Genomic DNA, 72,089 nt, shown 5'->3' on the forward strand with positions numbered 1-72,089 from the left:
AGAGTTGTAAGGATAAAGTAGAGGACTGAACAATTGAAACCACTTTGGATCCCCATTGGAGAGGAAAGCAGAATATAAATGAAATAAAATAAATAAATAAATAGAGGAATGCAAAGTCAGCTTTCCCTCCCACTGTTTGTTTGTTTTATTTACTATATTTACTTCATTTATACTTTTCCTTTCTTCCCAGTGGAGACCCAAGTCAGCTTACATAGTTCTCTTCTCCTCCATTTTATCCTCACAACAATCCTGTAAGGTAGGTTGAGCTGAGAGAGGTCACCAAGCATGGTGCCATGGTAGACAGAGGATTTGAACCTGAGTCTCTCAGATCCCACTCTGACACTCTAACCACTACACAAACTGGCTGCACTGCCCCCTACCCCCCCCCCCCCGTAGTATTCAGACATAGTTGAGAGATGAGTTTGTTCTCAGGTATGTGATGAGTATGTGTAAAATACTGTTATAACAATATCATCCTTCCTCAAAAATCTCTGGACTCTCAATGTTATGTCTGTAGAACTACATTACTGTGTCCACGGCAGTAACCCACTGGGTTTAATAACTCCTGTAGACTATCTACAAAGTGTCCCACACAAGCTCTCTAGAGAAGTGAAGAGGTGGGTAGATGGCTGGCTGAAGGGATAATATTAGAAGAAAATCTTTAGAGGCCTCAACGCTGCATTATAGCTAGCTGTCCTAAAACTGAACCCCAAATACAGTGCAGCCATGTACTAAAAATAAATCCTTGCCTTTTCCCTAGTCTTTTTTAAAATAAGAATTGAGTGTTTTGGTTGCTCTCAGGCTATGAACAAGATGGAGTCTAGTCATTTTGTTTTTCACAGAGCGGAGATTCTACCCAACTCCAGTCAATAATTTGAAACATTTTTCTCCCTGAAATTCAAACGGGGATTCTTTTGTTCTTGGCTGGTTTTTGTGGTAGTTTGGTTTATCTGTGTCACCAAACTTGACACTTGTAAACATTTAATACATAGTCATATTAGTGCATATATATGGCAATTCCCAGCATCCCATCTGCGCCCCCTCTTCCCAGTAAAAATAGTTGAATGTGCTTGAGTGCTATGATCACAGTAAAGCCATTGTGAGATTAAACATGATATTATGTATTATGGCTTTAAAAATATGGAAATCTTTTGTTGCCTGTTTTACTGACACAGACTTGTTCTGATGGAAATGCAAAATCAGCTAAAAACAATGGGTTGGATCCCATTAATAAGATCTGTACTCAGGGGGTGCTATTTTCACTAAGTTCCCCCCTCCTGCAGCAGCCCTCTAACTGCTCCCCTTCAGTTCTGTTCCTGGGGTGTCCCAGAAGCAACATTTCAGGGGGTATTTAAGGCTGTAGCCAGTGGTTGGAGACAAGGGAATTCCATGTCAGTTGTGTGTTATATGCTGTCAAGTCACCTCCAACCTATGGCAACCCTATGAATGAAAGAAGTTCAAAACATCCTATCATTAACAGACTTGCTCAGACCCTGCAGACTGGAGGACACGGCTTCTTTTATTGAGTCAAGCCATCTCGTTGTAGGTCTTCTTTTCCTACTGCCTTCCACTTTTCCTAGCATTAATGACTTTGCCAAGTGTTACCTGAATCGGTCTCCTTGTGAGTAGGAGGAATTAGCAGCAAGGAGGTTGGCTACATGAGAGCGGTAGCTGCAGGATAAATCAACCACTACTTACGGGGTCCCCTCCCCAAGGTAGCAGATGAAGGTGGTGCTTTTACAGTTAAAGAGTATTTTATTTAAAGAGGAAAATCTAGTATACACACACAAGAGACATTTTTTTTAAATGGTTCAGTATACACACACAGTGTTCTAAAAAATTAGCCAGGGGTTGAAATAGAGTGAGGGAGGAGGTATATTTACCTATGAGAGGAGCAGAGTAGTCCACAGAGGAAGAGAGCTTTAAACACCAGTGTTCTTGGCCGGGAGACAGGGAAAGAGCCTTAGGGAGGCAACCCAAGGGGTACAATGCTTAGATCTGAGGGCGCAGCATGCACAGTTTGAATGGGGCAAGAGCTCTAGCTCTTATAGAGCAAACTGTGTACTGATGCCAGGGAGCCCCCTTCAGCCAGTGGGACAAAGACCATGAAGGCCATCTCAGAGAAATAATAATTGTTTGATTGCTCTTTGATTGGTGCTACCGGGGTGTGTAAAAGGAAATGCAGTCTCTCCTGCTGCATCACAAAGGGATAGTTTGCTAATGAATATCCCTGAAACTGAGTTGTTGAATTTAGATATGATGATGCATGTTCCTAGAGACAAATTATAAACTTATCAGTGCTGATTGATTGCTCCTCAGTCTTAGGGTGGGAATTTAATCACGGACGGAGGGCATCGAAATGTGCCAAGTGGGGTGACTCAACGAGACTCTTTCATGTCCTGATCTCACACCCACAGCAGGGGAGGCAGTAAATTCAATCACCTCCAGTCCTCAGCATTAGCATGACAGTCCATTCATGCCTTGATCTCCCAGGCAGGACTCAGCAACATTCTTGCCCAGCTGGTTGGAATCCCCCCGATGCAGATCCGGCTGCATTAATTCAGGGCACTCTGATTTTATATCACAGGCCTGTATTTAACATGGTGGAGGAATATCTTGTCTTCTCATGATGTGACCAAAGTAAGTTAGCCTTTGTTTTGTCATTTTAGTTTCTAGGGAGGATTCAGGTTTGATTTGATCTAGTACCCACTTACTTGTCTTTTTGGCTGTCCATGGTATCTGCAAAAATCTCTTCCAGCACCACATTTCAAATGAATCAATTTTCTTCCTGTCAGCTTTCTTCACTGCCCAACTTTCACATCCATACATAGTAATGGGGAATAGCATACTTTGGATTATCTTGATTCCCAGAGAGTCATCTTTATCTTTAAGGATCTTCTCTAGCTCCCTCACAGCAGTTGTTATTCAAGTCTTCACTATTTTCTGCCGGAGGTGGGAGATCCAGACTAGCGCACATTAGGCAAACAGTTGGAAAATGCATTCTGAAAGTACTGTTTCATACAGGAAAATGCAGTGGCAAATAATTTCTATAGCACATTAAGAGTGCATTATACAGTGTGTGAGAAAGCTGCCAAGGTGGAGCATGGATTGCAATCTGTGTCATAACTAGAGATGGGCACGAACCGCATTATGAACTTCAAAACCCACGAAATTGGCAATGGCGCAATCGCGATCTGGCAGTTCGTGATTGTCCACAGCCAATGAACCAGCGTTCAGGAGAGGCCTGGTTCAGTGCATTCAGCTGCGGTTCGGGAAGACAGACACTCAGGTACCAGCAATCAATTCCCCTGGCAACGGAGCCAGGGGAATGCCAGAACTCTGTATGTGCTCCTTCTGTCGCCCTAGAAACCCGAATGGAAGCCCAGCTTACCTTGATCGGCAGGTCTTCCTTCCAACCACGGAGCTGCAAAGTGGTTACAAGTTGGGCGAAGACACCCAGGGGAGGGAGGGGGAAGGAGGTGTTCTGTAGCCATGGGCACTCCAATCTCATCCCTGCAAACACTGATAGGCAGCTCTTACGGCCAGACACAGACCTCCTGTGTTGCTCAATGGGACTTATGCTTATGAATAGCTGTGGGCTCCCAGGCTGGGTTTCACTTTCAGCGAGCAGTGGAGTGGGACAGAGCTCTTGCTTGCCACTTGTTAGCCTTTGAGGAGAGAGATTGAGAGTATAATTGAGCTTGGATTTTTGTGGGAATTTCCTGGGGGCCTTGGATTGGAGAGGGTATAACTCCAAAATCCCTTTTGCAATCTTGTCCAAACTTGGGTGATGGCTGTAGGAGAGCCTGCAAAAGACTCCCCGGGAATATGGGCTCTCTAAGTGCCACGGGGGCCATTCCATGCCCCACGGACCGCAAACCACAAACTGGTTCGGCAACGGAAAATGTTCATTGTGGTTTGTGACTTTGGGATCGTCATCGGCACCGAACCGTGAACCGCTGGTTCGTTAAATTTTTTTGGTTCGTGCCCATGTCTAATCATAACAGCCTGAGTATATAAATACTCCTATTTTAATCTAAGAAATATTGTTATGGGGAAGGAGTGCCCTCATTTTTTTCCAGTCTTGGGCAGTAACAACAGACTCTCTCCCTATGTCCCACCATGGAAGCTTCACTCATCTGAACAGGGCCTCCTGCAGATACCAGCTTGCAGTTTGGCTAAATCAACAGCTGCCCATATATGTTCTTTCTCTGTGGTAACCCCCACCTTATGGAATGACCTGCCTGAGGAGGTCACGAAAGCTCTAACTCTCCTGGCTTTTGGCAAACTGTGCAAGACTGAATTATTCAGGAGCTGTGATTATACGGCTGTGTCATAAGAAGTAGCTCAAAGAGATACCTTGTTAAGGGACAGGAAGTATAGACTAGGCTATTGAATACTATGTGCTGATGTAGATATGCTACTGGGCAGTTTGACATTGCTAAAGATGTCATGTTACTTATGTTTTCATTCAGAAAGGTTTCATTCATGAGTTCAGCTTTCTGCTAGTTTTCAAATTTGCAGCTACCATGCCCTATTGTATCTGTTTTCATTGAATGTCCCAACTGTTAATCATACTATATTTTTGCTGCGAATGTCCTAGCTATTGATTATATTGTATTCACTTGCAGTATGTAATCTGCCTTGGATCTCAGTGAGAAAGGTGGACTGTAAATAAACAACAACAATAATAATAATTTCTTAGTAGACTTCCATACATAGTAGACTTTCATAGTAGACTTCTACTTAGTAGACTTCCATACTTCTCCAGTGGGACATTGCTGGGGCAGGGTCAAAATTTGTTAGATTTTTTCCTCTTCTCATTATTTTTATGGCCATGTTTTTAAAGGGGAGCCAATTGGAGCCTCCAGAGAATCTGTTTTCTCAGTAAACACCAAAATTTCACAGAACACTGTCTTCCTTCTAATCCAATGAACCCTGGAGTTTCAAGCATATTTAACAAAGGGGGGGAGTTTACAGACCCCAAAGTAAATCTCTCTTTGCTTAGCTGCATTCTCTAGTAATTCCTACAATGGCTTTCAAGCAGCAGCCAGCTGGCAGCCTCAGATACCTGCCAGCTTTTTTTTTTTTAAAGCCCTGTCTGCATTGGTTTCATTTCTCTACTAGAGATGGGCATGAACCTGAATATGAGCCAAAAAACCCCACGAACCAGCTTGGTTTGTGGTTCGCGAACCAGTTGTTCGTGGAAGCTCATTTCCATGAACTTCCATGAACCGTTCTACTGGTTCGTTTGGTTCATTTTAAAGGGCAATGCCCCTTTCCGTGCTCCTGCAAAGCGGCAGGTCCCTTTAAACTATCAGCTGGCAGGTGGATGCATGGCAGCCATTTGAGGGGCGAGAAGGACATTTTTGGCGTTCAGTGGTGGAAGCGGCCAAAAACGCCCTTCTTGCTCCTCACTGGAGGAGGAGGCTGCAGGCCCACAGGGGGCAGAGAAGGCCTCAGCTGCTGCTGCTGCTGGGCCACAGCCTCCACCACCCCAGCACCAGAGCCAAGGTAAGTGGGGGGCTGGGGCTAGGGGTTGGGTGGAGAGCTGGGGCTGGGGTTTGTGGGCTTTGGGCCATTTAAAGACTGTCAGGATCCCCCCTACCTGCCAGCTGATAATTTAAAGGGACCTGCCACTTGCAAGCAACAGGTAAGGGCTCTTTAAACTATCAAATACCCCTTTCCCTGCTGCTGCTAAGTGGCTGAAAAGGGGCATTTAAACCCCATGAACCACAAACCACAAACTGGTTTGTGAACTTGCCCCAGTTCGTGGGGGTTCGTGGTTCCTGGTTCATGAAACAGCACAAACCACAAACCCCATCGTTCATTTTTGTTGTGGTTCATGCCCATGTTTATTCTCTATTCTCAAAGTGACTGACAATAAAAAAGTACCTTTCCACTGAAAACTCTGCATTTTCATTCTTTCCTCATTATGGTTTGTTTGAGAAAATGAGGAAGGCTTTCATTGCAGCCCACCCGTATTATTGTTGCACTGTCATTATTCGCTATAGTGGACTTCCAGACAGGCTGGAGCCATCTTTCAATTAAATATCATCAAAATTGCGGCAGAGTGTCTTCTGCCTGTCCTTCAAAGAACCCCCAGATTTCACGAAAATTGGAGAAAGCGTTTGAAATCTTTGGACCCTTGAGCAAGTCAAGGCTTTTCTACTTTCACAACAAAGAGAGGTGAAAGGGGAAGGGGGAGGAAGAGAATGGGATTGTCTGGGAGAGTTCATTACTCCTTCCTTGCAAAGATCTGATTGGAAGAAATCAGGAAATTAGTATAGATTCAAAGTGAAATGTGAGTTCAAGCTGCATTGCTGCTAAACGCTGCAACTCATAGAAGGGGGACACAGATTTTTTCAGGGAGGGGTTTTGTGACTACTAAGCAACCATGGCTAGCATTCCCATTCTTAAGAGTCAAAGGAAGACCTAGAAACAGTTATTTTTGTGATGTTTATAGCTCATGATTTTCATTAGAGCCAGTTTGGTGTATTGGTTAAGAGCGCGGGACTCTAATCTGGAGAGCCGGGTTTGATTCTCCATTCCTCCACTTGAAGCCAGCTAGGTGACCTTGGGCTAGTCAGTTCTCTGGAGCTGTCTCAGCCCCACCCACCTCACAGGGTGTTTTGTTGCGGGGATAATCATGACATACTTTGTAAACTGCTTTGAGTAGGCATTAAGTTGTCCCAAAGGGCAGTATATAAATCAAATATTATTATTATTATTATCGAATGTTATTACACACCTCCCTAGTAACCAATGATGCCACCAGAGTTCAGGATAGAAATGTTTAAATTAGAAATAAGAATCCAGAGACATGGCAATGAGCAGAAATTTCCTCCTAGCTTTGAAATAAGCTGGCAATCTTTTAACTTTGTTCTTTCCTTTTGTAAGTGGATAACTTGAATTGCTGCTATATGCCAATAAAGGCTAACTTGACTTGACTTGAAATAAGCTGGCTCTTATAAAACTGTTTCTTGCTCTGCTGCAGGAAAAAGAAGTTGGGCTGTGCAAGAAAGCCAGTTATAATTTTTTTAAACACCAGACTATGTTGTAACATTTTGAACTCAGGGCTGCTTAAACAGGACTGGGACTCCCGTCTAAAGGATGCGGCATGAAAATGTTCCCCGCTCTATGTGAGAATGAAATATCCTACCCAGTTCAAAGTTCCTCATTATGTCAGTATTCTGGCAGTTCCAAAACTGAGGTAGTGATACATGGTTGCACGTTGCAACACATTGCCAACAGCCCAGATGAAGGGCCACTTCTGTGACTGCCCTTTGGCGGATGTTGACTTGCTATCCCGTAACATCTTTCACTGTCCAAAACACAAACTAGCCAGAGAGATATTCTTAAAAAAAATGGTTACTGAGGCATTCAAACATTCCTGATGCCTCAAAATTAAGACTATTACTGAGGAGCCTTTGTAAAAGCTGCATTGTAGACATGGTAACCTTTTCTTTAGCTAGCAACAAAGCCTTTTGCCTCCTGTTCCGTGCCTGATTCCGGCTGGGTGAAGGAAACGGATACAAAAATAGAGGTACCTACTCAAAGACTGTAAGGTTAGAGTGAAACAACATGACTAGGGTAAATACAAAGAATCAAAAACAAACTGAGGAAGTCAAATCAATATATATTGGAGCACAGCATTCCTATGAATCAGAAATTCACAATCAAAGTAAACAAATGATAAAGAATAATCCAATCAATTTATTAGATTGACTGTATAAATCAATATTTCTTTTAGTATGGTGGAAGTGTCTCATCCCTGAAGAGGTTGCTTCTACGAAATATCTGACTCAAGCCAGTGCTGCATGTCAGGTGACGCGGGTCTGCAGTTGGTGTCCCACCTCCACCGGCTCTACCTACAGTAAAATACAAAGGTATATATGAACATATATATACTTCTTTAATACTTACCTTATAATATCTTCTGGAAGCTTGCCTGTGGGACGTCTTCCTTATAGGAAATTTGTCGCACCTGCATGATTGTTATACCTGTTGGATGCCTTCCCATTTGGATTATTCTTTATTATTTTGTTTATTTTGTTTATTTTGGTTGTGAATTTCTGATTCAAGGATGAAGGAAATGGGCATTGCCACCTGCTTCACTCTTGATAGTAGCTGGGTGAAGTTGTGGGGGGGACAGGCATTGCCACCTGCTCCTCTTCTGATCCAAGCTGGGTGAAGGTGGGGTGGACCTTGCCACCTGCTCCACTCCTGATCCCACCTGGGTGATGGCAGGGTGCGGGCATTGCCACCTGCTCCACTCCTGATCTCGGCCAAGTGAAGGGGGGAGCTTTGCTCCTAATCTGAGCTGGGTGAAGAAGTGATGGGCATTTCCACCTGCTCTGCTTCTGATCCCAGTTGGGTGAAGGCAGAGGGCAGGTATTGCCCCCTGCTCCACACCTGCTCCACACTGGGATGAAGGGAAGCGGGCATTGTCACCTGCTCAGTGCCTGATCCAAGCTGGGTGAGGGTGGTGAGCAGGTATTGCCACCTGCTCTGCTCCTGATCCCAGCTGGGTGAAGGGCAGGCGGGCATTGCCACTTCTCTGCTTTTGATCCCAGCTGGGTGAAGGTGGGGGATGGGCATTGCCACCTGCTTTGTTCCTCAACCCAGGTGGATGAAGTCGGGGGGCAGGCATTGCCACCTGCTCCCCTCATGATTCCAGCTGGGTGAAGGGCAGGTGGGCATTGCCACCTCCTCTGCTCCTGATCTCAGTTGGGTGAAGTTGAGGGGCAGGCATTGCTGCCTGCTTTGCTCTGCACCTGATCCAGGCCAGGGCTTCCCACCCTGGCCTTTTCTCTGGAGGTCTGGCTGCCTCATCTGGGTTTCCCTCCACAGCAGTGCCCTCCGGTGGTGCTCCAGGGTAAGAAGTGAGTTGTCTTGAATATGCTTAGCCTTTTATATTGTAGGATTCTTAAACTTTGTTAGAGTGTAGGCCTTTGGAGTGTTAAGCTCATTAAGCCAAATAAACTGAACCCAGGGCATATTGAATAATAATAAAAAATTGAAATATGAATAAGAATAATGTTTGCTTAGACAAAACTTTTTTTTTCCAACTCAAGGAAACACTAAGGAAAATCAAATACAAGGAAATGCAAGAGGAGCTATGCACTAAAATTTTAACCCAGTTCAGGGTACTCTATAAATGAGTATATTATCTGTCCAAAACTGGTTAATGTAGTTTTCCTAGGTGTACAAGACCAACCAAAAAGAATAGAATAGAAAGTGTTTTCCTAACATCCTAAGCCTCTGTATGCTGTACAAGGTAGTTTAAAAATACCAGCAATAGCCTGACTGTTCTTGGTCGGGTTATATTTCTCTTTCTCTTAAAATGTAGTTATCTTCATTCCCCATTATTTTTCCTTTTTGTCTCCCCATAGTGCATTTAGTTCTTTTTTTTCTGTCTCAACTGATAAATATGTTGTTCTAACATTTGTATTTTATGAAATAAAAAATTTGCTCAGTCTCTTGAGACGTCCTCCAATATTTCAGTCATAGCCCATTTCTTTATGGTCATTTCTCTCCCACCTTCCCTTCTTGAGCTACTATTTCCCAGAAGTATAAGTTATATAGAAAGAATGGAAATACACACACATACACACACAAACACTGAGAGAGAGAGAGAGAGAGAGAGAGAGAGAGAGAGAGAGAGAGAGAGAGAGAGAACATCACTGGCAGAACAAGGGACAAATTTAAAATAAATATCCTCTCTCTATTGCCCGATTCTGTTCTTTTTATCTAAAATTGCTGGAAGTATGTTTTTCCAGTTTTATTGGAAACAGATAACATTCATTTCCCCCCTCTGTATGTATAAGGTTTCAGCTTTATTTTAAGTATGTCCAGCTTGTTATAACGAAATGTACAGAAAATCTTCCAATCATTTTACCATCATAAAAGCAAAGTGGAATACACAGCACATTAACAGTGTTGGTTTCCTATGGACAGTTACTTATAGCTTACACAACCAGGTGATCACTTGCCATCGATCATGATAAAAACAATGTCAGATATAATTGTTGCATCAGATGCAGCCAACTGCTTTGTTACTGAGACCCATAATCCATTACATAATCTTATGTAGAAGCTTCAACAAGGGGATATGTAGATGCTTTCAGACTGAACAATTATTTATTTTTATCTTTTATGTTGTTAAGACCATCCCTTTGTTTGCAGTAGATCAGCTGTATCCAGACAGAGTAGGTCTAGATTAACGCTGGTCTGCTCTGTGCGATTTTGTTGGTTGTTTTCTTTTGGAGGTTGTAAAGATCTTCAGTCTCTCTGTAGACCTGTGACTAGACATGGGCATGAACAGAAAAACAAACAAACATTGTGTTCGTTGTTCATTGCCATCCATGAACAACAAACAACGAACACTGATGAACATGATTCTGTCACAAACATGTTTGTTGTTCATTGTTCGTGGGGGCCAGAAGGCTCCCCTCCAGCCATCAAGATCCCTACTGCACCACTCCCAGAAACCCTACCTGAGCAGGTAGCAGGAAATGTACCAATAATAAATAATAGCTTGGCCCCAGAGCCTGGCAGCAGCCCTGGAACCTCAAGGGGTAGATCCCTATCCCACCACACACAAAGACAATTCAAGCTCCAATGCACTCATCCTGTCTCTCTAACAGCAGCTGTCTCTCTCTGAAAGCCAGAGCTGGAAGCTCCCCTTCCCTCTGGTCTTTTCCTCTTGTAACAAATGTGGAGCTCCAGTCCACACATGGGAGGAAGACCTACCTATCCAGGTAAATTGGGCTTAGAGTGGAGTTTCCAGGGCAACAGCAGGAGTTCAGACAATTCCTGCCTGAGTTGCCATGGGAATTGATTGTAGGTGCCAGACTGTCTGGCTTGACGAACAGCAATGAACGAGGCTTGCAATGACCACCTGTTGGTTTAGAATACGGCACTTACCCGGCAGGCTGGAGGCCGTTCAGCCGGGTGCCGTTATTGCCGCCCTGGAAGGAGTGAGGCAACACCGGCCCCGCCCTCCTTCCAGGAATGGGTTGCTGGGAGGGGCAGAGCAGAGGAAAGGACGTGCTCTGCCCGGCCCAGCCGCAGTCGCAGCCAGTTGCTTGGTGAGGGTAGACGTATCTACCCTGAGCGAGCAACGGTTGTGGTGGCTCTCGGGGCAGCGGCGGACCGGCGGACCGGCGGAGAGGCGGCGGCAGCGTTCCGGAGGCGGCGGATTCGGCTGTCGGAGTCGGCCGCACAGCGCCGCGGCGTCGGGAGCAGGGGAGGCTTGCTGCGAGCGCAGCGCGGCGCGGCGCTTTAAGCGCGGCCGTGTCTGCGGGGCGAGGCCTTTCGGCGCGGCGGCCTTGTGGGGCCTGTGGCCATTCGGGGTAGTGGGGTGGCAGCCCCCGGGAGCGGGGGATGCTACCGGGCCCCTTTTAGGCCGGGCAAGCGGGGCTCTGTCGGCGCTTTTGCGCCTTGCCGCTCGGACCTTTGCCCGGTGGGGTTTGGAGCGTGTGCGGCGGTGGCGCAGCCTTGGGCGGGAAACGGAGGTGCCGTGGATTAGGCCCTGTGTGCGGCTGTGGTCTGGTGGGGTGGCGGGCGCTTCTGCGCTGTGTGTGCCCCCCCTCCCATAACCCCCTGTTGGGTGGTAGGTGGTTGCCCCCAAGTCGCCCTTCACTTGGGTGGTGGGGGCATTTGGTGCTTACGGGCACGGCGTGGCCACCTCCTGGGGCTCTCAGCCGGACTGGGGCTTCTGTAGGCCCACTGGGCATTTCGTTTTCCCTCTTCTTGGGGGCCATTTTCTGGTGGCACTCGGGTGGGCGGCCATTTTGTTGCTGGCTCTTTTGCCTGCCGCATTTGCATTGGGCCTTTCTTGCTTGCTTTAGGTGGTGGTGGAGAGGGCATAGCATGCCACCAAGGAAAGGTAGGGGACCCCTAAGGGGAAGCAGCCAGCGGCTAAGCAAGCAGCCAAAAGGCCTTGCCCAGTCGTGTCTTCATCAGAGGAGGAAGAAGGGGCTGACCAGCAGGATATTCTGAAGCGCCTGCGCGCTTTGGAGCAGGTGAAAGGGTCTGTAGGTGTGTCATCACAGGAGGCTGATGTGGTGAGGCCTGTACGGAAGGCGTCCAGGAACGCAGTTAATAGAGATATTTTACGGCGTTTATCTCTTTTGGAAGGGGCAGCTGGAGGAGCGGCTGGCGGCGGCAGCAGCATGAGCGGAGCTGAGCCCACGGAACCTCAGGAGATGACCGGCGAAGGGGAGCTAGCCCGGCAGGAGGATTCTTCCCCTATAGCGGTCGCTGTGGAACCTGTGGAGGCTGGAGGTAAGGACAGCACACCACAATCAGCTAGTCCTTGGCCTTGGGGGCCGTGGGCCCAGGCAGTGGCAGCCCCTCTGCCTGCTCTTCCACATGGAGCTTACACACCTTTTGGGGGGCAGGTAGGGGGGGTTGGTCAGGCATCCGGGACAGTAGCTGGTGTGGGGTTGTCACCGCAACAGGCAACGCCCGGGCTCGCATCTTGGGGAACCGGAGCTGCTCTCCCCTTCCCCAGCCCGTACTTTGGGTGGCCCGGGTATTCAGGAACCCAGTGGGGGCTTTATCCTCACCTGGCGTTGGCATATGGACAGGTCCCCTTCAACGCTGTTCCATTTGGGGACACGGCATTGCCGTTGGGCGAACATTTGACTCAGGCAACTAAGGACAAGATATTGAAGGGGGAGTATGTGGACCTCTTTTCTCTGCTCTTTAGGGAGCTGGAGAAAAAGAGTAAGGACGAAATGGATGACAGGGACAAGGAGAGGCTCAAGAGGAGGAAGGTTGATAGGACGTGGAATAATTGGCTGCCCGGTTTTTTAATCTATGCCGGGGTCATTGTTAGGGCTCAACCTAGCTGGGCTATCCAGCTATTTCAATACCTTGAAATTATATTCAAGGGATACACGGGCTTCTCGGGTGCTGCATGGATGCAGTACGACGAGGAGTTCCGTATGCAGGCTGCTATGAACCCGAATATCCCTTGGGATCGGGTTCACCAGGAACTATGGTTGCAGGTTATGTCCCCGGCTAAGCCGAGCGTGATGGACAGGTCAGATAGTGGGCACGTTGTGCATAGGTCTGCGCAGGCCACAAGCTCTCGCGTTGCTGCGGGTCAGCCGGTTCAACCCCGGCTCCTGTGTTGGGAGTTTGCGTACAAGGGTTCCTGTATGCGGAAGCCTTGCCGATTTCGGCATGAGTGTCCCTCCTGTGGTGGATCCCACCCATACAATTCATGCCCCAAGGGTAAGCTGGGGTGGGGTGGGAAGAAACCAGGAGGTAGCGGTACGGGGGGTCAGCACCCCTCTGGAAAAGGGCCCCAGCCCGGTAAGGTTGAGGGTCCTTAGGCGGCTGTTGGAAAGTTATCCTGAGCAAGAGGATGCAGTTTATTTGCTCCAAGGTTTTCAGGAAGGGTTTCGGATTCCGTTTCAGGGCGTTAGGGCACCTTTTATGTCTGACAATTTACGTTCTGTTTTGGGGAAAGAGGACATAGTCAGGAAGAAGATCGACAAGGAGTGTGCTGAGGGTCGAGTGCTGGGGCCATTTTCTGCCCCTCCGACCCCCAACTTCAGGGTATCTCCTCTGGGGGTTGTGCCTAAAAAGGCACAAGGGGAATTTCGCTTGATTCATCACCTGTCTTTCCCTAGGGGGGAATCGGTGAATGATGCCATTCCCGAGCAGTTATGCTCGGTCCGGTACACCTCTTTTGACCAAGCAGTCAGGGTGGTCCGTAGGTGTGGGGTGGGGGCTGAGATGGCGAAATGCGACATTAAGTCAGCCTTTCGTCTTCTGCCTGTTCACCCCAATGATTTTGAGCTTCTCGGCTTTGCCTTTAACGGGGAATTTTACATGGATAGAGCATTGCCCATGGGCTGCTCCATTTCGTGTGCGGCCTTCGAGCGTTTTAGTTCATTCCTTGAATGGGAGGTGCGGCGTAGGGCCGCCTCTCGCGATACGGCTCATTATTTAGATGATTTTTTGTTCGCTGGGCCGGCGGGGTCTGGACAGTGCGCTCGGCTTATGGCCGTTTTTATGGCCTTAGCGGAGGAGTTGGGCGTGCCATTGGCACATGAGAAGACGGAGGGTCCTTCTCAGGTGCTGACTTTCTTGGGGATAGAATTGGACACTGTCCAACAGTCTTTCAGGTTGCCGGCAGATAAAGTGGATGAGCTTAGGTCCAGGGTGGTTAGGATGCGCTTTCAGCATAAGGTATCCCTGGTGGAGTTACAGCAGCTTGTGGGTTACCTTAATTTCGCCTGCAAGGCTATTGCTCCTGGCAGGGCCTTTCTGCGTCGGCTATGTGATGCCATGGCGGGTCTGACTGCACCTCATCATCGGTTGCGGGTGTCTGGGGGTATGCGTGCAGACCTAGCAGTGTGGGAATCCTTTCTCGCCGAGTTTAATGGGGTTTCGTTGTGGCGAGAGGTTCTATTGCTCGAGGCAGAGCTTCAGGTGACGTCGGACGCGTCAGGATCCACTGGCTTCGGAGTTTATTTCCAGAAACATTGGTGCGCGGAGCAGTGGCCAAAAGATTGGCGGGCATCTGCATTAGTTAGGGACCTCACCTTTTTGGAATTCTTCCCGCTTTTGGTGGCGGTTCACCTGTGGGGGCAGGAACTGGCTAATCACACGGTACAATTTTGGTGTGATAACCAGGCGGTAGTTCAGGTGGTCAATGCGCTAACATCCAAGTCCCCCATGGTAATGAGGTTGGTGAGGGAATTTACTCTGTTGTGCCTCCGTAGGAATATTTTATTCAGGGCCAGGCATGTTCCTGGGGTGGATAACTGTAGGGCGGACGCCTTGTCTCGCCTACAGATGGAGCGTTTTTGGAACCTTGCTCCGGAGGCCGATCGGCACCCCACTCGGATGCCACCAGAGCTATGGCAGCTTGGGAGGCCGAAGTATGTCGGGCTATTCAAGCAGCCATCGCACCCAGCACACGGAGAGCTTATCAGCGAGTGGTAGGCCAGTTAAGGGAGTTCAGGACGGCCAAGGGTTTGGCTGATAGCTGGCCGGTACCGGTTGAACACTTGCTACGATTCTGTATCTGGCAAAGAGGTAGGGGGTTGGCGGTGCGATCCATCAGGGGGCAGTTGGCAGCGCTAGCATTTGTCAGCAAAGCCAGGGGGTTGCCTGAGGCCACGGGTGACTTCCGGGTTAGGAAGATGTTGGAAGGCTGGGCCAGGGAATGCCCTAAAGGAGTGGATCTGTGGGAGCCCATTTCCCCGGCAGTCCTTAGGGGGCTGAGGGTGGCATGGAAAGAGGTTTGTTCGTCACGGTATGAAGCGACGCTTTTCCATGAGGCAGCTTTAACTGCCTTTTTTGGGGCCCTCCGGGTTAGCGAGCTGGTAGCTCAGTCAGGAAGGGATGCCTCGGGTCGTGCTTTGATGGCCGGGGACTTGAAGTTTGAGGGAAAGGCCGTTGCCCTTACGATTCGTTGGTCTAAAACTGACCAACAGAGGAAGGGGGCAGTGGTGCGGTTGGGTCCCTGTGCTGACGCGGAATTGTGCCCCGTTAGGGCATTGAGCAGGTATTGGAAGGTGAGGGGAGATGGTGAGGGGTTGCTTTTCTCTCACCAGAGCGGTGCTCCGCTTACGCGTTTTCAGTTCTGGGCAGTGACGAAGCGAGCCTTGAGCAAGTTGGGGTTGAATGGGGTGAATTTTGGTACCCACTCGTTCAGGATTGGGGCTGCATCCACCGCTGCAGCCATGGGATACACGGGGCAGGCGATACAGCGGGTGGGCAGGTGGAAATCGGCTGCTTACCGTTCCTACGTACGTCCTCTTTCACATGTTGAACGTTGTTAATTGATTGTTTCTTAGGTTATGGAGCACGCGGTGCCCGGCAACGTATCCTGATCTGCGGCCACAGTTATGTTTTTTGGGCTGCCCACCAAGCGAGAAGGACAGCTGTGGGGACACAGCTTGGATTGAGCGAGAAGGCTGTGCTGGAATGGCAGGGTCGCCGTGGCCTCCGGTGGTCAGGACTCTTGCCCTTGCTGTTTGGATCGGGGCGTGACTCCCCCCATATCCTCATTATTCATTTGGGTGGCAACGACTTGGGGATGCTTCAGGGCAAGGCGTTGTCTGCTCAGGCACAAGCTGATTTGCGCCTTATTTCTGACCGATGGCCGGGAGTGCTGATTATATGGTCAGCCATGGTCCCTCGTTTGGTTTGGAGGGAAGCTGGTTCCCGACAAGCCATCGAGAGAGCGAGGATGAAGGCCAATCGTGCCATGCAAAAGGCTTTGGAAGGAGGGCTAGGAGTGTATTTGCCTCATCCTCGGATACGGGCCGGGGTGCTGGGCCTCTACAGAGGCGATGGTGTGCACCTCTCTGAAGTGGGCAACCAAATATTTTTGGATGACTTGCGGCAAGGGCTACAGTTGGCCCTAGGTTATCAGTGGGGCGCCAAGGCCTAAGCAGAGGCTTGGCCTCGGCATTGGCAGGTTTTGGGGTAGTTAGGGTGCGGGCCGGTGAGCACCCTTGGCGCTTCCCCTTTAGTGGGAAGAGGGGCCTGCCTGAAGGGCTGGTACTGCTTTGACGGCTGCCAGTTGCAGGGGCAGGCTGCCTTTGGAAACCCCACCTTGCGAGTCCTTACCTCACTGCTATACGGCTGAGGTGTTAGGAGCTTGAGAAGGGGGTGACCACGTTGCCTGGCCGGCCGGGTCCGCACCATCCAACGGATGGGTCGCACCCGGGGCTTCGGGGCTCGCCCAGACAGGTCAGGGCGGTGGTTCATAGGGATCCCGTGGCCTGACCTGTACCGCTTTAGGCCCTTGCCGCTGTGTGTATTAATGTTAATGTATATAGTTAATAAAGTGGCCCTTAGATCCAACCTGGTGTCTGCCTCTTTATTCCAACTAGGGTGGCAATGGGGCCTCACGAACAGCTTGTTCACGAACAGCAGATTGGGCTGTCCATGGGTTTTTTTAGTTTGTATTTCTGATCATGCCCATCTCTAGATCTGACACCATCAGTGTTTTAATATGCATACATATGTAACATATGCATCATCCAATCACAACCGACTTACAACAACCTTGGCAATGGTTTTCAAGACAAGTGAGAAGCAGAGGTGGTTTGCCATTGCTTTCCTCTGCAGAGTCTTCATTGGTGGTCCCTCATCCAAGTAACAACCCTGCTTAGCTTCCAAATTCAGGCAAAATCAGGCTATACTATGCTGCCTTTCCTCTCATGATTTAGGTGTTTGTAAATATCAGCCTTCTGAATAAAGAAGCCTTACTACTAACTCTTGTCTGTTAGTCCCTTTTAAATCTCCACACTCTAAGTGACAGCCCACACATGAGGCTTTAATTTAGTTCCCAGTCCTGAGCTGGCACATACCAGGTTTAAGGTGGTGCCAGGGTAGGATGAAGAAATCACAACACTTATGGGCATTTCCTCAAATATCTAAGGTAAATACTAGGGGTGTGCATTTTGAAAATCACCATTCCATTTTCAAAATGGTGGCTGTTGAATGAGATGTCTGTTGTGATTGAGTGGCTTTCCAGCAGGGCGCTACGAGGTTGGGCTAGAACTTTGTTAGTTTTCTTTTGTGCTCATGGTTTTCATGGCTTTTTAATGGGGAAGGGGAGGGGCACCAATTGGAGGCTCTGAGGGCATTAGTTTTTGCATTCAACAGCACTAAAATTGCACAGAATGCAGCCCTCCCCCTGAACCATCAACTCATCCAGCACACACAAACAAGGGGCCGGTGTTAACGGACCCCAAAGTAAGTGAGTGGCAGCAATGCAGTCTTCATTTTGCTGATTCCTGTGGTAGGAAACTACAAGCAAACTGTTAGCAGCAAACCGGCGTCCAAGAAGGAAATCAGAGCAGCAGCACCGGCTTGTGCTAGCCAGCAAAATTTGGAAAAGTAATCATGCTTTATGTTTCCTTTTTCCTTTTCTTCAAATGTGATAGCGGTAATAAAATGATTAATTAATAGTAGTGTCTTGTTGTCCAGGGGCATTTAAGAGGGCAGGAAAAAAAGTTCCTGTGTGCAGTTCTTGCATGTGATGAGGCACGATATCTAATTACATTTGACACTCAACATTCTGCGGCAAACGATTGATTGGCTGGTACAGCTCTATGTTCATTGATCCAGTTGGATGGGAGAAATGTGGCGGACGGCCCAATAAATCAGTACAGAAAGGTGTGTCTTGCCTTCCAAACCCACCTAAGGCCATGGTAATTGGCTGGCACAGCTATGTGCTGATTTCTGTGACTGGCAGGAATAAATGGTGCTGGTTACCTGGAAAAAAAAATATTAAAATGGTTGTGTGTGCCTTTCCTGGAGCATTGGTGATTGGCTGGGATAGCTCTGTGTTCTATTATCACATTGGAAGGAATAAAAGTGGTCAGTTGCCTGGGAGAAAAACTGAGGGGCGGGGGGATGTGATAACCGAGGAACACCTGTGCGTTGCTGTGAGGTGGCCCAGTCGAAAGCACATGAAATTTTAAAAAAATCAAGGAATGTTTGGCGGAAGAGCTCCTGTGACTACCAAGCAGCCTGGACCAGAGCCTCCGTTCAATGAGACAAAAGTAAAGCACAAAAGCAGTTTTCTTCCATGATCTTTATGGCTGGGGAATTTCATTGTGCACACCCCTAGTAAAGACCATAAAAAAGAGAGGAAATTCCTAGAGTGTAATCATCTGTAAATGTTCTTCCCGTTTTTTCTCCTGCTGCTCATATAATCAAGGGTGGGAAGTGAAGGCAGGAGATTGCCCACTGCTAGTTGGCAAATGGCAAGTTTAAGCTTTAGATCCTAACTCAGAAGCAGAACTTAAGAACTTCAACAGATGAGTCAAAAACCGTGCATTGCCACCAGCCTACAGAAAGTAAATTGCAAGTTTGAGCAGCCTCAATTTTCCTGAGGGCAAATGCCCTCAAATGGATTGATTCTCTTTGATTACTGCTTTAAACAGGCCTCCCTTTCTAACATCTTCCCGCCTCCTTCTGTTATCATATAAATAACTGCTATGAATTTACACTTTATACATCTGATGAAGTGAGCACAGACTCACAAAAGGTTATGCTGTCATAAATTCTTTTAAATGCCGCCGAACTTCTAGTCTTATCCTGATGAGTTATACTCAGTCACCAGCTCGCTTAGTTAACATCATGCTTGCTTGTTGTGAATAGGGAGCAGCTTGTTTGGTACATGGTTCGCAGCCATTTTTAATGCACCCGATTTGCACAATTACTATGCTTTTTCACAGATCAGACTCCTTTCCCAAGCATCCTCCACCCTCCAGCTGCCATCACCACCTCCAATTCTTAAAACGTATATAGTAAAAACAGCAACAACATTCAGTTTGAGGTTTTCAGGTTGAGGCTTCCTATTTCTGCTGGCTTCTGCCATTTGTCCGTGCTCCCTGCTGATTTTGCAATCGCTTCACGATGGGAACAAAGGTTGCTGACTGTGTGCTCTTCCTTCTTTCTATGAAAGGCTGTCTGTTGGGTGCTAAGAAAGACTGTCTGGGCCCCCCCTTTAATGGATTTTCTTCTCAATATTTGGATCGTATTATGTTCTTGGATCATATAATGATTCTGTATGCATATTATAGTCTCAATGCCTTTTTAGTTCTTCTTCTTCTTCTTCTTCAAATCATTTCCAAGAGGGGGCCATTTGAGCAGGAAAGTTGTGGGATCTACCGAATATTTTCCTGACCCACTGGTTGCCTGCTCCTATGCCCAGTATTTTGCTTCTCAGAGCCAAGCTGCAAGTGACGCCTTACACAGGTTGGACAGTTGTCAGCTTCCCTCAAGTTTTGATGGGAAATGTAGGTGTCCTGGTTTTACAGCTTGGCTCTCCATTACAGCTGCAAGACCAGGATGCCTACATTTCCCATCAAAACTTGAGGGAAGCTGACACGTGTCCAACCTGTGTCAGGCGTCACTTGTAGCTTGGCTCTCTGTAGAACATCCACAGACTGATTCCTCTCAACCAACCCATTGTCTAAGTGGAGTTTAATGATGGTAAGAAGAAAGGAGAATTCTTGTTACCTTCTTCATAATTTCGTACATTCTTTCCCACTTCTCTGATGTATTTATTTGTAAAAAACATTGAGAGATAGCCAAAAAAAGATCTTTAGGCTGCAAGTAGTGAACTTTAGAAGGCTTTACAATTAACTTGAGAGAGGAGAATATTGTCAGGACAAATCTGAAATATTTACTCCCACAAGGGATTTTTTCCCCCACTGAGGCCTTATATTATGGAATGACATTTTCAAAAGTGTCTAAGCAAATGTAAAGTCTCCTGGTTGTTCAAAATGTTCCAAACTCTAAGCCTTCTGTAAAAACCTCCTAAGGCAGATGTGCATATGAAACTGTAATCCTCTCTGGATTTTTAAACTATCATTATTCAAACTGGCCGCCACAGAAAAACAATATCTGAAAGGTTTTAACAGGTATAACTACAAATCCGTACAAAATGAATATATATTAAATGAGATTGAAATTAGCTGTTTCATTTGTACACTGTTTGCGCTGCTCCTCTGAGACTTTATTAAGGCTCTTAACATTAAAAAAAAAAAAAATAAAATCTTTTAGAAAAATGCAGTACTTAATGGCTATTGCTATTTATATACTTCCATTAAGAAGGAAATGAGTGGAAATGTTTTCAATTGAAATGCTAATAGAAAGGGGGGAAAACCTTTAATTTTCCATGAAGGAAAAGTCATTTCTACTTATATTAAGTATCTCTTTGAGACATTATTCTTCACATCCAGACCTTTTTTTTCTAATTAAATAAATCCATATTCGCCTCTTTAGTCAATCGGACTAGGACAATTTTCATAGACAGTGTTAACTGTCAAGAATATTCGGAAATTTGTTTGATTTCCTTCCATAAAATCATAATTATATGTTGGTTGGGATAGAAGTTAGATATAATAGGATGGATTTTTCCCCCCAGAATCGACTGGGATTAGTACATTAAAAGAGGAGGACTTGCATGGGCTTGTAGGTTGGGAGTGTCCTCATTTTCCTCTCCTCTACTACTTCCTCGCCCCCTTTCCTACTTCTTTCTATCCATCCCACCCACCTGCCAGTCTACATTTATCTTTCCTCCATCTTCAGCTTTCTCACCTTCCCTCCCTTGGGAGCATTTCCCTGGGAAAAGTGTGGCCTCGTTGCATGGTGCCAGTTGCTGAAGCGGGCCAAGTTGTGTGATGCTAGCCAGGTTGGGCAGAATTGCATGGTGAGGAATTTATAACGACTCGCACTATCTCTTGTATCCTCTCCCCACACAATTTCCTCTTTCCCTCCTTTTGGGACCCTCCATATCCATACCTTTTCCTGCTTCTATCTCTCTCTTTCCTACCCACCCACCAGCCTACCTATTATATGTCTCACATCTTCAGCTATATTTATTATGTATTTACTTCATGTATACCCTGCCTTTCTCCACAATGGTGAAAGCAGCAGTTTGGTGTAGTGGTTAAGAGCAGCAGGACTCTAATCTGGAGAACCGGGTTTGATTCCCCACTCCTCCACTTGAAGCCAGCTGGGTGACTTTGGGCCAGTCACAGCTCTCTCAGAGCTCTCTCAGCCCCACCCACCTCACAGGGTGATTATTGTTGTGAGGATAATAATAACATACTTTGTAATCCGCTCTGAGTGGGCATTAGGTTGTCTTGAAGGGTGGTATATGAATCAAATTTTATTATTATTTCTTCACTCCTCCATTTTATCTTCACAACAATCGGAGGAGGTAGGTTAGGCTGAGAGTATGTGACTGGCTCAAGGTTACCCTGTGAGCTTCTACAGCAGAGTGGGGATTTGAACCAGTGTCTAACAGATCCAAGTTCAAAATTCTAACCACTGCACCACACCACCTTTTGTAAAGGTGGCTGTTGTGAGGGTGGCCTGTGGTAGCAAGTAGCCTGATGGTTGCTGCCAAGTTTGGCCCTGGTGAGTCCTCCTTCAAAGGCCAAAACAACGCTTGAAAGGTTCCTGCACACCTTGCCTTTTACTAACAGAAATCAGGGTTTGAAATCTGGCAATACTGTTGTGGTTGCCTAGCAACAGTCACTGAAAGCATTTTTAAGCTTCAAGTGCTGCTTCTACCATGGGAGGGGGAGGGAGTTAAAGTTCCCAATGTTTCTATATATCTCATTGGGGGGGGGGTTGCAATCCTGTTCTGTAGAAAGAGCTATCTTACTTGTCCATGGCACAATATCTAGACTTAGGCTGATTCCACACACGTCAGAAAATCTACTTTCAATACTCTTTAGAGAACATTTGGAACTGCTTTTCCATGTGTGGAACAAAAAATCCACTTCCAAAGGATTGTTAAAGTGCATTGAAAGTGTATTATTCAACGTGTGTGGAAATGGACTTAGTATCCACCTATGGGGCCATGTTGAGCATTAGATACATTGATGTTCTCATAATATGTTTGTCTTGGATCGAATATCATGGGGTTATCATTATTGTCTTTTGTTCCGTCAGCATCAGTGGTGAGGTGGGAAAGTCATAAATAATTGAGCACTCCCTTTTCCCTACCTGTGTATTCATGAACCACAACTGTTCCACCTAACTCAGTAGTGTCTGCTCTGATGGGCAGCATATCTCTGTGGGGTTGGTAACAGTACTTTTCCAGTCCTGCTAGCTGAAATCCCTTAAATGGGAGTTGCCAGGGATCGACTATGGGGATTTCGACAGTCATATGTTCCTTTGTTTTGTGTTATAGGCCCTCACTGAAGCACAGGTGTCAGTGCTTGGTATAAAATTAAAAACCACAGCTCTGTTTTTCACAGTGTCACATCAGTGGATAGGCAAATGCATATTACGTATAATTTAGAGCACAATGTCTATGTTTTTTATTTATGTTATTTATAACCCACCTTTCTCACTGAGACTCAAGGTAGATTGCACAACGTAAGTCAAGGCAGTCAATAGGATGCAACATCCAATAAGTAAGGTAATAGGATTAGTCAGACTTTCAATGGACTTAGAAGAGTGAAACTACTTACGTCGCACTGTTAATCAAGTTAATGGTGAGCTTGCTCTACAAAATATTTAATTGCCAATTAAAATTTATTTATTTATTCATTAATTATTAGGGATATTTCCATGCTGCTTGAAGTGGCTTGCAATTAAAAATAATGTAATGATATAAAACAAGCCATTATAAACAAACTGTTAGAATGAACCATTAAAACACATTTACTACTCTATTTGTATACTCTGTTCTGGGTATTTATATTTATTGAAAGCATTTCTAGCTTGCTTTCCTGGGATTCTTGAGGTGGTCATGTGTAGAGGCAGGTGTAAACTAGGAAAAGGGTGGTTTGTTGTGATTCATGGTTCATCGGGTTTCACAAACCGTAAACCACCACGAACTTCACAAACTGGTTCAGGTTCATTGATTCATTACTTCTGAGGCTGCAGAAGGTCTGCAGAAAGCCCACCCCCTATTGCCTAGGTAACAGATTGATTGACACCAGGCTGTCTCCAGTGACGAACCAAAAACGAACCATATGAACTGCTTTAAAAATCATAGCAGTTCGTCGTGGTTCATCAGAAATGAGCTCTGATGAACTGCTGGGTCGTGAACCAAAAGTCAGCCCGGTTCATGACGAACTTTGGTTCATATTTTGGTTTGTGCCCATCTCTAGTCATGTATATTTAAAAAATTACAATATTTCATATTAAACACACTGAAAACTTGACAAATTTATAAAAATGCTACAAGTAATAATATAGCAGCTTCTTGGCCATTCCTAATTAACATTACTAAACTAACAGTGCAATCCTATGCAAAATCACTCCAGTCCAAGCCCATTGATATCAATCAGCTTAGACTGGAGTAACTCTCCTTAGGATTGCACTGGTGACATCATGAAAAGACAAGACTCTGCAAAAAGAAAATAATGCTAGGAAAAGTGGAAAGCAGTAGGAAAAGAGGAAGCCCTAACGTGAAAGGGATTGACTCAGTAAAGGAAGCCATGGCCTTCAGTTTGCAAGATTTGAGCAAGGTTGTCAATGATAGGGCATACTGAAAGTCATGGTGGTGGAAAGTGCTGTCAAGTCATAGCTGACTTATGATAACCCTGGCTGGAGTTTTCAAGGCAAGAGACTAACAGAGGTGGTTTACCATTGCCTGTGTCTGCATAATGACCCTGGTATTCCTTGGTGGTCTACCATCAAATTGCTAACTACGGCCAGCTGTGCTTAGCTTCTGAGATCTGATGAGGTCAGGCTAGCCTGGGCTATTCAGGTCAGGGCTATTAATTCATAGGGTTGCTGGACAGTACTCACACACACTCACAACAGCACAACTGTCTGAAGGCTAAGAAAGCAATTCTAATTCCAGGGCCACAGAGTTCCTAACTTCCAACCATTAGGACTTATGGTACTGAGACTTCAAAGCTGATGTAAGAAAGTGGATGAAGGAAACATATGCTTGAAGTGACCGGGGTCAGAGCTTTCTCAGTGGTTTCTGAATACTTCGTGGTCTTTTCCTTAGCATCTGAAATGTGATGCTGCCAGATTTAATTTCCCTTGAGCTTTGCCCTCCACATTCAAGTAATATTCGTGGCAATATTCGTGGTGAACAGACCATGTTTGTGGATGCTGTCAACTCATTCAGGATGGTGGCATCCCAAACAGACTATGGCGAGGTCCAAAAGGATTTTTCCAAGCTTTGAGAATGAGTAACAGCATCACAAGGCCTCAGGGTACTAAACTAATTAGTAACTAGTGTTTGTTCTGCCCAATTTGTGGCAATATTCGTGGTGAATATTCATGTTGTTTGTGGATGCTGTCAACTCATTCAGGATGGTGGCATTCCAAACAGACTATGGTGAGGTCCAAAAGTATTTTTCCAAGCTTTGAGAATGAGTAACAGCATCACAAGGCCTAAGGGTACTAAACTAATTAGTAGCAAGTGTTTGTTCTGCCCCATCTCCTGCTCCTGAAAATGTTTGGTCAAGTTCTTGAATTCAAACAGCAGCAAGCCAAATGAGAGATCTGATGCTGAGTGACATAATTTATGTGATATGTTGGAAAGAGGAACAGTTGGAATAGACTAGAGAGAACCTGAGTCAGGTGCAGATGACTTAGGGCCAAGCTAAACATGACGAATGACACTTGAACAGCAAGTGTATTTCTCCCTGTTCACTTGCCCTCCACTCAATCCACTTGCTGTTCAAGTGTCATTCGTCATGTGTAGCTTGGCCCATTGACTCTGAAGCTTGGTTATACTCCTACTCTGCTTAGTTTCAGATGGGTAGCCGCGTTGGTCTGTAGAAGAAGAGCAAAATTTGGGTCCAGTAGCACCTTAAAGACCAAGTAGATTTCCAGGGTACGAGCTTTTGAGAGTCAGAGGTGAGAGTCACCTGACGAAGTGAGCTGTAACTCTCAAAAGTTCATACCCTGGAAATCTAGTTGGTCTTTAAGGTGCTACTGGATCTGAATCTTGCTCTCCTACTGTGGTTGGCTCCTTAAAGGCTCAAATTTTGCTCTGTCCCCTGTTGAACTGTTGGGACCTATGGAACATCAAACCATTTCAAAAGAGAGCAAAGATCACATGTTTTGGACCACATGTTTTGTGTACTGAAGGCCCCAGATTCCTCCGGCATTCCCAATTAAAAATATTTCAGGTAACAAAAATGGGAAAGTCTCCCAGCCTTGTTACCTGAAATACTTTCTGGAGAGCTGCTGCCCGTCAGAAAACACAATATTGCGGTACATGACATTTTCACAAAATGTCACTGAGTCTGTGGGAGACTCTGAACCTAATATTGTGTATATCTTTAGTGAAGTGTTCTGGGAGAGAATTAGGGTAGACATGAGACAATGTCCCCTTTTGGCTTTACAGAAGCAATCCGCCATGATTCTCTGGTGGATTAAAAGCATTTCTGGAGGACTGCAAAGTAATCCTATAAATCTCAATCACATGCCGTGTTGTTCTAAAGGATTTGGCAGGGACTAAAAAGTGTTACATTGTAAGGTCTGTAAAGCTTCCTCTAGGAACAATAAGAAGTACGAATCTGTCCCTGTAGAAATTTATTTCAGTACTTGTAATAGGAGTCTTGGCAAAGTGTGTGCGTGTGTGCCCTAGTTTAATGTGAATTAGATTTCATTCACACAGCACAGAACCTAATGACAGCTACTGTGTTCTGTACGGAATAGACAGTTTCTGACTATTTATCTAGAACATTTTTATCCCACTCTTCTTCGAAGGAGCTTACAGGGGTATATGTGGTTCTCCTGTCCCCATTTTACCTTCCACAATAATCCTGTGAGGCAGAGTTAAAGGGACAGGCCTAACATCACCCAATGAGAGTCTCTCTACACAAGACATCTGACACGTGTAGAACACGTGTTGGGAAATGCAATGTTAGCCGGGCAAGGTAGTTTAAAAAGATAGAGCCAGTGGCAGGGCAAAGGTTTTGCCATACACTGTGTGAACGGGCTGTGAAATGCCAGAAAGGAAACTTCAGCCCATTACACCTTTTCCAGGTCCAAGCCTGGCTCTGAAAGACAGCTCCACCCCATTCCCATTCCTTGCTGCCCTCTGGTTGCGATCCCAGACCGTTTTAGACTGGAGAGGTGAAATTGACAGAGCCTTCAGGGAGGCGAAGATGAAATTAACAAACCCTCTGAGGCACGATCTCTGCTGCTCTGTCTTTTTAAACTATCCTTCCTGACTAACATTGTGTCTCCCTACACTTGATGAAAGTGCACCAAGGCGTCTCATGTAGAGAGATTCTGAGTGTCAAGGCAGTGTCAGGATTTGACTGTAGGTCTTCTGTAATCTAATTCAGGAGATTAATGATTATGCCACACTGGATCCTCTTATATTGATACTTCTTCGCTTGAGAGTTTTGCTTTGAGCTGCTTTCCATATCTCTTTAATCCCAATTCAACTGCGACCATTCCTAAAGTTCTGTTACTTTGCCTCTATTTTCCCTTTGATATTAATTAACACTCATATGTGCATTGATAAACAAAGCAAAAAAGCAATCTTGATGCAGTTATACGTATGATGGAATCAAGTTTATTTTGATGTGATGTACATCCATGCTCCTGCACACTCACAAAGAATCTTGATACCACTGCGCACATAATCCCATCAAGATTCTTTTGGTGTGGTGCTTTATCAGTGCACACAGGCGCTTTGGTGAAATATCACATTTGACAATCTTATCTACCATCTCATCAAAATTGCTTATTTGTACTAATTTATATGTAGGAGAATGGGGGAAATTATGTCTGAACTGAAGGGACTGAAATTGGTTGCAAGCTGCAAGCACGCGCTTTTGTACAAATTTTGGTAATCAAGAAGAAACCACAGAGACTTCCTATTGCATTGATTTCATTTTGGAAGTATAATTTGGCACTCCAAAGTCCAGGGAGAAACTTCAGAAGCATCCTTCGGAAGCACCACTTAGGGCAGAATTTTCTATCAGCCCTGTTGTGAGCTACATTTACTTGAGTGAAAGACTGCATTGACACTTCAAAATTATATTTGTGTTATGCCGGTTAGAATCATTACGGTATTCCCCAAAGAGTCTTGTAAACTATAGCCCGGAGAAGGGGCTGAGCATTCGTTGTTAGAGATTTCTTTTCCTTTCCTATAACAGTGCTGCATTTCCAAAGGATCCCTAAGGTGAGAAAATGGCTATTATACCTGTTTAAGTCTGCCGTGTAGGTAACTCAGAAGCAATTACAGCCAAGTACCATATGGTGAGCAGAGCTGGGATCAGCTTGATGTTGAAGCAGTTGTGACAGCAGGGGGAAAGCATAACCGGCGTCAGTTTAGACCTCATCTACATGTTATTACAGCATTGTTTTTTATCATATTGTGAAAGGATAATGGGCAATGTGGTAGCAGTCCCTGCGCCTGGAATGCAGGCAGTAGACACAGGGGTTAACTAGGTTTTATTAAAATACATATTTTAGGTTTGTAATGGTTATACTGTTTACATAAGTTTTCTACTCCCTCCCGCACATATAGGTCATTACTAACAGGTGGTCACTCCAAGCTGATTCCATTAGGGCATCCCCGCTTTGGCGCAAAACTCATCTAGGCTAATGCAGTTGACCCTTAGTTGATAGCACAAAACCCTGCACTAAACAGATGCTGAGCCTCACTTGCTCCCGCCCATGCCGTACAACAGCTAAGTTTGAAAAGACGCTTCTTGCATCAAGGGAACAAACCCCTCGAGACAATGTGGCGTAGTGGTTAGAGTGGCAGATTAGGATCTGTGCAACCCAGGATTGAATTCCCAACTGCCATGCAAGCTTTCTGGGTCACATGTTCTTAACCTAACCTACCTCACAGGGTTGTTGTGAGGTGAAAATGGAGGACAGGAGAACGATGTAAGCTGTTTTGGGGAGCAAGGCAGGATATAAATGAGGTAAAATAAAATAAAGAAGAGCTGGTAAATGGCTGGATTAGGTATAGAAGAGCCCCGTGGCGCAGAGTGGTAAGTGGCAGTACTGCAGCCCAAGCTCTGCTCGCGACCTGAGTTCGATCCTGGCGGAAGCCGGGTTCAAGTAGCCGGCTCAGGGTTGACTCAGCCTTCCATCCTTCAGAGGTCGGTAAAATGAGTACCCAATTTCCTGGGGTAAAGTGTAGATGACTGGGGAAGGCAATGGCAAACCACCCTGTAAAAAGTCTGCCAAGAAAACATCGTGATGTGACATCCCCCCATGGGCCAGTAATGACTCGGTGCTTGCACAGGGGACTACCTTTACCTAAATGGCTGAATTAGGTTAGCGCCTAACATCTTTAGATGCCCCCCCCAAATTATTCCCTACTAACCCAACATTGCCCCACACTAACCATACCACCTAAGTAAGAGCCTGGTGCTGGAGTGTGCTGACTTACGGCAACCCTTGGTGGGGTTTTCAAGAGAAGAGACTAACAGAAGCAGTTTGCCATTGCCTGCCTCTGCAGTCCTGGTCTTCATTGGAGGTGTCCCATCCAAGTACTAACCAAGGGCGACCCTGCTTAGCTTCTGAGATCTAAGGAGATCAGGTTCACCTGAGCTATCCAGGACAGGGCAAGTGAGAGCCTATCCAGTTCTAAAACAACTCCTAACACTCATGCAGCTGAAAAATGTCCAATCGCATGAAACCTCCCCAAATTCCTGCTCATCACCAAATCATCAGGCTAGTCTTTTTCTGCCAATCTTCAGGGAGGACAGTTGGAGAGAAACTTTGTGGGAAAGCCAGGAAAGGAGGAGACATTTTAAATGCAGGCACCTTTAGCCTTTCCCCATTTGCTTCAGAGCATGACGCTCCAAAGGGCAATGGCAAAGGAGTCCCACCTTCCTCTTCCAGGGGTTGAAGGTAGCCAAGCACCAACGCTTGCTCCAGGTCGGGGACTGAATGTATTAAAACCCTTTATTGCATATTGTGAAAGATGTGAAGTTAACTCAGCCAGATCTTAAGTGGCTTCTTCTGTAGTAAACTTTATTCCAAAGGACAATGTTGTGTATCAGTAGGACTAACTTTTTCTGGACCCGAGCCAGAAACATGCTGCTAGGCTTCTGCTCTGGAGTGTCTGATAGAACTATGGAGCCGAATTTGGTTGGTCTGAAAATTTGACAAATGTGAACAATTTTCTTTGCCTTTCTGTACTTCTGAAGCACAATTAATTCTAGAAAGTTTTCCTGTGTGATGGACTGTTGTACTCCTTCCTATTTATCTTAAAGCCAAAATGCGTATTTGTGGTTTTGACTTTGCAACGTTTATAGGTGCTCAAACTTCGATACTATTGTGTCTCATCTTTGAACGCTGACAAAAATGGATTTCATGACTTACATAGATGCCAAGGACAGGGGGAAATATGAAGGCAAGGGACATCTCATAAGCGGTGCCCAGCACATTTCTATCTCTTCTGCCATAGCTTGTGGCAGAGGCACGTGGTTGCCGATTTCGGCACATGGTTGAAACACACATTGAATAAGCTCCAACTTTCCTCTTATTAATTGTGCTTCACAAGCTGTACCTCTGGAAATAAAATCCATTGGATATCAATGGATATCCAATATCCTTTCCGAATCATTCTCCCCCTCCCTCTCTTGTAGCTGGCTGTGACCTTTCATTCAAATTATTTCTAGGAAGAGGTCTGAAAGAGGAAATGGTTTGAAATGGGACACTTAACATAATTATAAAATTCTTAAACTTAATCGCACTCTAATTTATTTAGGTCTTCCAGTAGGTTCTGAATAAGGCCGTACTATTTTCTGATTCAAATGTGCACATTCCAGGTCCATCCGTTTTGCTATTTCTGTGCACGCAGAAAACCGTGCTATTTTTGCACACTGCAACAGTTCTGAGGCAGGATGATATAGTGAGATGAGGGAAGGCTGAAGTCTCTAGGATGATTTTGGGCTGTTCCAACAGAAGTATAGTGTCCAGATCATGCAAATTGATGGTATTGCTCTACTCTGCTCTGGTTAGACCTCACCTAGAGTATTGTGTTCAGTTTTGGGCACCACAATTTAAGAAGGATATCGACAAGCTGGAATGTGTCCAGAGGAGGGCAATGAAGATGGTGAGGGGTCTGGAGACCAAGTCCTATGAGGAAAGTTTGAAGGAGTTCAGAATGTTCCGCCTGGAGAGGAGACAATAGAGAGGTGATATGATAACCATCTTGAAGTACCTGAAGGGCTGTCATATAGAGGATGGCACAGAGTTGTTTTCTGCTGCCTCAGAAGGTTGGACCAGAACCAATGGGTTGAAAGTAAATCAAAACAGTTTTCAGCTAAACAGTATGAAGAACTTCCTTACAATTAGAGTGGTCCTTCAGTGGAATAGGCTTCCTGGGGAGGTGGTGGGCTCTCCTTCTTTGGAGGTTTCTAAGCAGAGGCTAAATGGCCATCTGACAGCAATGCTGATTATGTGAACCTGGGCAGATCATGAGAGGAAGGGCAGGAAGGGTTACATCAGTGCTTAGTTCTTGTGACCCCTTCTTACATGCCATGGGTAATGCTGATCACCAGTTTGGAGTCAGGTAGCAATTTTCCTCATGCCAGTTTGGACTGGGATTCTGGAGGTGTTTTTCTATCTTCTGGGCATGGAGCAGGGGGTCACTGTGTGTGTGTGTGGGAGGGGAGGTAGTTGTGAATTTCCTGCTTTGTGCAGGGGGTTGGACTCGATGACCCAAGAGGTCCCTTCCAGCTCTATGATTCTGTGATTCTGTGATCATGGGGATTACTTCTGAGGAAACCTGGGTAGGATCGCTCCTGTACTTTCCTATTGTTCATTAAGCTTAAAATGCTTTCACTAGTGACTCTTGTCAAGGGATGAACAGATTTATCCTTTTCTGCAGATGTTTAGTTCTTCAGGCCCTGGTTTCTCTAGAGGTTCATGTCATCTACATCATACCCTGGAACAACTGTGAACTATTATAGAGGTGAATGTGGTAGTGGAGAGTGCCCTCAAGTCATAGCTGACTTATGGCAACCCCTGGTAAGGTGCCATGGTATAACAGAGGCAGTTTGTCATTGCCTGCCTCTGCAACCCCGGTCTTCGTTGGCGGTCTCCCATCCAATTACTAACCAAGGCCAATCCTGCTTAGCTTCTGGGATCTAATGAGGGCCAAGCTACAAGTGATGAATGACACTTGAACAGCAAGTGAACAGACTCACGTGTATTCCTCCCTGTTCACTTGCCCTCCACTTGCCCTCTACTCGATCATGTTAGGGCCAAACTACAAGTGACAAATGACACTTGAACGGCAAGTGTATTCCTCCCTGTTCACTTGCCCTCCACTTGCTCTCCACTCGATCCACTTGCTGGTCAAGTGTCATTCATCACTTGTAGCTTGGCCCTGAGTCTGTTCACTTGCCGTTCAAGTGTCATTCATCACTTGTAGCTTGGCCCTGAGCTTGGGCTCATCTGGACTATCCAGGTCAGGGCAGAGAGGTGAATAAAGACGTGGAAAATATACCCCTTAATTTCAACCTTTTCGACATTTGGACCTTTCTCTGTAAAGGTCAAAGATGTCATTTTTGTCAATGCAGATCCGAATCACTGTTGTGAATCATATATGCCTTATTACAAACCGCTAGCATGATTGTGGCCACGTTCCCATTTTAAGAAGACACAGAAACAGTTCAATGCTTTTAGAATGGTAATTGCCCATCACGGTTTCAACAGCTTACATATCTGATCGCTAGTCACTACCCACCCGCCCCACCCCTAGATTTTCAATCTCAGATCCTTCAAGGGTTAAACCATGTCTACCTAAATCTAGTCCATGCATCAGTGTTTAGTAGAATCACTGCCAAAACATCCACTAAAAGCATGCTGGAATTGTTATTGTATTATGAACTAGACAGGGACAGATACACAGTGTGGTGTAGTGGTTAGCATGTCAGACGAAGCTCTGAGAGCCAAGCTACAAGTGACGCCGGACACAGGTTGGGCACTTGTCAGCTTCCCTCAAGTTTGGTTGGGAAATGTAGGCATCCTGGTCTTACAGCTTAATTGAAGTTTACAGAACCCCCCCCCACACACACACACAGTGGAGGGGATGGGGGCACCTGGCAAGAGCTCGATGCCTCCACTCCTCTCCTGACTGCATGTTCTCCTCCCAGACTGCTGCTCTGTAAACTTCAGTTAAATGGAGAGCCAAGCTGCAAGACCAGGATGCCTACATTTCCCATCAAAACTTGAGGGAAGCTGACAAGTGTCCAACCTGTGTCAGGCGTCACTTGTAGCTTGGCTCTGAGAGACCCTGCTCTGATATGAAGCTTCCTGGGCGATCTTGTGTCAACCACACAATCTCAGCCTAACTTACCTCACTGGGTTGTTGTGAGGATAAAATGAGAAAGGGGAGAACATGCCCACTTCCCCGAGTTCTGCAGAGGAAAGAGGAGATAAAAATTGGACGCAGAACAAAATGTCTTGAACTGAACGTTCCAGCATGCATACGGTTAAAATAAGAGTTCACTGCCTCTGCTAACATGGTGCGTGATACTTCCGTCAAAAGTTTCTTTTAATGCTTTGACATTCTCAATTAATGGCTCGAAACGATAGACCAAACAAAAGGAAGCCAAAGAAGCGGCTTATGTAAGCTTCCAGTGTTAATTGCAAAGAAAGGAATGACAAAAAGGGTTCACTGGGGACGCCACTTGTCCTTTAAAATGATGGAAGTCTTTTAAATTATTATTATCCATTTGCTTATTGGTGACATGGTGCGTGGTGCAGCTAGCTGCATAGGGGAAGGCACTTTTGCCTCGAGGAGCTTCCTATCAATAGTGAGACCTTAATTTACATTTTGAATGCATACAGGAGCAGAGGAATATCAGCAAAAGGGGGAGGAGGGAGACAGAACAATCAACCCGTTTTAAGCCCTCCTGCTTCAAATGGTCTTCCGTTTAGTTTGAGAAACAAACAACAGTTTTCTTTTTAAAGCTGTCAGAGGATGAAGTTTATTGGAATAAGAAGTATCTCTGAGTCCCTAGTGGAAACAGACGCGTTGTCCAGATTATTTAACAAATGATAAAAACAAAGTGAATTGCCTCGAAAACAGTTTTATCTTTTGCCCGACTTCTGAATGTTTTCTATAGGAGTGGGTGATACAACACTGGAATTTTAAGTAAGAGTTGCTTTGAGGATTTTTAAAAAATACTTAAAAATGTCTTTTTATCCCTTTATAATTTGAGTGCAAAACATTACGGCAACAACCACTTGAGGAGAGCCTGGTTGCCTGCTTGCCCTCTTTGCTGGCAATGATCCAAAAGCATAATTTATTAGAAACGGAGAGAGGTTTGTGTGTCCCCTAACTAAATTCTAATTGCTCCCCCGGAAGCTGATATAGTCTAAAAGTTTGATTTTTTAAAAAATGTCCAGAGAGCCATGCAAAATGTAGTAAATAACAGAAATCAGAGGAATTATGGATTAGGGATGCTTGAACGCCCATCGGTTCGGTTCACATTCTGTTTGCAGGTTGGGACCTGATTTTTCGCTGAACAGTTTGATAGTTCATCCATCTGGAGGTTCAATGGGACATTTCAGTGTACTCCTTACTGACCACACATGACAGCGCACTTGAATTTTTGTACATGTACATGCTCACATGGCCTGATTGAGGCCTACAACCCAGCATTCTGCCAGTTCTTAACAGTCCTACCCATCACAAGGGAAATCAGCTTCACGGGTCATACTTTTGTACCTAATTCATATATGATCAACCGAAAAGATATGTTCAATAAAATACAACTTTTTGGTACAGTATTTGACTTACTGCAACACATGTGAATGCATACCAGGAACTCAATAATTTTTCTACTTTGTTGCATGAGTATAAAAGACCTTAAAGACGAAGGGATTGTTTGTGCCCCATGCTTTTGTGAGTCAGGTCCTACTTAGAACCAAGCTACAAGTGATGCCTGACACAGGTTGGACACTGGTCAGCTTACCTCAAGTTTTGATTGGAAATGTAGGCATCCTGGTCTTACAGCTCGGCTCTCCATTTAATTGAAGTTTACAGAACCCCCTCCCCCCCACACACACACTTCCAGTGGAGGGGAAGGGGGGCGCCCGGTGAGAGCCCAATGCCTGCACTTCCCTCCCAACCGCATGTTCTCCCTCCCATTGACTGCTGCTCTGTAAACTTCAGTTAAATGGAGAGCCAAGTCGCAAGACCAGGATGCCTACATTTCCCATGAAAACTTGCGGGAAGCTGACAAGTTTCCAACCTGTGTCAGGCGTCACTTGTAGCTTGGCTCTTAGTTATATGTCTGAATCAAAAACAGTAGAGTTGTCAAGCATTTGGCAAGCCATGGGATATAGCTGCAGGGCTGCATTCAACTTGGACATGCTGAGCAGACCCAAGGCAACATTACAATGTAACTTTTAAGATGTTATGAGTGCTTGAGGGGAAAGAATTGTAGGAATGAAAACAAGTTTTCACATTTATGGGTGCTAGTTCACAAAGTAGGGAGGACAAAAAATCCTCAATACAGAATTTTGAGGTCAGAAAGGACTCCCATTGTAGAGGCAGCTGGGCACACAAATGAGTCTCCATCCTTTGGAATCCAAAGCAAAAATTTGAAAGGTTGTTTGCAGATATTAATTGCATCAAATCAGTCACAGGCAGACATGATTTCTTGGCTAATTCATGTCTGACCACGTTAATACTCAGAATGGATTTTCAATTTGCAGAGTAGCTAATGTTTCAACTCCAGTACAATGTGAGTAGTAAGATGCTGAGGAGTCAGCCGTCCTCTACATAGGGGTCCCTAACAGATAAGCTTTTGAACAGTCATCTGTAGTCTTCAAGTTCCTTCATACAAATCTCTAACTGATATTTCAGGGAAGTGCGCTAGATCTTTTCTCCCTATCTGTGATGTTTTTTGGGTCATGGATCGTAGCAACTTCAATTAGTACTACTGTCCCAATACCTATAGCCACATTAGTCTTGATTAGGGGTGTGGGCTTCAGGTTTCCGATTCAGGTTTTTAACTCGAATCAGGCCCGATTTGGAATGATTCAGTATTTCTGAATGTTACGCCTAGCATTGCTGAGCTGGTTTACTGAAGCAAAGCTTTCCAAAACACTTCAGAACGCTTCGGGAAGCTTCGGTTAGAGCAGCAGCAGCTGCAGCACTTTTCTTGCTGCTCTCAAGCTTCCCGCCACCTTTTTTTACCCAATGGAAGCGAGGAAGAGGAGGTTGTAGTGAGTGGTTCACTACAGCCACCTCCTCCTCTCCCCCATTGGTTTTTTTTAAAAAAAGGCAGTGGGATTCTGATTTTTCTGAATCTATTTCCCAGTTTGGTTAACCCGAAGCGGATAAACCGAATCTTTTTGGGGTGCACACTCTTAGTCTTGACATTCGGGTCTGAGAACTGTCCCCTTCATCTTTGAATTAATGTCTCAAGGTAGTCTCAGTTCTTCTAAAAACTGCTTTACCTGTACTGTAGTCTCCAGTCGTGACCTTTGTGAATTCTGCCTCTGCTGCTGCTCTGTCACTCGCCTGTCCCCTTACCTGCAGAGTGAAGCAGGCAAAAATTAAAAAAAAACTTTTGAATCAAGGCTAATCATATTCATAAGGTTACGAGAATCCTACTTGGTCTTTAAAAAGTGATCAGCATTAAGCCCACTTTACAAGTTGAGGAGGGTAGGTGCTTCATCCATGGAAAGAGGTTAGAGATGAGGCAACAGCAGCATTGCCAGACCGAGCATCACAACAGGTGGAAGGACTAGGGGTGACGACATGGGTGTGTGTGATGTCAATAATGCCACTAACATTACTATGTCACTTGCAGGTAAAATGGAGAAGTAACAAAGGGTATCTCTAGGAATTAGAGAACTTCAGTCATAGGTTGCAATTGCTGGAAATAACTTGGAGTTTCCATGCTGAGGAAAGAGGAATTGTTAGCAGTCAGACCTGCCCTCATGCTAATATGAGGTTTAGGAATGTGGCTATACCATAAGCTGTTCTCCTTGTGTGTTTTAAGCACAGAAACACTGCCCAGCAAGGCAGGAAATGGCTGCCAGATCCTGGCTGGGAGATGGAAAATTACTGACATGTGAGTCACCAGGAGAGACTAGATTTCAGCCCCCATGCCCCCAGAGAAGTGCACAGATCCTAAGAAAATAGAGTCTTCCCAAAATTCCTAAATTAATCACCTCAACACACCCTGCCAATTATCCCCTTATCCACTCTCCCATTCTGGGCTATTCAAGGCTCTGATAGCCCCTCCTATCCAGCCATAGCAGGACATCAATGATCATTGATTACATTAGTTGTGCCCAGGAAGACATCCTTCCAACTCATTGTCTCACCCCTGAGACAACCGTTAAGTTATTGTTTTGGGGCACAAGATGCAATCCTGCCTCAGGGTATGTTCCACAGTATAATTGGACTACCTCTCTGCCATAGCAGTGTGCATGCCCTCGTATCCAGCATCCACCCTCAGACGCCTGTCTGAGCCTTTCGTTTCTTGCTGTGAAGTGTTGGTTGCTCAACACTACTATCTTACAGACGCCCTCTTCTTGTCTGATTGGTAACTGTCACCCAACCCTACAAATTTCTCTCCAATTTTCTTCCCTGCTTTTCTAGTTGTATCTCTGTCTGTGTTTTGTGTGCAATTTTTATTTTTTAATGTGTTTTATTTATTATTTTTATTTATTATTTTATTATTTTATAAATAAAAACTTTTTGGTTGAACATCTGGCTGTTTATTGAAAGAGTTCTCTATAGAGACAATCCTCATATACACAATGTAAGATCTTGCAGTTACCCCCTCTCACTGCCTCTCCTTGCACACTAATTCTCCCCAACTCACAAGGAGAACCCCCATTTGTATAATAGAATTGGTATAAAAGTTTTTTTTTTAAAAAAAATAAATGTAACATCAGATAACTAGTAGTTAAGGCTGGGAACTTCCTAGTTTAACTTACTGGATAACCTGTGCCAAGACCTATAGCCCTTCTTCAGTTCCTCTGCCCTTAAAAAAAATATCTGTAGTATGATTAATAATATTGGCCTGCCTTTGAAGGTTGTTGTAAAGATTATTGAGATGATAAATGTAATATGAAGCACTCAGCTCACTTAGGAAAAGCACATACGAACTCTTATTCTAAATAAACACTAGCTTATTCTGGTGTTTTTTCTGCATTAAAATGGATAATTTCTTCAAGGGGTTGATCTCAGAAATGTCAGTCAAAATGCAGAGATTGACTCTGTTCTGGCCTCAGATTCACATGATTGGCTTTGAATTACAATGTTGAGATGCCACTCTCTTTACAGACAGGTAAGGAGACAGTGGATCAGATGTTAATGTGACCCCCAAGCCCCCACCCCAAAGAGCTGACAATTCAAAGAGACAGCATGCAAATGAAGGACAGCATATACAATACAACAACAACAACAACAACGTCAGTGAAGCAGGAAGCAATGTTTGAATTGTTTTGATTAAAACTTTGTTTTTTAACTTTCATTTTGTCTGAAGTTTTAACTCTTTACTGAAAACATGGGACTGTTGTAATTGCTGGAAATGACACCGCCTGAAGAGAATTCCTTTTTTTTTTTTTTAGTAAGCCTGAATTTTCTTGGTTGTTGCATCACAGTCAAATGACTGAATGGAAGATGGCCTTCATAAAGTTTAGCCCCTTTTCATGTTCGATGTTTGGCTGGTGCATTAATCATGCATACAGGAACATGTGTTATCTGGGATCCTCCCAATCATCTTGTGTGAATAGGGAAAAGACACATATTTTCTGGCTTTTCTACAAGTGACATAACATTGGAAAGATTGCATGTATTGAAGCTGTAGACACGTGGAAAAAATGTGTTGCCCTATTCACACAAAATGGCATCCATGCTATTGAGATGGTCATACATGTAACTCCCATTACATGCAGCTGGGGCACCATATCGGAATGCCAGAGAAGGATGTTTGTTGGAACGGGAGTTCAGTAGCACCTATAAGACTAACAAAGTTTGTGGTAGAGTATGTGCTTTCATGAGTCACAGCTCACTTCTTCAGATACAGCTAGAATGGGAGTCTATCTGTCCTTATATCTAGGAGTGTGGAGTGATTACAGAAGCTGAATAATAGCCAGTGAATTACAATATGGGGCATGGTTGAATAGGGTGCAGGATGCACAGGGGAAGTGAGTGTGGAGAAATTAACATTGCACTCCACGTAGTGATTGAGTGGAGTGCAAGTGGAGTGCAAGTGAACAGGGAGGAATACACGTGTGTCTGTTCATTTGCCATTCAAGTGTAATTTGTCACTTCTAGCTTGCCCCTCTGAGTGAGAGATTAACATAAGACAGGCAAGCTTTATGGAGATGCCTGAGGGAATCTTTGTCTGTGTGGATGTGAAAACAGTTTATTCCATTAATAAGGACCTGTATGGAAAATTACGTCGTGTGAAAATAACTTTAAGAAGTTATAATTCTATTTGAAACTAGAGGTGGGCACGAACAGCAATACGAACCAAAAAAAGCCACGAACAGCCCGATCAGCTGTTCGCAAGCAAGCTGTCTGTGAGACCCCGTTCCCAACTAATGTGTTCGTTCCAAGTCCTGTTCATGGTGTTCATTAGCCATTCCTCAAGCCAGTCTGGCGCCTTTCAATCAATTCCCTTGGCAACAGTAGGCATGGACTTTCTGAACTCTGTCGGAACTCCTGTTGCTCTGGAAACCCCAATCTAAGCCCAGGGGCACTTCATCCCCGGCTCAGCCACTTGTCAGGGAAAACCCTGACAAGGGCTGATTGCATCCTGCTGGGATTTAAATTTCCCTCTCCCTGCTGCTGCACAGCGCAGGAAGAGGGACATTTAAATCCCCCACTCAGCTGTTTGTAAGGGAAACCCCACACAAGTGGCTGAGTGCAACCTGCCGGGGTGAAATGCCCTCTCCCTGCTGCTGCACAGCAACAGGGAGAGGGGCACTTAAGCCCTGACTCAGCAGCTTGTCAGGGGTTTCCTGATAAAGTCTCCCCCCCTCCCTCCAGCCAGCTGGAAGGAGGGAGACTTTGAAGGGAAGCACAGGGAACTTTCTTCCCTTCCAAGTCTCTTCCCTCCCTCCCACAAACAGCCAACCATGAACATGTTCATGAACAGGGTCATGTTCGTGGTTGTTCGTGATTCCCTGTTCATGGATGGCAATGAACAACGAACATTGTGTTCGGTTTTTTTTCCTGTTCGTGCCCACCTCTATTTGAAACTGCTAAATCTGAAACCAGTATGTTTATCAAAACTCTTCAACCATTAGGCTTATATACTTATACATAAATTCTACCTTTGTTTAAGAAAGAAAGTTCCTTTATGTCCCTTGCAACCACCCTCACATTTTTCTGATAAGTGGTTAACTTCACTAAAATATAGATTTCCTTTATTGTCAACAACCAATCTTGTAGCTCAGGGGTAATTTTTTTTTATTCCAGAAAAATACAGATACTTATATTATAGAGATACTTATAGTATAGATCTTTTCTGGTCAAGAGCAATACAAGGAATAGAACTAGCAAAAATATAATTGGAAATACTAATATTGTCAGTTGATGGTGAAGAGTTTTATATGTCTCTGGTGACAGGATGAGTGAACTTAGTTTGATCATGTATTTTATAAATTTTAGTATCTTTTGTATATATCTGTATTCTGGTTATATTAATAAATTAAAGTTTTTATTTATATTTTTCAGATAAGCCTTCTATGCCTGTAGAAAACTGATTGCAGTGGCCATTGCATTCCTGCATTTCCCCTGGAAGAAATGGCAGCTTTGGAGGATGGAGTCTATGGCACCCCAAGGTCATCCAGCTGGCTTCAAGAGGAAGAGTGAGGAATCAAACCCGGTTCTTCAGATTAGAGTCCTGTGCTCTTAACCTCTACACCAAACTGGCTCTCAATATAAATGTCGTACTCACAAACACAAAATAGGGAAGGTGTTCTCAAAGTATAAGCCTGGGTAAAGTACAGAATACCTAAGTCACCAGGTCCACTACTGTCAAAGGGTTTTTTTTTTGTTTTTTTATTTTAATTACTAACATCAAAATTACAAACAGAAAGGATTCGGTTTCGTTTTCTCAGCCATGTCGGACGCTCCTCTTCGCGGGCTCGAGAGGAAGCGCCCGAGCACCCTGTCTGGGCGGCTGATCTGCGAAGATTAGCCCCCAAAACTCCCAGTGAGGGAGGCTGGGTCCGGGACGCTGCGGGAAGAGCCCCCCGGAATCAATGCGGGGGGTTAATTGCCCGTTTGTCCCTACGGAGGCCGGCGGACGTGCGCGGCGCCTCGAGTGCTGCCGGGCCATGGAAAACGGCAAAGAGCAGAATTAGGCGAGAGCCTGCAAGTAAGCGAATCCCTTCTGATACTACAAGCGTACGTGAAGGAGTGGTGGGATCTGAAGCTAAGAAGGCTTGTTCTTCCCCTTTGCTGAGTTTCAGAATCCGGCTGGCGGTTCCCCCCCCCCTAAAATGGCAACAAAAAAACAAAGTCCTGCCCTGGGCAAGTCAGTTTCGGCTGCCCTAAAGGGAGAGTCGTTGGAGGAGGTAGTGCGGAGAGCGGTTGGTGAAGCTATAAAACCCTTTGTTGACAAGCTGAATGAAACAGATCAAAGGGTGGGCTTAATTGAGAGCGAAGTGAAAACCATTAAGGAAGCAGCGGGGGGGGCAGAGAAGTCTGCTCGGGAAAGTGCGTCACTCGTGAAGGCTACGAATAAAGAGCTCAAACTGGTGGAGAATCAGCTGATCGGGCTACAAGTGGAACGAACACAGACAATTTTGCGTCTCCAGAATGTGAAAGAGGAGGAAAATGAGGATTTACGGGGTCTGGTCTCGGAACTATTGGCGACACCCACGAGGGCAACTAAAGAAGAAGTAAAAAGCACCATTTTGGAAGTCCGTCGGGCTACTTCAAAATATGCAATGAAGCGTCAGTTGCCTCGCGAGATCATCATTGATTTTTCATCTAAGAGGATCCGGGACACTATCCTATATAATTCATACAATGCGGATTTGGACTTTTTGGGTAATAAAGTTAAGATATTGAAAGACGTCCCATTTCTAGTTCGGAAAAGACGTTTTAAGTATAAAAAGTTCGCAGCTCTTCTGAGAGAACGTGGAATAAAGTACAAATGGTTATTTCCGGAAGGAATCTGGTTCAGTCACAAAGATCAAGCTTTCAAGTTATTATCAGAAGATCAACTAAGGGATTTTGAGGATAAAAATCCGGAATTTCAGTGCACCAAGCAAGACGAAAAGGAGAAGTCTGAGGGGGAGGGGGAGGAAATGAGCACTGTGGCTGCAGCTGCTCAAAGAGAATTGCGTCCGGGACCCAGGAGGGGAAGAAAAATTTAATTTGAATTTAAATTGTAATTTGCATTTAGTAAGGTCAACCACTCCATCAATATAATATAAAGCTTTAACTTTTGAATAATGGCAGTATGAAGGGAAAACATGAAACGTAGTGTTTAGTGTTTGTAGATTACCTTCCCCTTTTTCCCCACCCCCCCTTCCCTTTCTTTTTTTTCTCCTTTCCTTCCCATCCCTTGTGCTATTGTAGTCTTTTGTAGTTACTGTTTTGTAGGGTATGTATGTATGTAGTAGTTTTGTATGTTAGATATTGAAAAATAAAAAATATTATATAAAAAAATTACAAACAGAAAAAGGAAAAAGGAAACAAGGGGGGAGTGAAAAAACAACATAAGAACACAGACTACAACTACAAGTATTAAATTCCCTTCATAATACAATTATTTAAAGTTAAACTTTCTAATATGCTATTAGATTGGTAGATCTTATAAAATACGAACTACAGTCAGGATCAGGTCTTCTCCCCTCCCCCCCCCTCGCGTCTCGGTCTCAGTTCTCTTTGAACAGCTACAATAGCTGCGCTCACTCCCTCCTCCCCACTCCCCCCTCCAGATTCTGGATCTTCTTCTTGCTCGAACTCTTGATGATTAAGCACAAAATCCCTTAGCTGTACTTCCGATGTTATCTTGTAGGCTTGGTCTTTATATCTAAACCAGATGCCTTCCGGAAATAACCATTTGTATTTTATATCACGCGTTCTCAGAAGAGCTGCAAACCTTTTGTATTTGAATCTTCTTTTCCGAGCTAGAAATGGAACGTCCTTCAATATCTTAACTTTGTTGCCAAGAAAGTCCAAGTCCACGTTAGTCGAATTATATAAAATGGTGTCCCAAGTCTTCTTAGATGAAAAGTCAATAATAATCTCGCGAGGCAGCCGACGCTTCGTTGCATATTTTGAAAATGTCTGACGGACTTCCAGAATATCGCTTTTTAACTCTTCTTTAGTTGCCTTTGCGAATGACGCCAAAAGTTCCGACACCAGATCCTTTAAATTTTCACTTTCCTCCTCCTTCACATTCTGTAAACGCAATACCGTCTGAGCACGATCCACTTGTAGTCCTATCAATTGATTCTCCAAAAGCTTTACTTCTTTGTTTGTAGCTCTCATGAGTGTTGCATTTTCACGAGCAGATTTCTCTGCCTCGAGCGCTACATCTTTAGTGGTTTTCACTTCGTTTTCAACTGAACCAACCCTTTGTCCGATTTCATTTAGCCTATCAACAAAGGGATTCATAGTTTCAATGACCGACCGTTTAACCACCTCTTCAAGAGTCTCTCCCTTCCCCTGCAACGCAGCTGAAACCGATTTGCCCACAGCAGGGCTCTGCTTTTCCATCGCCATCTTAGGGGGGGGGGAGTCCGCCAACTAAGTTCCAAAACTCAATGAAGGGGAAGATATCCGAACCTTCTTAAGCTTCAACTCCCACCAATACTTCGCATATGCTTAAAGTAACAGAAGGGATCCGCTTACTTACAGGCTTTCACCTTAAATCTGCTTGTTGCCGTTCTCCATGGCCCGGCAGCATGCGATGTGCTGCGCAAGTCTGCCAGCCTCCATAGGAGCAGACGGGCTATTTACCCCCTGGATCGACTTCAGGGGGCTCTTCCCGCAGCGCTCCAGACCCTGACCCCCTACCTGGGAGTCCTGGGGGTTAACCCTCGCAGGTCAACCACCCGGTCAGGCTGCTCGGTCGCTTCCTCCCGGACCTGCAGAGAGGAGCGTCCGACATGGCCGGGAAAACAAAACCGAATCCACTACAGTCAAAGGGTTTTGAAGGGTGTAACTCTGCTTAGGCTGGGGCTGGTTGTCTCTGACAGCTCACTCCAAACAGGCTTGGCTGACATTGTCCCATGTGAAATAACATGAAACAACGAGTTTTTTTTAAACTAGGGTTGGTTTGTGAAATCTATCTTTGGCTCATAGATGAAGCCTGATTTGGTGGTTGCATCACCTATGCTATTTTCTCCATCTCCCTCTAGAGACCCAGCTGGTATCCCATCTGCCAAGCATTGAAGGCAGCCCCGGAGCCCTGGAGAATATGCCACGATGAATCCAAGATGTCTGCATTGAATGTATCATACAAAAACACAGTCAAGGTAAATTATGGTTAATAAAATCAATTTAAATAAGATCCATAATTAGTTGGATTATGGATACATATGGCTGACGGTTTTGTGTGATGTCTGAACTGAGTTAATACATATTTTACATGTTTTCAAAATAAGACATACATTGGCTGTGTATGAGGTTGCGATAAGTTTGTGCAGGTCACAATGTAAGGGTAGAGGCATGAAAGTGAATATATGAAGACATTTCTCATGAATATTCTCTCTCTAATGGCACAGCACTTAGCCTATAGGCTGTGAGCTAACCACACTGTCTGATGGATATTAATAGTGTGTGGTGATGGAGAGCGCCCTCAAGTCATAGCTGACTTATGGCGACCCCTGGTGGGGATTTCATGGCAAGAGACTAACAGATGTTTTGTTTGCCATTGTCTGGCTCTGCAACCCTGGTCTTCCTTGGAGGTCTCCCATCCAATTACTAACCGAGGCGGACCATGCTTAGCTTCTGAGATCTGATGAGATTGGGCTCACCTGAGCTATCCAGGGCATTAATACTGTACCCTCTATTATATCAATTAACCTGACACTAGAGGAGAACACAATCTAATCACCAAGGAAAAATACCTCTAGGGGTGGAGATGCCTTCCAAACTTGCCAGAACATACTCTGGGACAGGTTTTAGCTATGATCTGAGGCTCTGAGTCAAGGTTGTTGGGGAATAATGTTAAAATGTTGTTTCATAATACCTAATACTGCTCTAGTTGAAGCACTTTGGCTGGTACTTTAGAACTGGAAGCTTCAAAAGTATATTTTGAGTGCTATTGATCTGTTAATCAAGTGACAAATGTAGTCTTCTTCTTTCTTCTAGGCGGCAGTCACAAAACCCTGTCACCTATTTTTTTTTTAACTGTGGAACTGTGAATGTGAGAAAGCTGCCGAGTTCCCTTCATCTTCCCTGTGTGATTGTTCTACAGCTTTGTGGCTGACATTTGGCCAATTCTTCCCACTTTCTGGTTTGGTTCCGTTATTGATCCTTGGCAAAACTTTAGCTCCTGACCCCGAGCTCCTTAGAATTTTTTTTCTTAAGGAGCAGCCTCTTGAAAATGACCTTGCCAAAGATTTTTTTGTTTCCCTCCCCCCAAAGTTTAAATACATTCTAATCAGCACTTGCTCCTACACCCAGTACTTTCTCAATACAATCAAACTATGCTGTTGAAGCTATTTTTATTTTAAGTTCCATTATAATGGTAATTTAAATATATTGACTCTATTGTATCTTTGTGTTCCCTCCAAACCCATCCACACATACATCAAAGGTGTTTAATTTATTCTCTTTCTTTCCAGAGCTTCTCAATATTGTTGTGTTTTCTATACAACTGCTGGTAAGTGAGCAAGCTTCCAAAAACGCAGTCCTAAGCAGAATTACACTCTTCTAAGTCCACTGCAGTCAATAGGCCTAGAAGGGTGTAACTCCACTTAGGATTGCACTGCAAGTTAGCCAGCCATGCATTCTGCATAATAAATCCTAGTTGAAAAGAGGTAAATAGCTAATGCTTATCTGCTGAAAAAGTTTTATACACTTCAAAACCAAATCATTCATCAAATAAACACAAAAAACTGATCATGTGAGTGGTCTTCTTGTGTCAGCAATGCAACTTTTTCATAATCAACAAAACAAAACAAAAAGGGGGAAAAGCAACATACTAATTCCAAGTTTCCAAAAGCACTAGCTTCATTCTGTGGATCTCTTTAAAGTCTCCCGTACACTGCCTTGAGCTAAGTCGGTTGTTGTTCCTTTATAAAGCACTGCTGCCCCAATGTATGCAAAACTATTATGTAATCTACTTTATTTGAACTGCTACATGCATCTTTCTTGGAACAAGCCTGAATTAACCCAGCCTTCCTCAGAATCATGCCTAGTCTAACCGCTCAACCCAAATATCTGCCGCTTTTATTTATTTATTTATTTATTTATTTATTTATTTATTTATTTATTTATTTATTTATAGTCCACCTTTCTCACTGAGATGCAAGGCAGATTACACAGTATGAGATTCGTACAATTAGTATCAAGTGCATTTCAATACAGTATCAAGGACATGTCCGTAAACAATACCATAGGGTAAAGAGATACAAGTTTAATAGACATAGAGAATCCAATACAGACTAGAAAAAATGCTGAAGCAGAACATAATCAATTCGAGTTAGTTGGTGCAATCAATTGGAAGATACTGAGGTATTAATATATAAATATAAACACACATTCTAAATAATGGGTCGTTTTGAGATTTCTTTAGAAACCACATACTTTTAAAGTGGAAATCACATTTTTTCATGTTCAGTGTGAATTCGATCCATTATAGGAGCCCTGTGGGATCCAATTATATGCATATTTACTTGCATGTAAACCTAAGTCACTGAGACTTAGGGCTGGTTCTGGCTTGCATAAATATCTCTACAAGGATGTGATTTATTTTATATATAGTTGATGAAGCAACAGTTAAATATGTGAACTGACTCCACTGAAATGCATTCTAAGTTAAACTGTACAAACCTTTCCTCTCTTTGGATGGCCCATTCACACATGCAAATAAACATATCTGGCTGGATCCAAAGGACCATTAGTGGACTTTTGCTGACAAAACAGATCTTCTCCCTCCATCTACAGCCCAGGGAGCATCTCCAAAAGTTGCTCTTCAAAAAGAGGACCCATGGGAACAGTGAGGAGTAGTGTTGCCCACTCCAGGTTGGGAATTCCTGGAGATTTGGGAATGGATCCTAGGGAGGGTAGAGTTTTGGGAGGGGAGTTTGTAGTCTGGACAGCAGTTGTAATCCCAAGAGAACTCCCAGCCCTACCTGGAGGTTGGAACCCCTAGAGAGGAGTGAAATGGAAATCAACAATGCATATGGAAAAATATGTAAAAATCACCTCCTACTAAGGTTACGAAAGAAGAAATTGCACATTTACATGATTAGAGTTACCACTTACCAGGGCCTCCCACAATGGTAGGAGCCCTCCACTGATTGTCAGCATTGCTCACTGCCACTCCGAGCAGCGGTGGGGAAAAAGTTTAATTTTAAAAGACCTCTGCATCTGTACATCACTGGAAACTCTATGGTAAAACCACAAAGTTTTAACATAGAGTTTCTGGTGATTCCTAGACCTACCTAGTGTCACTTTTGGTTTGTATCCAGAAGTGACATAATGTCATCAGCTGCATCTCCAATATCACTCACCTCCACTATATCCCTGCTCCCCCAAACCTCCCACTGATTGTCAGGCAACCCTGTACATGTCACAAGTGTCTTCCATCAGAGGAGAATTCATAGAGGGATTCAACCCTCTTTCCCGCAGACCTCAAAAAAACATACCTATACTGATGAACTAAGACTTACTCACCAGTGAGCGTGGTTAAGGTTGCATGCTTAGGCTGCACTCTTAAATAAACTTACTTGGAAGGAAACCTCATCAAATCAACAGGATTTACTTCTAATATGCTTGTTTAGGATCAGGCTGTTAGATTGATGTAGCACGCCTGACTGTTAGCTACGCAGTGTATGCTAATAAAATTAGAAAATTATAGTGATACTGAAACAGTGTTCATAAAATTAATGCAAATGCTCATTGGTTTAGTTTAATTGTTGTCAAATATTGGCTTAATCATACCTGTGCCTATTGGGGCTCTTAAACAACAAAGACATTCATATCTTGAACAAATCACATTGCTTCTTTGGGCGGAGGAAGATAATTGGCAGTAAAACAATTAAATATTATTGACAGTAGGACTTGGGAAAAGTCAATAGTGGGTATCGCCTCTGAGTGGCTGATACACCGATCCTGATTTTGTCCTAATGAAAACATCTATGTTCATCTCAGATGGTATTCCCTTTGCTTTCACATGAATAAAGTAGACATTAATATTCATTATCCAACACAGACTAATAAGGGTGCTTATATATGAATATTTATAAGCATTGCTTGTGCGAAACTATTAAAAAGTATTATTCAACCATGTGGTTTTTGATGGAGAGATGTTGGAGATACTGCAATATCAAGGCATACATAATAAGTTAAGCCCCCCTCCCCCTATTATTTAGACTTGGTTAAACATGAAGATCTTGCTTATAATGTAAAAAAGCCCAAACTAGCCAATATGGGGGTGCGGGGACTATTTTGTATAATTAGGGTTGCCAGCTCCAACAACTGGAGATTTTGGGGGTGGTGACTGGGGGGCTTAGGGAGGGGAAGGGAAGGAAGGGAAGGAACCTCAACAGAATATAGTGCAAGCCATTTTTATGCAAGCCATGGATCTCTGTAGTCTGGAGATCAGTTGCAATTCTGACATCTCTCCAGCCCCCACCTGGAGGCTGGCAACCATAATTATAATATTCTTGTCATTTGCTGCTCATTTGGGATGAGCAATAGATGTGCCCAGGTCAGCAGCAAATGGAAAGCTGTATTCACCAAACACTGAGTTTACTGCTAGGATTGTGGCCTGGTGATGGAGCAAACATGAAGTAATTGGAGCCCTTTAAAAAAATAAAACTGAACCCCTACTAATCAGTCACGTGGCGAGGAAGAAAGAACAAAGCCAATGACATCCAAGTATCCACTTCCTCTTCCAAACAGCAGATTTCTGGTGATTTCCAATGCAATCCTCTGTGTGTTTACCTGGAAGATAGTCCCATTTTATTCAACAGGACTTACCTTCAGGTAGATGCTCTGAGAATTTCAGCCCCAATTTAAAAATAAAAAGACATCTAGAGGTACAGCATTGGGTGCTGGGTTGGAGAAGGAGAAAATATATGTAGCAACTATTTTTGAACATAGTTTTCCGTTCATCTATGCACATATGCAAGAACACCTAGCTGGATCAAGCATTATGCTCGTTTCAAAGTCATTCCCTTTCCCTTAAGTATCTTGAAATTTTTCAGAGATGCCTTAACAACTGTGTTACAAACTGTAAGCACAACAACAACAACAACAACATTCAATTTATATACCTCCCTTCAGGACAACTTAATGACCACTCAGAACGGTTTACAAAGTATGTCATTATTATCCCCACAACAAAACACCCTGTGAGGTGGGTGGGGCTGAGAGAGCTCTGAGAGAGCTGTGACTAGCCCAAGGTCACCCAGCTGGCTTCAAGTGGAGGAGTGGGGAATCAAAGAATCAAATAATATCAGTTCTTAACATATCTCTGTATGTGTGTGTTCGCATCCATTCATCATTGGAACTTGTGCTACTACTGTGCCACAGGGCTCATTCATAACTGGATGTTCTTCCGCAGACAAGACTATTTATTTAAAGAATTTTTATGCCACCTCGACATGGAACCTGCCTGAGACAATTCACAAAATATAATAATGATGATGATGATAACAACAACAACAACAATAATAAAACTCAGCATAAAACAACCAACCAGAACATAAAAGCTTATACAATAAACAACAATAATAATAAAACTCAGCATAAAACAACCAACCAGAACATAAAAGCTTATACAATAAAGCAGCTTAAAATAAGTACAACCTTCCAGGCTAAAACACACTATTAAAATAGTGGTAAAACATCAACCCCTTAATTAAAAAGCTTGGATAAACAAATGTTTTGCTTAAAAAAGAGAAAGGGGGGTGCCATGTGAACCTCAAGGGAAGGGTGTTCTATGGCAAACATACCACTACTGAAAATACTCTACCTTGGATTGCCACCCCCTCCCCTCTGAACGTGGGCACACCAAGAGCAGATTTGTAAAGATTTTAACGGTGGGCCGGGCAATATGGGTGGTAGGGCTTTCACAACAATCCAGCTGTGAATGAATGCTAGACTAACCATAGCTTAATGTCCAGTAATCTGTAGATGCAGTTTATTTCTCATATACACACATACTCACGCCAAAGAAATTCTCATGTCAGAGAAGCAATCTGTCAGATATGCCTCCAGCATATGGGTTATGGGTTATGGATTTCTTGCTGCAGTGTGTACTGGACCTCCGAGAACATGCAGAGGAGACCTGTTTTGCTGACTGGGTGCTAGCTGCTTATCTTGCAGGTGTTTGAGTTACCATTTCTTGTCCGGCCTGTGAACATGGCCTTGAAGTTCCAGCAGAGACTGCACCAACTTCCTAAGAGACTGAGCCAAACTCATCCTTTCCCTCCTTCTCTCTCTCCCAGCTCCCTGGCTCAGTGTGCCAAAATCCTCACAGACTTTCTTTCCCATTGGGGGTGGGGACTGTGTCCTATAATTAACCTTGCCTTGAGTCACTTCAGACAATGATCCTGTCTGACCATCTTGATACTGCTATTCTTCTTTAATAAAGTAACTTTAACTCATACACCTGAATGATGCAGTGAAGTGCTCGGGGGAAATACCTAGCAAGACCTGACACAATCCTTTGGCTGTGATCTTTTTTCACACGTGCAGGGTTGTTACAAATGTTCCAACGTGTCCATGTTTCCATTTACAAGGTTTGAGAAGGTAAGAAATCCAACAGGAGCTTATGCAGCCCTGAACTGGCTGTGAGTTAAATCCACGCTTAAAGCTCTTCTCTCAAACTGGAGCCTAACTGAAGAACTTCATCAAATTATTTGGCTTGATAGGGTGACACTGAAGGAACAGGCAATAAAATCGAAAACACATCATTACTGGAACACCTGCTCCTTTTTGCAGGAAAGTTAATGCCACTTGTTCCCAAGTAAACTGCTCCGTATAAATTTGTTAAATGATACTGCAAGAGCCACGATGTATTACTACTCATGATTTGTGGCTTTCTGGAATGAACCATAAAATGTTGAGTTTAACTCACTACTACACCCAGTAATTTCCAACTGCTTCTACTTTGCAGTATTATAGTGACTTCTGGAATAAACATAATGTGTTATACTTCCCTCCCTAGTTATCAGTTAGATTTATTACTAATGAACACATCAAATGAATATTTAGAGTGTTCCTGTTACAAGTATGCTAATTTTTCTGGAGTGAAAGCTTCCATACAGCTGTATGTCTAAAAAGAAGAACTTGCTAGAAAAAAATCCCGTATCTTAGGCTTTGTGCTAGAAGATGAATAACTCAGCAATCTAGCATTTGATCTACAACTACATTATCAGTTGTTAATTTAACTCTAATTCACATCATTTATTCTCATTATCTACGTTATTTTTAATGCTTCTCTAAGCATTTTCATTGTTCACATGGCATTTTAACAGTATTAAGATTTGAATTTTAATCATGATTTCTCCTGTAATGTAACTTGTACCGTAAATGGGAATCATTTCACAAGACCAACTAGACAATGGGGAGGAGAACTCCTATTTCACCAATACTTCACGGTAATACATTTTTTTAACATACTGGAGTACAGTCAGGGGCAGAAGTGGGTATCAGGGTGTGTGTCTTGGACAGGTTTAAATAGTTCCTTATGGAACAAACTCAAAATGTTGCTGTCTAAATAAACAAACACCTTATGGCATCTTGAATGTTTACACATTTGTGCAGCATGAGATTTGGGGATTGAGGCAAATGGGTCTCCTATTCGTCCTCCGACCGGGGGGGGGGCTGTCCCCTCCCAGAACTTTGCATTTTTCATCTGTTGACTGTCACTGGCCCCCTCTGGCTTAGAATGATGGTGCACTGCTTTGTGAAATTGCATTTGCTCCTTTTATGCTACCGGTTTTTATCTGTTTTATTTTTATGTCTTTTAAATTGATGTGATCTGCTCTGAGCTCGCTTGCAATAATAAATAAAAATGAATATATAAATATTGTGGGCCAGAATCCACTTCATTATGTCAATCACGGACGACTATGCTTAAAGAGAAACAGGGCACACATATACTCCCAAACAAATGACAAGAACTTGTGTTATTCTGAACTGGGTGCAATCAAGTAGTTTGAAAAACAACTGAAAAGCTTGTGAACATCTGAAGTAAAGAATTAGCCTCCAGTACAACATAAATACACTGAATATGGTATTATACCTATCACCATAAAAGTAGAGCAAGACTAAGGGCCAAGCTACACATGACGAATGACACTTGAACGGCAAGTGGATTGAGTGGAGGGCAAGTGAACAGGGAGAAATACACTTGCTGTTCAAGTGTCATTCGTCATGTGTAGCTTGGCCCTGAGGTCCAGTAGCACCTTAAAGACCAGTTAGATTTCCAGGGTATGAGCTTTTAAGAATCAGAGCATCCTTTATTAAGTCAGTTGTCAGATCTGACAAAAGGAGTTCTTACATATGATTTGTATACTACCCTTCATGACAACTTAATGCCACACTCAGAGTTTCAGAGTGCTATTATTGTCCTCACGACCATCACCCTGTGAGTTGGGTGGGGCTGAGAGAGCTCTGAGAGAGCTGTGACTGACCCAAGGTCACCCATCTGGCTTCAAGCAGAGGAGTGGGGAATCAAACCTGGCTTTCCAGTTACAGTCCTGCCACTCATAACTAGAGATGGGCATGAACAGAAAAAAAACCCAAACATGATGTTTGTTGTTCATTGCCATCCATGAACAGGGACTCATGAACAACCATGAAAATGGTCCTGTTCATAAACATGTTCATGGCTGGCTGTTCGTGGGGGCCAGCAGGCTCTCCTCCAGCCATCGTCCAAGTCAAGATCCCTACTGCACCACTCCCAGAAACTTGACATGAGCAGACAGCAAGAAAGGTACCAATAATAAATAATAGCTTGGCCCCAGAGCCTGGCAGCAGCCCTGGAACATGAAGGGATAGATCCATATCCCACCACACACAAAGAAAATTCAAGCTCCAATGCACTCTATCAAAATGCCAACAGCAGCTGTCTCTCATCTCCAAAGCCAGAGCTGAGAGCCCCCCTCTCCCCTGGACTTTGTTCCCTTATAACAAATTTGGAGCTCCATACTTGAAAGGAAGACCTGCCTATCGAGCTAAATTGGGTTTAGATTGGGGTTTCCAGGGCAACAGCAGGAGTTCAGAGTTCAGACAATCCCTGCCTACATTGCCAAGGGAATTGATTGCAGGTGCCGGACTGTCTGGCTTGACGAACAACAACGAACGAGGTTTACAACAACCACCTGTTCGTTTAGAGTTCATTTAGAATGGAGCCTCATGAACAGCTTGTTCATGAACAGCAGACTGGGCTGTTTGTGGCTTTTTTTTGTTCTTATGGCTGTTCCTGCCCATCTCTACTTATAACCATTGCACCAAACTGGCTCTTATACCCTGAAATTTAGCTGGTCTTTGGGTTCTACTGGACCCCAGTCTTTCTCTTCTAATACAGACAAACGCAGATACCCACCTGAAACCATAAAGGGAGTTGTTTTAAAGCAACATAAAAGTTTGAGAGCTCTAATCCTACAGACAAGTCAATAAATCAATCTGTTCTATCCTCTGAGTACAAAATTAATATCTTTGCTAATTATTTCCTGCTAGGGAATCTTTTATCTTCTCTGGGCCAAGCTTAAGCTGAGAAGGGGTCACAGCAGCAAACAATTTCCCTTAACTGATGACAAAAATCCATCTGAGTCATTGGAAAATTAGATTTCCCCCTTTGCCAGCTGGACCAGTTCCCTTTTCTCACCAGGTAAGCTTTCTTCTCGTTTCTTTTTGTTTTCCTTTTGAACATCCATTTCTAAAGCTTACAAAATGAGATCCTGTCAGACTGTCTCAAGATATTATATTCTCCCCACAGTTGTAACAACGAATGCAGCGCTCGGGCTATTTGATAAATGGGATTTGTGTTTGCAGAAGCATCACCATTTGTTTAATACAAAATACAAGCAAAAAGCTTAACTACTGTGAAGTACGACAGTCTCTTTCCACCTCACATAAGCTACTGCGGAGGTACATGGTATTTAAAAGCAAACACTGGCTATAATAGGCAATCCTCGACAAATATGTGAAGAAATTTCATCCTCCTAGAAAAGAAACACCCCTTTGTGTACACATTTTTTATATGCTCGCACTTACCCTTTTTCTTCACATTAATGAATTACAGGTGCATAAAGACAACCATTTCCATAACCACATATTTCACAGAATCTTATTATAGGTTTGCAGAAATTCCTCCAGCTCAAGTAAACTTTCTCCACCTGAAATGGTTCTTTCTTCATTGGAAGAGCCTTTTGAGGAGGCAGAAACCTCCTTGGGCTGGAAGAAGGCTTTAAACTTTACCCTGGGGATTGACAAGACACAGGCCTTCAAACTCATCATTAATATTGCCCTGCTGAAGGGTGAGAAAAATTTGAATTCCCTCTAGGTTTTCCATTTCTGGACTTGCAACCAGTGGGAAATCAGGTGGGGTGGGGACAAGGGAGGGTCTGCCATCAGTGATGACATGACATACTGTAGTATAGTGGTTAAGTGCCTGGGCTATGAATCAATACTCTGCTAGTTCAACTCCCACTACTGCTATGAACTCTTGGGTAAGCCACTTCTCTCAGCCCCAGCTCTGCAGCTGCATTGTGGAGATGATAACACTGACTTTGTTCACCACTCTGAGTGTAGAGGAGTTAGCCGTGTTAGTCTGTGGTAGCAAAATCAAAAAGAGTCCAGTAGCACCTTTAAGACTAACCAATTTTATTGTAGCATAAGCTTTCGAGAATCAAGTTCTCTTAATCAGATGCATGATACAGAGACTGGTCAAATACAGAGGAGGAGGGAGGAGAAGAGGAGGAGAGAGAAGAGGCAATTGGGGGGGAGGGGGAGGGAGCAACCAAAACATTCCTTTGCTAGTATATGTAAACATCTCCTTTTAGTGTGTGTATCAGTTGGCTTCAAAGGAGTTTGCCCTGTCTGTAGCAGCCAAACAGCTAGACCATCCAATTCCAATGCAGTATGAGCCTTCGATAACCACAGCTCTCCCTGCCAGATGCATCTGACAAAGAGATCTGTGGTCCCCAAAAGCCCACACCAGGTGTCACTGAGCTCCCCCAGACCCCACCTCTGTAAAGGAAATCTTTTGCCTGTGATAATGTGATAACCATTCATAGTCCCTATTCAGTCCCAGCTTGACAGAGTCAAATTTGCATATGAATTCCAGTTCAGCAGCCTCCCGTTGGATTTTGTTTTTGAAAGGTTTCTGTTGAACTACAGCGACCTTTAAGTCTTTGATGGAATGTTCTGGTAGATTGAAGTGTTCTCCCACTGGTTTCTGGATGTTGCCATTTCTAATATCAGATTTGTGTCCATTTATTCTTTTGCATAGAGGTTGGCTGGTTTGTCCAATGTACAGAGCAGAAGGACATTGTTGGCACATGAGGGCATATATCAGATTGGAGGATGAGCAGCTGTAAGAGCCAGAGACAGTGTAGTTGATGCCATTGGGTCCTGTAATTGTATTCCCTGAGTAGATATAGGGGCAGAGCTGGTATCTGGGTCTGTTGCAGGGCCTGGTACCTGTGCTGGTGACTCTGCTGGCCGATTCATGGTTGTGAGTGAGAAGTCGTTTAAGGTTGGGGGGCTGTCTGTAGGCAAGGAAAGGTCTTCCACCCAGGGCTTCTGAGAGAGAGGTATCATTTTCCAGGATGGGCTGTAGCTCACTGATTATACGTTGGATGGGTTTGAGCTGGGAGCTATAGGTGACAACCAGTGGTGTTCTGTTGTTAGCTCCTTTAGGTTTGTCCTGGAGCAGACTGTTTCTGGGTACTAGTCTGGCCCTGTTGATTTGTTTCTTCACTTCATTTGGTGGGTACTGTAGTCCCAAAAATGCTTGTTGTAAATCTCTTAAGTGTGAGTCTCGGTCGAGAGCATTGGAGCAGATACGGTTGTAATGTAAGGCTTGGCTGTAGACAATAGACCGAGTGGTATGTTTAGGGTGGTAGCTGGAGGCATGTAGATATGAGTATCGGTCTGTTGGTTTCCGGTATAAGGTGGTATTTATTCGTCCATTATGTAGTTGTACAGTGGTGTCCAGGAAGTGTACCTGTTGTGTAGAGTGGTCCAGGCTTAGGTTGATAGTAGGGTGAAAGTTATTGAAGTCCTGATGAAATCTCTCAAGAGCTTCCTTCCCATGGGTCCAAATGATGAAGATGTCATCCAGGAATCTTAAGTATAGTAGTGGTTCCAGTGGATGGGAGCTGAGGAAGCGTTGTTCCAAGTCCGCCATGAATATGTTAGCATATTGTGGTGCCATGCGTGTGCCCATGGCTGTGCCATTAATCTGTAGATATAAGTTCTCACCAAATTCGAAGTAATTGTGAGTGAGTACAAAGTGACAAAGTTCAGTGGCGAGGTGTGCTGTGGTTTTGTCCGGGATAGTATTCCCTATGGCTAGTAGTCCATCTGCATGTGGGATATTGGTGTATAAAGCCTCCACACCCATGGTTGCTAGGATGGTGTCATCTGGTAGGTTGTCAATGGACTGTATTTTCCTGAGGAAGTCAGTGGTGTCCCGTAAATAGCTGGGTGTGCTGGTGGCATAGGGCCTGAGGATAGAGTCCATGTATCCTGAGACTCCTACCACGATAGTGTCTCTTCCTGAGACAATGGGGCGTCCTGGGTTACCCGGTTTATGGATTTTGGGTAGTAGGTAGAATTTTCCTGGCCGTGGTTCCTGGGGTGTGTCCGTATGGATGCATTCTTGCATGTCCATGGGAAGAGTCTTTAATATTTTATTGAGTTCTCTTTTATATTGCTCCGTAGGATCAGCAGGTAGTATTTTATAGAATGTTGTGTTGGAGAGTTGTCTTTCTGCTTCCTGTATATAATTCTGTTTGTCCATGATGACCACTGCTCCGCCTTTGTTGGCTTCCTTGATTACGATGCCAGAATTGTTTTGGAGGCTGTTTATGGCATCTCTTTCTGCATGGCTGAGGTTCTGCTTTAGGTGTTGTTGTTTGTCAATTAATTCAGCCTGGGTGCATCGACGGAAGCATTCAATGTAAAAGTCCAATGAAGAGTTCCGGCCTTCAGGGGGTGTCCATGTGGAATTCTTTTTTCTGGAGTTTGGTAACGATGATTGTGTATTGCTGGGTTGGGAGGGTGATGGCTGCTGTGATGGTGTCTGTTCAGTGCTTTATTCCTCATTTTGTTCAGCAGAGTAGTTGAAGAATTTTTTCAGTCTTAGGCGTCTGAAATAGGCCTCCAGGTCTCCACAAAGTTGTATGGTTTGTGTGGGTCTGGCTGGGCAAAAAGATAGTCCACGTGAGAGGACAGATTCCTCTGCTGGGATAGATTGATGAGTGTGACACTAATCTGTCCAGAAGGCACACTGTTGTTGTTCTGGTTATTATTTTTTGGAAAACCAGAAAGTAACATCACACCTCTCTAGGAATTGTTAGAAACTCAGTGGTAAAACTACAGAGTTTTTTTATCGTTCCTAGAGCTGACTGATGTCACTTCCAGGCTTTCTTCAGATGTGACGTCAGTCTTCTATAGGAATCACTGAAAATGCTACAATTTTACCATGGAGTTTCCAGCAATTCCTAGAGAAATATGATGTCACTTCTGAGTTTTCCCAGAACTGATGACATGCTAACAGCAATTTTTAATTTTGTTTTCTTTCTCCCACCAGCTGCTAGACTGCCAGTAGGCACATGACAACCCTAAATCTCTAATGTTTTGCCATATGGTGCAGATATGTGGCAACGTTCTCCTCATAACTTACAGGGCGACTAGCTAGCATATTACTTCTATGTATATCAGAGAACATTGGCATTCAGCAGATTACCGACTTGACAAGTGGTTCTCTATATTTACACAAGCTTGGTTTCTTTCATCTCCATGCTTTGTCAAGATTGTGAAGAATAATTTTATTTTTGATCCTTTTGGCTTTGTTCTTTACTACGTTATTGATTGATTTGTGTCTGATTACACATGCGCTAAAATAGCATGTGATTGGGGGAAACCCCAAGTAGAGGTGGGCACGAACATAAATACAACCCCAAAAAAAACATGAACCAGGCCGGTTCGGGGTTCGCGAACCAGGGTTCATGGAAGCTCCTTTCCATTCTGGCTCCCCCCCGCCACCTGCCAGCTGATAGTTTAAAGGGCAGGGCCCTTTAAACTGGCCAAACCCCACCCCCTCTACCCCCCACTCCAAGCCCCAGGCCCAGCCCCACAATTACCTTATCCTGCAGTGCAGCATCCTTCTTCTCCTCCCAGGAGGGGCAGGAAGGTCATTTTTGGCCACTTCCACTGCCCTTGGAGCCTGCAGGGTGATGGAAGAGGCTGAAAACAGCCTTCCTGCCCTTCAAATGGCTGCAGCGGCGGCCATTTGAGGGGCAGGGAAGCCGAAAATGGCCTTCTCACCCCTCAAATGGCAGCTGTGGCAGCCATTTGAGAGGCAGGGAAGCCAAAAAATGGCTTCCCTGACCCTCAAATGGCCACCACCGCAGCCAATTGAAGGGCAGGAAGTCCATTTTTTCAGCCTCTTCCGTTGCCCTGCAGGCCCCCCGGGTGGCAGAAGAGGCCGAAAACAGACTTTCCGCCCCTCCTGGGAGGAGAGGAAGGACTGTACTACAGGATAAGGTGAGTGTGGGGCTGGGGCTGGGGGGGTAGGGTGTAGGGGGGCTAGGGTTTGGGTGGAAAACGGGGACAGATGAAGCCTCTAAATTGTACTTCTTAAAATGATTCTAGATTTATTGTTCTAGCATTCAAACAACTTCAGGCCTTTCCATCTATTGTTGGAACCATGAGATAATGGAATGTTCAAAAACATTCTACTTGATGAAGGGGAAAAAGAGTTCTGAATGTTTGCAGCCCAGTTCCCATGAGAAATGTACAGTACCATGAATCGTGCACTGAATTCGGGGGTGGAGAGTATTATTATTTTTCTTAAACCATAACCTCCTATGCTACATAGCAAATTCCTTTTGAAAGTGAGGACAACGATAAAATCAGTTTATGTTGGGATTTTTGCAAGTGTCTTACGTTCATTCATGAAAGAGTTAAATTGTTATTCTGTTTGTTTAGTCAGATAGCTAGTTAGCATAGGACCACTTAGGCTCAAGTAAAGTTCCCACCACAGAAAGGGAAGTCTTTAGCCTAAATGAAGGAATCTAAGATTGTCTATTGGATGAACCTGTTTATTGGGGGGCAATTAACTAGAAACATACTAAGGTTTTATTGCTCTTTGTTCAGCTCAGGGCCAAGCTACACATGACGAATGACACTTGAACGGCAAGTGGATTGAGTGGAGGGCAAGTGAACAGGGAGAAATACACTTGCTGTTCAAGTGTCATTCGTCATGTGTAGCTTGGCCCTCAGTCTATCTCAGGGCCAAGCTACAAGTGACGAATGACACTTGAACGGCAAGTGGATTGAGTGGAGGGCAAGTGAACAGGGAGAAATACACTTGCCATTCAAGTGTCATTTGTCATGTGTAGCTTGGCCCTCAGTCTTTCTCTCTAACCATCAAGATGTAGAGAGTTAGTTAGATGTTCTTTATTTTCTTACCGAATGTACCCTTTTTCCGTGATGTAGTAAAAAGTATTTTTATAGACTTAAAACCACAGAAGTCTGTTTACATATTCCCAATGCACTAATATTAAACTCTGAAGCTTTTTCTTCCTTTTAATCTCCACTCAACCAACAGTTTGAGACATCAGAAGACACGATTTTCAGATGTTCAGACATGTTCAACAAAGGTACTGTTATTGGTGTTATGGCAATTCCATTGTCAGAGGAGAGAAAGATAATTTTCATAATTTACCCCCCTCCCTCTGCAGACCACTTTGCGATACATAATGTAGTTGATCCCCCAAGAGGAGAATCATAGGGTGTTTATTGGGCTGTGGCAAAAGAGGTTAAGGCAGAGAAGTCCCAATCCACCAGTTTAACTTTGTTGGCAGTGGTACGAATGCAACCCTCTTAAAAATACATGCACACCTTTATTTAAAAGTGTTTAGCCAAATTGATGGACTTCACGACCAAGAACAATATGAGCGATCAAAAACACCGCGAAAGAGACACATTGTTCATAATTTGATTTCCATTTAACTGTTTTGGTAAAGAAACCGAGTAGCATGTCACCCCTCCCCTTTTAAATATTATTTTCATACTGCTGTTCATGGTTCATTGACTTGTTTAGACACTGCTTAATTGGAGCGTGCAGGATGAAAATGCTCTATTATGTTTTCACATGAAGCCTTGTTTTTGGGAGGAGGAGAAAGGGGGTTGTAAGGGGTACTACAATTGTTGAAAAATTGCATCAGAAATGAGTGTATTCTTTATGAGCATGCTAATTTGACTGACTTACCCTGACCTAGATAGCCCAGGTGAGCCTGATCTCATCAGATCTCAGAAGGTAAGCAGGGTCAACCTTAGTTAGTAATTGGATGAGAGACCCTCAAGTGAAGATCAGGGTTGCAAAGGCAGGCAATGGCAGTTGCCTGACTCTGCTAGTCCCTTGCTATGAAAACCCTGCCGGAGTCATCATAATTCAGCTATGACTTGAGGGCACTTTCAACCGCCAATTTGATTGACTTGCTTCATTTATACTTGCTTATCTGAGGACTCAAACTGGCTTACATCATTCTCCTCCATGTAGATACCATATTCATATTTTTTTAAAATCCTTCAGAAAACATTTAATTAAAATGTTTACAGTTTTAAAAGAAATCCATGAGGCTAAAAGATGCCTCTCATGTTTTTTTAAATATATAATTTTAAAAAACAAAACGATACTATAGGAGGTACAGAAAAGAAAAAAAAAGATTATATAACATAATTATATGGATCAAAGTAATTATATATAACAAGATATATAAAAGAGAGAGTATATCTTCCCAACATTCCATTACCGCCTGACCACAATAATATTTATGTTGGGATACATTTATACTCAATATTTTAGGTATCCAATTTATATTCAACATTTATCTTTAGCATATATGGTTTTAACTGATATCAATTATTTAATGTGTTTTAATTGTATATGGTTGTAATCCACCCTGGGCCTGCTGATGCGGGGAGGGCGGAATATAAATCGAATAAACAAATAAACAAATAAACAAATAAATAAATAAATAAATAAATTAAACATTCAACTTTTTAAGTCTCAAATTTCAAAGTGAATCTGTTTTGCAACTACTTTATCAGTTTCAACATTACTGAATATTATAAATTCTGTATTACATACGTTCACCACTTCTACCTGGCCACTACAGCTTTTAACAAATAGATAATATATCAAAATACAATGGGAAAGAATTATATATCTCCATTTTGTGGAGATCAGTGGGTTGTACTTGGGGGGGGGGAGTTATTCTGCCTCTGGAAAATTTGATCTGGATCCAACCCCATGCTATACAATCCTGAGAAATAACAACAACAACATTAACAGTGCAATCCTATGGAGAGTTACTCCAGTCTAAGGCCATTGACTTCAATGGGCTTAGACTGGAGTAACTCTGCAAAGGACTGCACTGTAAATTTATATACTGCTCTTCAGGACAACTTAACACAGAGCAGTTTACAAAGTATGCTATTATTATTCCCACTCAAAAAATACTATGAGGCATCCCCAAGGATCAACCACAGAAGTCAGCAAAAACCACACTTGGGGATAAACAATTTATACATTCCAATCTAGTAATTATATGAATAATTTCTTTTATATATAAAGTGCTCAGTGCAACAAATATTCATATAACAGTACAAAAAAATCATTCATCCATCAAGCAAGATAAATACAGGAGTTGAACTTACTGAACACCTCCAACAAAGTCCCTCAGCACTGGAAAAAAACTCTCAAATAAGTGTTCATTTATTCTCAACGAAATGTTCTCAAACTAAATGTTCTCAAATGAACATAAATGTTCATTTATTCTCAACTTCCACAATAATCCAGATTATTGTGGATGTATATAATAACCTGATTATTTATATTGTTGCACTGAGCACTTTATATATAAAAGAAATTGCCGGCTTCTATTATTATTCCCACAACAATCACCCTGTGAGGTGGGTGGGGCTGAGAGAGCTCTGAGAGAGCTGTGACTGACCCAAGGTCACCCAGCTGGCTTCAAGTGGAGGAGTGAGGAATCAAACCTGGCTCTCCAGATCAGAGTCCTGCTGCTCTTAACCACTACACAAAACCAGAGTTTTTAATCTCCCTTTTTTCTTCCTTGATGGATAAATGGAGAAAAGTATCAAGGTTATAAAATGAAGAAAAGTATCAAAGTTATACCATCATTGTAGTTCTGTCTTAAGCAGAGTTATACCCTCTTAAGTCAAGCAAGATAAATTAATGTAGAAAGGTGATAGTCAACTAAAGGATTACACAGTGAAAACAAGAGAGGGGACTATAGGGTTATTTTCAGCACGACCAAAATCTGCCCAGGTTATATATTCCAAACTCACAAATTGGACAATAGGCAGGTGCTCCAAATCTGCAATCGTAGATTTACATTTTTGTGAACTCGGCTGCCACCATTCACAACTTTTGCTTCTCAGATATGAAACAGGAAAGCAAAAACCATGAACTAACATTGACACAGCTATAAAAATATTTTGGAAGGGGACGGCAGAAACAAATGGTTTTATATATCTGACACTGTGCAAGTCACATTGTTGTTCTTTTTTAAAAAAAAAAAAAGAGGAAAAAATAAGATTTATTAGATCATTTTTCCTCCACCGACAATGCCTTATATGTGGTTAAAATACAGAAGAGACGAAAATGCATGCCAATGGAAAGTCGAGTCTAATAAATAAAACAAAAGCTCCACCAAGAGTATGAAAGCAGCAATCTAAACTGTTCAGGGGAAAAAAATCTTATTAAGGAAAAGCAAGATGATCAAGGTTTGTTGATGTCCTGCCATAAGAAGTGAAAAACCCATGGAGGTAAACTGTGCATATTTGTAAACCACGTCAAAATTACCATTGCTGAGAGAAGTTCTCTAAATTCATCTTTACCCAATTTTCCCCTGAAATCCAACAATCTATTTCTTTTCCTCCCTTTAGAAATTTCAGGTCTGTTTCAAATCAATTATGTTTTGATCAAAAGAGAAATTTGAAGGAAGTCGAGGCAGAGAAGTTCTGTAGAATTTCAGAATTCCATTCTGCAGCTGCTCAGAAGCAGGCCACATAACAACAACAACAACAACAAGAACAACAACAACAACAACAACAACAACAACAACAATATTGCCCCCTAGTCGGAATGAAGAGACAGACACAGGTGCTGAATCTAAGGGCCACTTTATTAAAATCAGCCTCAACGAGAACATTAAACATAATTGCGGCAAGGGTAAAGCGGTACAGGTCAAGCCACGGGGTCACCCCTAGACCTCCGCCTTGACCTGCCTGGGCGAGCCCCAAAGCCCCGGGTGCGAGCCCTCCATGTGGATGGCTAGGAGACCCGGCCAGCCAGGCAAATTGGTTCCCCCCTTTCAAGCTCCTAAGCCTCAGCCGTACAGCAGTGAGGTAAGGACTTGCACTTGGGGTTCCCCCAGGCAGTCTGCCCACATGCGCTGGCAGCCATCACAAGCAGTACCAGCCACTCCTAGCAGACCCCTCTTCCCTACCAATAGGGAAAGCGCCAAGGGTGCTCACCGGCCCACTGCCTTTCACCAAACTCTATCCCGCCAGTGACACCACTAACAGGCACCACCCCAAGCCAATTTCCACCGCTTGAGTCTTGGTACAAGGTAGGCAAAAAACCTCCTCAACCCTTCTCCAATTAGGGATGAGGGGAAAAAATTCCTACCTGGCTCTGAATCCAGCAACCGGCTAATCCTGCACCAAAACAGGGTGAGGAGGGTGGTCTGAGCGTTGAATGCCTCTGAAGCCGGGCAGGTGGAGCTGCCTGAACAGGCTGTTAGCTCTGCCCATGCGGCTATGCCCTGGATGCCCGGGAAAGCTGCTTCTGTTCTCCCTCCTTCCAGGAGTGCAATCAATGGCCCCTTTCTTGAGCAGCTAAAGCTGCCCGGAGGCATGGTCGCATTACTGCCCTTTAGGACAACTTAATGCCCACTAAGAGCAGTTTACAAAGTATGTTATTGTTATCGTATATGATTCTTGCAGTGTTCCATGAATGTCTTATGGAGAGATGTGATAATAATAATATAATAATAATAACATTTGATTTATAGACCGCCCTTAAGGATGACTTAACACCCACTCAGAGTGGTTTACAAAGCATGCTATCATTATCCCCACAACAAAACACCCTGTGAGGTGGGTGGGGCTGAGAGAGCTCCAGAGAACTGTGACTAGCCCAAGGTCACCCAGCTGGCTTCAAGCAGAGAAGTGGGAAATCAAACCTTGCTCTGCAGATTAGAGTCCTGCGCTCTTAACCACTACACCAAACTGGCTCTACACCAAACTGGCTCTGTTCCCAAATCTTAATTTCTTCCTGCTTGAGCACCAGCTTGTAGTGGGTGTTAAGTTGTCCTGATGGGTGGTATATAAATCGAATGTTGTTGTTGTTGTTAAGGCAGGATCTGTGCAGCTGTGGGAACCCAAGCTGGGTCTGGGGAACCCGAACCTAACTCTTTAAAAACTTGCAAGTCTGGTTTGATCCAAAGATTACATGGAAAACACCATATACTGAATCAGATCTTCAGTTCATCAAGGTCCATATTGTCTACTGTGATTGACAACTGGTCACCAGAGTCTCCAGAGGAAGTCATACACTACCTGGTTTCCTAAACTTGAGATGGTGAGGATTGAACCTGGGACCTTCTGCATACCAGGGTGGCAGAATGGGCACATGACACATAGGCCTTTTTTAGTTTTTGTTTGTTTGTTTCGACAGAGCTGGTAGCATTGCAGTGATGTTATCAAAACTCTTTGACGTATGTGCTGTCTCTGATGTCATCAGTGAGGTCATCAAACCCTTTGAGGCATGTGCATCTCTGATGACCCTGAAATGAATGGGCATCTGTTATCCTTTAGGGCCACAAGTTCAAAACTCTATGCAACTGGTTCCGTCAAGCTGGAACTATGAAAATATTATCCTAAGCATACGGTTCTGGTTTGATATACATTAATCATCCCTTGCCAATGAAAGAAGCTGTCAAAATATAGAGTGATATGCAAATGCCAGGATTAGGGAGCAGCAATTACAAAAGGGATATCAAATTATAGAACAGGAACAGTTTTTTTAATTATGTATTGTCGAAGGCTTTCACGGCCGGAGAACGATGGCTGTTGTGGGTTTTCTGGGCTGTATTGCCGTGGTCTTGGCATTGTAGTTCCTGACGTTTCGCCAGCAGCTGTGGCTGGCATCTTCAGAGGTGTAGCACCAAAAGACAGAGATCTCTCAGTGTCACAGTGTGGAAAAGATGTAGGTCATTTGTATCTACTCAGGAGGGGTGGGGTTGAGCTGAGTCATCCTGTAAGAGTTTCCCAGGGTGTGGAATGCTAATGGTGGGAGGCTTCACTGTATCCTGAGGAGGTTCTTTTGCATATGGATTGGTACTTGATGTGCTAATCTTCTCTGCAAGGCTATTGTCGGGGATAGAATGTTTTGTTAGCCTGGTGTTTTTCAGAACTGGAAACCATGCTCTGTTCATTCTTAAGGTTTCTTCTTTCCTGTTGAAGTTTTGCTTATGCTTGTGAATTTCAATGGCTTCCCTGTGCAGTCTGACAAAGTAGTTGGAAGTGTTGTCCAGTATTTTGGTGTCCTGGAATAAGATACTGTGCCCTGTTTGAGTTATGCTATGTTCAGCCACATTAGTGGATTGTGCAGGACGGATATGTGAGCCGCACTTTCTCAATGAGGAAATTAATCATCTAAACCATGCACTTCAGACAAATGGCTACTCCAGAAATGAAATCCGAAGAGCAATCAAACCCAGGATGAATCAAACAACCACGGAAAAACAGTCTCCTACAGGAAAAGTGTTTTTGCCATATATCAAAGGAATTACTGATCAGATGGGAAAACTTATGAAAAAGCATAACCTTCAAGCAGTATTCAGACCCACCCGAAAAATACAACAGATGCTACGATCAGCAAAAGACAGTAGAGACCCCCTCACCTCTGCAGGAGTATACCGTATACCCTGCAGCTGTGGACAAGTTTACATCGGGACCACAAAGTGTAGCATCCATACAAGAATAAAAGAACATGAAAGACACTGCAGACTTGGACAACCTGAAAAATCAGCAGTGGCTGAACATAGCCTAACTCAAACAGGGCACAGTATCTTATTCCAAGACACCAAAATACTGGACAACACTTCCAACTACTTTGTCAGACTGCACAGGGAAGCCATTGAAATTCACAAGCATAAGCAAAACTTCAACAGGAAAGAAGAAACCTTAAGAATGAACAGAGCATGGTTTCCAGTTCTGAAAAACACCAGGCTAACAAAACATTCTATCCCCGACAATAGCCCTGCAGAGAAGATTAGCACATCAAGTACCAATCCATATGCAAAAGAACCTCCTCAGGATACAGTGAAGCCTCCCGCCATTAGCATTCCACACCCTGGGAAACTCTTACAGGATGACTCAGCTCAACCCCACCCCTCCTGAGTAGATACAAATGACCTACATCTTTTCCACACTGTGACACTGAGAGATCTCTGTCTTTTGGTGCTACACCTCTGAAGATGCCAGCCACAGCTGCTGGCGAAACGTCAGGAACTACAATGCCAAGACCACGGCAATACAGCCCGGAAAACCCACAACAGCCATTTTTTAATTATGTTTTTAATCTGTTAGCAGCCTTCGTGGCCCTAATGAGGGCAGAAGGGTGAAGTATAAATTCTGAAAATAAATACAAAAACATTATCAAAACAATATACATCATTTTCAAAAGTCAAATCTTGATGTTCAAGTGTCCAGACTAGAGATGGGCACAAACAGAAAAAACAAACAAGCATGATGTTCATTGTTCATTGCCATCCACGAACAGGGACTCATGAACAACCACAAACATGGCCCTGTTCACGAACATGTTCATGGTTGGCTGTTCATGGGGGCTAGCATTCTCTCCTCTAGCCGTCATCCAAGTTTCGTCAAGATCCCTACTGCACCACTCCCAGAAACTTGACCTGAGCAGGCACCAGGAAAGGTACCAATAATAAATAATAGCTTGGCCCCAGAGCCTGGCAGCAGCTCTGGAATTTGAGGGGGTAGATCCCTACCACACCACTCCCAGAAACCCTACCTGAGCAGGCAGCAGGAACGGTGCCAATAGTAAATAATAGCTTGGCCCCAGAGCCCGGCAGCAGCCCTGGAACCTGAAGGGGTAGCTCAATATTCCACCACACACAAAGAAATTCAAGCTCCAATACACTCTCTCTATCAAAATGCCAACAGCAACTGTCTCTCCACTGTCTGCAGACTAAGGCAGAGCTGGGAGCCCCCCTCCCCCCTGCTCTTTGCTCCCTTGTTGTAACAAATTTGGAGCTCCACACTTGAAAGGAAGACCTGCCTATCAAGATAAATCAGGCTTAGATTGGGGTTTCCAGGGAAACAGCAGGAGTTCAGACAGAGTTCAGACAATCCCTGCCTAAGTTGCCAAGGGAATTGATTGCAGGTGCCAGACTGTCTGGCTTGACGAACAGCAACAAACGAGGTTTGCAACGACCACCTGTTCGTTTAGAATGGGGCCTCATTAACAGCTTGTTCACGATCAGCAGATTGGGCTGTTCGTGGCTTTTTTTTTTGTTCGTATTGTTCGTGCCCATCTCTAGTCCAAACACAAGCAAAGCCTTCATGCTTAGATTCTTACATTTGGGATTGTGGCATAGTTAGGGCTATCAACAGCTATTTCCACACATTCAGCCTCTGCTCAAGTGAAAAAGACATTTTTTCTTCAGGTTATTGGCATAGTATACATTTACTTAAATGTAGATCAGCTTATGTGTGCAGACACACATGTGCAGACACACCTACCGGCAGCACAAGAAGCCCAGAAGAGGAACTTAGCCTGGTGGGAAAGCTGATGTTCCAAATCTCATCCTTTACAGTCACTTTCAGAGAGGCTCCAGGGCTAGACAAGTACACTGAGGAACTGAAAGCTCTAAGGCCATGTAGGGTCATCAGAGATGCACATGCTTCAAAGGGTTTTGATGACCTCACCAATGACATCAGAGATGGCACATACTTCAAAGAGTTTTGATAACACCACTGCAATGGCAACAGGTGACCTTGAAATGCTAGACCTACTAAAAGTCATCTTACAGGGGTTAAAGAGTGGATTGAGACGGATGGATGGATAGATGGATGGATGGATGGACAGACAAACAGTTCCAGATGGTTAGCCATGTTGGTCTGCAGTAGAAGAACAAAATTAAAGTTCAGTACCACCATAAAGTCCAACAAGACAGAACAGGGCTCTGAAGATGCAGCAATTGAATAGACAGACAGACAGACAAAGCCAGATTGGCAGACTTATGATCAGAGACACCCAGGTTTGATTCCCCATTCTGCCATGGAAGCTTGCTGGGTGGCCTTGGACCTGTTATACACTCTTAGCCTAAGTTTCCTCATGGGTAGATCAAGATGGGTAGCTGTGTTAGTCTGTCTGAAGCAGTAGAAAAGAGCAAGAGTCCAGTAGCACCTCTAAGACTATCCAAATTTGTGGTAGGGTATGAGCTTTTGTGAGCCACAGCTCACTTCTCCAGATACAGCTCAAGTACGCCGAGGGAAACAGATGCAGCTGTATCTGAAGAAGTGGTTGGAAAGAAGAAGGGAAAATTCCCTGCAGGAAGCAACGACACTCAATGTGCAAAATCTCTCTTATAGTAATAAATATTTGATTTACAAAGTGCACGTGCCTCTTACTTCTTCAAACAGTGTTACAAATCCATTCATAACTACAATTCCTAAACATACAATAATCCAAAGACGGCGCAGTATACAAATGGACTTAGGTTTGGTAGAAACTCAGTCCAGCTCTAGTCCTTCAAATACTTCCTTTAGTTAGTTTGTTCATTCTTCTCATGCTGTTATTTCAATCCCAGGTTCTTCCAGGTAGGTGATACCGTTCTCAATGTAAAGGGGAAAGAAGGACCGCCACGCTCAATCTGGGGCCGGCTACGAACACAGATTTCGTGCCACCTTCTTCAGGAGCGTGTCACACTCCCCCTCTGAGGAACCATCACCACTTCATGTCTCTCCCGTCCTGGACAATGACTAGACCTGCGCTCTCTTGCTCTCTTGTATGTTTAGGAATTGTAGTTATGAATGGATTTGTAACACTGTTTGAAGAAGTAAGAGGCACGTGCACTTTGTAAATCAAATATTTATTATTATAAGAGAGATTTTGCACATTGAGTGTTGTTGCTTCCTGCAGGGAATTTTCCCTTCTTCTTTCCAACCGGTATTGTTGCAGGAACCGCCATTTTGGGGTTGTATCTGAAGAAGTGAGCTGTGACTCACGAAAGCTCATACCCTACCCCAAATTTTGTTAGTTTTATAGGTGCTACTGGACTCTTGCTCTTTTCTATTACCTCTCAGGGTTACTGTGAAGGAAAAAAAAATGGAAGAGAGGAGAATAATGTAAGCCACTTTGGGTCACCATTGGGAAGAATGGTGAGGTATAAATGAAGTACTTTTTAAAAAAACATTGGGTGGAGGACTTAGGGCCAAGCTACACATGACGAATGACACTTGAATGGCAAGTGTATTTCTCCCTGTTCACTTGCCCTCCACTCAATCCACTTGCCGTTCAAGTGCCATTCGTCATGTGTAGCTTGGCCCTCAGATTAGCCACTCTACTGTCCAAAGGAGTAGAATCCTGGCTAGGTGTTAATGCTAATAAAAAAAAGTTGGCCGTAGACTATGCATTTTCTAGGCACATCATTCAGGGTTCAATTTACTTCACTTATAGTCTGCCTTTATCTCCAGTGGGAGCCCAAACTGTCTTGCATTGTTTACTCCTCTAGTTTATCTTCACAACAACCCTGTAATGTAAGTTAGGTGGATCCTAACCCATGGTTATCCAGCAAGCTTCCAAGGCTGCACTATTTCTCTTTTTTATTTAGTAGCATTTCTTTTATTTTGCAACTTTTATTTTGTAACAACATTATGGCTCTTTCTCCCTAGAACCGCGTTCTCAGTTCTCTCAGGGCCAAGCTACACATGACGAATGACACTTGAACGGCAAGTGTATTTCTCCCTGTTCACTTGCCCTCCACTCAATCCACTTGCCGTTCAAGTGTCATTCGTCATGTGTAGCTTGGCCCTCAGGAACAGAAAATTCTGGTACATCCTGGCTTTTATCACCCTGCATGAGCTTCTAAGTATGGAACTGAGAGCCAAGCTACAAGTGACGCTTGACACAAGTTGGACACTTGTCAACTTCCCTCAAGTTTTGATGGGAAATGTAGGCATCCTGGTCTTGCAGCTGTAACGGAGAGCCAAGCTGTAAAACCAGGATGCCTACATTTCCCACCAAAACTTGAGGGAAGCTGACAAGTGTCCAACCTGTGTCAGTCGTCACTTGTAGCTTGGCTCTGAGTGGAAAGGTATTGCTTTCGGGCAGGGACAATTGGCAATCACATCCACCAAACGTCAGCAATTTCCTTGCCTGGCTTCTTGCTCATTCTTGTAATCTGATAGCTGCCCTGCTGAAGCCAGCTGGACCTCTTAACTATCACCCTTTGTAGGAACATGGCTGGAAGATAAATGGGCAAGAGTTGAGAAGTCAAGCCACAAAAGGCACCCATTTCAAACCCAAATATTTCATATAGATTTCCATTTGGGTCAAGGTTTTGAGCATTTTGTTATTGGATCAGCCTGACATGTACAATGGATAACTGCAGGCAAATCTTGATCTGTCAGATCTAGGGATGGTTCCTAAATTATCCTCATCTGAATTTCTTCCTGCATTATGGAGTTTCAAATGACTCCGCAGCAGAACCCATGCCCAATGTGTCTTCCATTGTTCCAGTTCTTATATTGATCACATTCTGCCATGAAGGTGTCCTTCCTCTTAGCTTTCATCCCATTTTCATCTTTCCCCAATTTGCAAGACTGCTGGACATTGCTGATACAGGCAATGTGCAGAAAAATGCAAATGTATGGAATGGACTGAAAACTGCAGCACTGAACATGTTCCAATTCCAGAATTAATTTTAGATATTATCCTAGTTAAGCCAGAATTAAGCAGGAGTGGAAGGCAGTGCAGAGCAAAACTCCTAAACAATAAAGGAACGGAACAGGGGAAATCCACTCATCCCTAGCTGGAGCACGTCTTGAAATGTCAGGTCTTTTTATTGGTCTCTTGATGCAGTCTATGAAGATCATGTGTTTCTAAACAAAGGGTTTTGATCACATTATTTCTGCTGTTTATAATTTCTTGGATCTTAAGCACCACTAGGAAATCATGTATTTACCCACCCAGGCTGGGGGAGGGGGGTACTAGCTTCCAGGCCCAATTTCCTACCCCTGAGGAATTCAGCAGGAGAAAAAATGGCCTCCTCACAGTGACACTCTAGGAATCACCCCTAATCTCTCTTGTAAAGGACATAGAGACTAGAGGAGACAGTCTAGAGCATCACTCACAAGTGACATCATATCTGCTCCAAACTCAGCCACCCCCAAGCACCTGCTCTTAATCTCTTATTGTTTGCAGTTTTGTGGACCCTAACTAGAGATGGGCACGAACAGCAATACGAACAAAAAAAGGCCACAAACAGCCCAATCTGCTGTTTGTGAACAAGTTGTTCGTGAGGCCCCATTCTAAATGAACAGGTGGTCGTTGCAAGCATTGTTCGTTGCTGTTCGTTGCTGTTCATCAAGCCAGACAGTCTGGCACCTGCAATCAATTCCCTTGGCAACTTAGGCAGGGATTGTCTGAACTTCTGCTGTTGCCCTGGAAACCACAATCTAAGCCCAATTTAGCTGGAGAGGCAGGTCTTCCTTTCAAGAGAGGAGCTCCACGTTTGTTACAACAAGGGAGCAAAGACCAGGGGGCTCCCAACTCTGACTTTCAAGACAGTGGAGAGACAGCTGCTGTTGGCATTTTGATAGAGTGCATTGGAGCTTGAATTTTCTTTGTGTGTGGTGGGATAGGGATCTACCCCTTCAAGTTCCAGGGCTGTTGCCAGGCTCTGGGCCAAGCTATTATTTATTACTGGTACCTTTCCTGGTGCCTGCTCAGGTCAGGTTTCTGAGAATGGTGCCGTAGGGATCTTGACTTGGATGATGGCTGGAGGAGAGCCTGCTGGCCCCCACGAACAGCCAACCACGAACATGTTCATAAACTGGGCCATGTTCGTGGTTGTTCATGAGTCCTTGTTCATGGATGGCAATGAACAATGAACACCATGTTCATTTTTTTCCCGTTTGTGCCCATTTCTAACCCTAACCACCAGAGGAG

The sequence above is a fragment of the Eublepharis macularius genome, chromosome 3 (assembly GCF_028583425.1).
Source record: "Eublepharis macularius isolate TG4126 chromosome 3, MPM_Emac_v1.0, whole genome shotgun sequence".
NCBI lineage: Eukaryota > Metazoa > Chordata > Lepidosauria > Squamata > Eublepharidae > Eublepharis > Eublepharis macularius.